Source organism: Arachis stenosperma, chromosome 1 (genome assembly GCF_014773155.1).
Source record: "Arachis stenosperma cultivar V10309 chromosome 1, arast.V10309.gnm1.PFL2, whole genome shotgun sequence".
NCBI lineage: Eukaryota > Viridiplantae > Streptophyta > Magnoliopsida > Fabales > Fabaceae > Arachis > Arachis stenosperma.
In genome coordinates this window covers 128,583,167-128,655,255 of record NC_080377.1, presented here as the reverse complement: position 1 = coordinate 128,655,255, position 72,089 = coordinate 128,583,167, and the positions used below count along the sequence as shown (strand labels likewise).

The window sequence follows — 72,089 nt, the reverse complement described above, 5'->3', positions numbered from 1 at the left end:
GTATATTTTCATCTTCCTTCGTACCATTCGATGCCGTGATCTGTGTGTCAAGTGTTTCAGGCTTCATAGGACAGGAATGGCGTAGAGAATGAAGAGGAAGCGTACAAAAATGGAAGGAACACAAGGAATTAAAGAGATGACCAGCGAGAAGTCACGCGGTCGCATGGCTCACGCGACCGCGCGAAATGGAAGAAATCAGAGTGACGCGCTCGCATGCCTGACGCGACCGCGCGGATTGGAAGCTGCACGAACGACGCGAATGCGTAGACGACGCGCACGCGTGGTACGAGAAACGCTGAGTGATGCGAACGCTTGGACGACGCAGCCGCGTGACATGCGCGATCTGCAGAGATTACAGAATACACTGGAGACAGTTTTGGGCCGCATTTTGACCTAGATTTTGGCCCAGAAACATAGATTAAAGTCAGGAAATATGCAGAGACTCAATAGGGGAGCCAATTAGTTACTTTTGATAGTTTAGATGTAGTTTTAGGGAGAGAGGTTCTCTCCTCTCTCTTAGGGATTAGAATTTAGAAATTAGGATTTTTAGAAATTAGGATTTATTTCAACTCTTCATATCAGGTTCAATATTCCTTTATTTTGATTTCTCTTCTACTTTGAGATATTTTAATGCTTTTATTTGTGTTTGATTTATGTTGCCCAATTGGCTTATGAATACTTTTCATGTTAGGATTATACATTATTGAGATGCTTTCAGATTTATGATTTTAATTCAGCTTTTTACATTCTTGGCTTGGGTTAAGAAATCAGTAACTCTTGAGTTATCAACTCAACTTGATCGATAACCGCTATCTTTGCCAATTAGCTTGAACTTCTATAATCCCAATCTTTTTCTAGGAATTAACTAGGATTTGAAGATCAATCTAATTAGCCACTTGAACTTCCTTTGCACCAGCAGAGGTTAACTAAGTGGAATTAAGATTCAATTTTCATCATCATTGATAAGGATAACTAGGATAGGACTTCTAATTTCTCATACCTTGCCAAGAGTTTATTTTACAGTCATTTATTTATTTTACTTGTCATTTATCATATTTGCTCATCGTTCTTAAAACCCCCAATTTACAAAACTCATAACCAATAATAAGAACATACCTCCCTGCAATTCCTTGAGAAGACGACACGATGTTTAAATACTTCGGTTATCAATTTATTTAGGGGTTTGTTACTCGTGACAACCAAAACGTTTGTACGAAGGGATTTCTGTTGGTTTAAAATCTATACTTATAACGCGACTTTATAAAATTCTTTACTAGCAAAAATCCCGACGTCAAAATGGCGCCGTTGCCGGGGAATTGCAAACGTATGCCTTATTATTGGTTATTGTAAATATTTAAAAAAAAATTTCAGATTTCTATTTTAAATTTTTTTATCTTATTTTTCAAAAATTCAAATCTTTTTTTCAAAAATTATATCTTTTTCAAAATATTTTCTTATCCTTTTTCAAAAATCATATCTTTTTTTAAAAAAATATTCTCTTTTTGTTAATTTTTGTTTTTATTTTTCTCTCACTACTATGAATTCTCACCCCTCTCGCTTTGAGTTTAGTTCTACTTTTGTTGCAAGGAATGGAAACTATAACAGGACTATGCATCAAGGTCTAAGCAATCAAAGATGGACGGAGTCCAAAGGATCTGATCAACCCTTTAGGCAACAACACCCTCCTAGATATCATGGACAAAGACCATTCTACAATGCATACCCAACTGATAGATTTGGTGGACCGCCTTGTAGCTACCAACAAGCCCCACCCTATGCTCAGAGACCATCCTTTCAACACAACCTTCACCCACCACACTCACAAGCTTCTTTTCGCCATTCGCCACCACATGATCCTTATCTACCCTAACGCTAATCCAATTACTCCCCAGAACCACCACTCCCCCATATACCATGTCCATATCTATCAAAGCAAGAATCACAGGTTCGCCTCGAAGAATCAGTAAACCGATTTAATGCGACCCTTCATCAACTGGAGCAAGCAATAAATCAATTATCTTCCAGATGTTCGGACACTCAACAGACTCCCATGGCTTCATGTGGAGAATCTAATAAAGAATGTATTGTGAAGAAGACACGAGAAGCTCCAGTGAACAGCATAGAGCATAACTTCGTCCTGGAACAAGTAGAGGATGCTGTCATTATAGAAGAGGAAGAGTTGGTTGAAGATTTAGGAGATGCTGAACCTCCACAGGAATACAGAGTTGTAGAGAATTCCGTCGAAGACGTTGCAATTAATGCTAAGGAGGATCGTGCACAACCCCCAAGGCAGGTATCTTATGAGGAACTGGACGAAGTGATCCAAGACTCAGGTTTTCTTGATGATGATGATAGTCACCACTCAAGCTCTCCTAGTAATGCACTTGCATCTGCAAGTGAGTTCTTTGAGATAGAAGAATCTTCCCCAAGTGAATACAAAGATGATGCAGAGGTCAACTTTTCTCAACCTCCAATTTATGACTCCAGTGATGAGGAAGATATCAGTGACTTTGATCAAGACATGGTTGAAATGGAAGAAGTTTGCAAAGAAGTGGAGGAATTCACAGAAAACCACAAGGGAGTAGAGCTTGCAGAACCACTAGAAACACCTATGCCTTTTGGTTTTAAGAGCTTTTGGCTTTTTCTTTTTCTCTCTTTTTTTCCGCTACTTTTTCTTACTTCAAGAATCAATTTTTTGGATTTTTCAGATTGTCAATAATACTTCTCCTTTTTCATCATTCTTTCAAGAGACAACATTCTTAACTCCTCATCAAATATGCACTGTTAATTCATGCTTTCAGAAAGTAAAAGTAAGGTCACCACATCAAACAATTGGACTATTCTTACTATATAACTCGAGTTTATATATCTCACTTTTCTTTTTTAAATAATTTTTTCTTTGAAGCATGGTGAGAGATACATGAAATATTTCATAGCTTAAGACAAAATAAAAAGATGATCATGCACTAGAAATAGGAAACAAACAATAAGATAAAACACAATGAAAAATAGAAAAATAACATAGGCAAGGGAATGGAACGTGACCACCTTAGTGACGGTGGCTACTGCTCCCTCTAGTGGATCCAATAGAGCGTTTAAGCTTCTCTATGTCTCGCCCTTGTCTTAGTTACTCCTCCCTCAAGGCTCTTTGATCTTCTCTTATGTCATGGATGGTGGTGGACTGCTCTTGGTGTTCCAACCTCAGCTAATCCACGTTGGAGCTCGATTCTCCTAGAGAGGTGTTCAGTTGATCCCAATAGTTTTGGAGAGATATCCCTTGACGCATCTCAAGGATTTTTTGTTGGGACGGCTCCACATGCTCTTGCTGTGGTCCATGTGCCGACTCTCTAACATGCTTCATCCTTGTTTTCGCGATGGACTTGTCCTCTTCAATGGGGATGTCTCCTTCTATGATAATTCCTGCTGAATTGTATAGGTGACATCTGATATGAGAGAATGCTAACCTTGCTTGGGTGGAGGGTTTGTCCGCCACCTTGTACAATTCTTGAGGTATCACCTCATGTACTTCCACCTCATTTCCAAGCATAATGCAATGAATCATTATTGCTTGGTCTATGGTAACCTCGGATCAGTTACTTGTTGGGGTGATAGAGCGTTGGATAAATTCCAACCATCCTTTTGCCACGGGGCTGAGGTCAAGCCTACCTAATTTGTAGGGCTTGCCTTCCGCATCCCTTATCCACTGTGCTCATTCCACACAAATGTCCGCAAGCAATTGGTCCAACCTTTGGTTAGTGTTGACCGTTCTAATGTAAGAGTGTGGGTCTCCCATCATTTGTGGCAATTTGAGCACATCTCTCACACTTTTTGGGCTGAAATCCAAGAGTCTCTCTCGAACCATGGTGTGCCAATTTTTGGGGTTTGGGTTCACACTTGTATTATGCTTTTTGGTGACCTATGCATTAGCATAAAACTCTTGCACCATTAAGATTCCAACATTTAGGATAGGATTGGTTAGAACTTCCCAATCTCTTCTCCAAATTTCTTGTTGGATCTCCGGGTACTCATCCTTTTTTAGCCTAAAGAGGACCTTGGGAATCACCCTTTTGTGCTTTACCACATCATAGAAGTGGTCTTAATGAGCCTTGGTGATGAATCTCTTCATTTTCCAAGGTTCGGAGGTGGAAGCGGTAGCTTTTTCTTTCCTCTTTCTAGAGGATTCTCCTACTTAAGGTGCCATGAGTGTGAATGGAAAGTAAAAAGCAAAGCTTTTGCAATACCAAACTTAAGAACTTTGCTCGTTCTCGAGCAAAAGAACAAAAGAAGAAGAGAATTGTAAAAGAAGAAAAGTTTTGAATTTGAAGTGGGTAGGGGTTAGTGGGAGTTATGATGGATATAAGAAAGTATGTGTATTAGGAAGAGGGAAAGTGGGTGTGAGTTTCAAGGTATAGAAAGGTGTGTGAGAGAGAGTGGGGTAGGTAGGGTAGGCGGAGATTTTGTGGAACCCAGGGCGTTGAACGCGTAGCCTTGTTCCCTGAACCCCAGCTTCTGTTTTTTCTTTATGCAATGTTACATGATCAATGAATATTATCGTTTTTTATCAGTATTTGGCCAATAAAAATGTATATTTATATTTATAAAAATTTTACACATAAAAAATATATAATTTATATCTATATTTACCAAAATTTTATATATAAATTAATAAAATTTATTTATTAAAAATAATTTAGTATTTTGTGTTGAATAAATGATGGCACTAAAAGTCGTAAGAATTTCTCTGTTTCTTTTCCTAAAAAACGTGATTACCTATATTTCATGGGATGTTTGGCTGCTTCTCTATTTATTGGTTTTGATATTAACAAAAGTTCTTTGTCAGTATCCAAGGAATTTCTCTCTAAATTAAAAGGTGAAAAAGAATGCATAAGTAGTGAAGAATTTTTAGCGATAGAAAATTGTAGTGAATGGATAGAATAGAACACCTTGCTCCACACGGTATATGAAGAGAAAAACCATTGACTTAATATTACCAGTCAAGAGTGACAATACTTGTTTCTAAAATACTAATGAGTGCCCTTGGTGATTAAGAGAAGCTTCTTGATCTATCCCATTTCCATGGCTTCAAACCGCATTCATGTTCTGTTCTTATGGCTGCCCTTTTGTGTGGCCCTGGCAGCTGAAGCTGCAGTTGAGAATATTATTTTGTCGGATGATCTTCTTTCTCCTCCTGACAGTAACACTACAAACCCATCTTCTTGGGTATCAAGTTCTGGTCACTTTGCATTCGGCTTTTACCATCACGGTAATGGCCACGGCTACGCCATTGGAATATGGCTGATAGCTGGAACCAACGAGACGGTTGTGTGGACCGCTAACCGTGACGACCCTCCAATCTCATCTAACTCCACCTTGCAATTAACCGTGGATGGCCTACTTCTGAAGCAAGGTAGTGATGCCCAAGGACAGGTCTATGTGGCTTCAGAGCCAGCAGGTTCCGCATCCATGCTTGATTCCGGTAACTTTGTGATCTATAGTCAAGAAAGTTCTTCCTTTGTTGTGTGGCAAAGCTTTCATCACCCAACTGACACCATATTAGGAGGCCAGAAATTAACTATTCTGAACCAGCTAGTCTCTAGCAGGTCCACTTCAGACCGTTCCACTGGGCACTACTATCTTACCTATCAGAGTGATAACAACCTTGTTGCTTACCCCATCAATAGCTCCTCTCAGGTTCTTGATGCTTACTGGGCTTCCATGGATTACTTCCCTGATATTGGGTAAGAGTATGACATAGTATTATGTTTATTTCTTCTAATCAATGGTTGCTTGGTTCATAGTTTTTCACTGAAGAACAAGTTACCTGTTTACAATTTTGCTTTAGGGTGGAACGGTTGAGTCTTGACACTAAAGGCAATCTTTGCTTCATTGCCCCTACTCAATGCTTGGCAAATAACACTCACCACCAAAACAAGCCGCAGAACACTAGCTTAATCTACCGCACAACTCTTGATGTTGATGGAAATCTGAGATTGTATGAGCACCTATTTGACGCAAACTCATCATCATCACTTCTTGTTCATTCGAATATGTTGTGGCAAGCCTTGACTGATGAATGCCGAATCAAGGGGTTTTGTGGCTCCAACAGTTACTGCTCCAACACAAGCGGCAATGCTAGATGCCACTGTTATCCTGGTTTCGTCCCCTACAACAACAAAACCAGTGGTGGTAATGCCATGTTTCTGGAGTGCAAACCGAACTACAGCAAGGATGATTGCGAAACAAGTGGTGGCCGAAACAATTTGTTGTATAACATTGTTTCCTTGGAGGAGATGCAGTTGGATTATGACTACCCATATTGGGCTAAACCAATGAGTATGGAAGCTTGTAACAAGTCTTGCAACGAGGATTGTGATTGTGGAGCAGCATTATACACAAATGGCCAATGCAGCAAATATAGTCTTCCACTCAGATATGGCAGAAAGGCTCCAAATGCATCAGACACAGGCATGGCACTCTTCAAGGTTCCTTCGGGATATGTCATCGGGAAAAACACAACCACCTCATCTCCCAAGAATCCTAATGCCATTGTTAATAACCAGAGAGGTCTGATACTGATTCTAGCCTCTACTTTGGGTTCCATTTCATTTCTCTGTGTGGTCTTTGTTGTGTCTATTTTCTTCATTTATAGGAGGCAAGTTCATAGATTTACAAAGCTCTCTGCAAGTTCAAATCTTGGATTCACCGAGGAATGCTCGCTACGCTCATTTTCCTTTGATGAACTTGTCAAAGCAACTAGTGGCTTCACAGAGGAGGTAGGCAGAGGATCATTCGGAGCAGTTTATAGAGGCACAATAGGAGAGAATAACAGAAGGATTGCCGTCAAGCGAATGGAGAAGATTGTTGATGAAGGGGAAAGGGCATTCCGAGCCGAAATCACTGCTATTGCTAGAACTCATCATAGGAATCTGGTTAAGCTTATTGGCTTCTGTATTGAGGGGTCAAGGAAGCTTTTTGTCTATGAATACGTCAGCAATGGATCTCTTGCGAATCTTCTCTTCAAGACTAAGAAGCATCTGCCATGGAAAGAGAGACTCAAAATTGCATTGGATGTGGCCAGAGGAGTCCAGTATCTACATGAAGAGTGTGAAGTTCGTATTGTCCACTGTAATCTGAAGCCTCATAATATACTAATGGATGAACTATTGACGGCTAAGATATCAGATTTCGGATTGGCAAGGCTATCAAAGCCGGAATTTTCGAGTATTAGACCGGACAAGAACGAGGTTAGAACCGGGTACTTAGCACCTGAATGGCAAAAGGAGGCATTGGCATCGGTTAAAGCTGATGTTTTCAGTTATGGGATAGTACTGTTGGAGATTGTATGCCGCAGAAGGAGTATAGAAGTAAATGTTCCATCACCGGAGGAGGTGCTTCTTTCTAGTTGGGCATATCATTGCTTTGCAACTGAGCAGTTACATAAAGTTGTTGCTTACAATGAGGATGAAAAGCAAGACATGGATTGGAAAACACTGGAAAGAATGGTGAAGGTGGGGCTGCTGTGTGTTCAAGATGACCCATCTCTGCGTCCTTCAATGAGGAATGTCATTTTGATGTTGGAAGGATGGAAAGATGTTCCAATTCCCCCATCCCCATCCTGTTAGGCTTCTTAATAAGTTTATTATAGATTAATATCTATCTGTGTAATACATACTAAGTTCTTTGTATTAGCTTCCATGCATGGGACTTGTGCCAAATAAAGGTGCTATTTCTTTCTTTCCATACATGACTAAGTATTCTTTAAATTTATTTTTTTAAACCGTTTTTTATTACACTAATTTAAAAAATTAAAATAAACACATTTAAATAAATTTAGTATTTTTTAATTTAAAATATAAATTAAAAAAACAGTTTGAATAAACCTAAAATTTAATAATTCAATTTTAAATTTTCTAAAATCCTAATACATTTTAAAATATCTTTTAAATATCTCAAAATATAAATTTTACTCCATTAAATTTCCTAGCCGGTTGTAAAATCTAAGATCTGCAACGCCTCACACTCCTCTTCTGTTGCCGCGTTTCTCCCCGCGCTTCTTCCATGCCCTATGCTCCTCACAATCCTGCACTCTTCCCATGCCGCACTCCTCCCTTGAACCGTGCTCTTCTGTCGCGCCGCGCTCTTTCCCGTCCCATGCTCCTATCGTCTTTGTCACGCTCTTATCCTCCGCCGAAATTTGAACGTATAATGCACTCTTTATTTTTGTGGCCTCCTTTAGTTAAAAATTCTACCTTTTTAATATATGTTTTTGTTTGTATTCGAAGAAAGCTTCTTCTTGTAAGAATAACTTTGAAGTTATCATAACTAAGTAAACATAATAATTGCTATCTTCACATCCATCTTTTTATGATTTTTCATAATTTTATGTATTTACAAAATATTTGATTTGTTATTTATTATTTTAGATGTGTTTACTTAAATTTACTCAAAAAATTTATATTATATATATTTTATTTTATTTATTATTTATCATTTTGGATGTGTCTTGAATATGATTAAAAATTATATCATAAATCAAATCACTTTTTTTAGAAGACGCCATTAAAAAGTTATAAATAACGTTTTTCGACCTCCTAGCGGTAAAAAATTCTATCTTTTTAAATTTTATGTTTCTATTTGTATTTGAGGAAGAAAGATTTATTCTTGTAAGAATAATTTTGAAATTATCATAACTAAATAAACATAGTAATTATTATCTTTACACTTGATAGTATCTATTTTTTTTATAATTTTTGATAATTTTAGATGTATTTACAAAATATTTGATTTATTATTTGTTATTTTAGATGTGATGCGTTTACTTAATTTTACTAAAAGAATTATATTATATATATTTTTGGATGTGTTTTAAAAATATTGTATTGATTATTTATTATTTTAGATGTGTACCTAACAATACTTAATAGAAAACAAATAAATAAATAAAAATAGAATTTTATAAAGTCAAGTGCATATAAGAAGATAGATGTCTATGTTTAATTGGTTTAGAATATTTTTTTAAAATGTGTTTTTTACGTTCTAAAATAAAATAACTAACAAGAGTTTAATAGTATAAAAAGTTTAAAAATAAAAAAAATTAATAAATATAAAAGCTAATTTTTTAAAAAATAAAAAATAATAATTAAAAGTTATTATAATTAAATAATTAAATTTAAAAATTATTTAAAAAATAATATTTTAATGAATGAATAGCATTTTTCCCACCCCATCATGTTAATTAAGTTAATTTTGGGTTGAATTTTCTACAAAATTTGTTGTTTTTCGGTTTTTGGAAACTATCTATCACGAAGTTGTTCAAGTCGTTGTCTCCCCTATAATAAGTAATAACTCGTTTTAGTTGCAGGTTCATTTGTCCCTACTTCAGGAAGACTTCCAAAAGTCTTGCTGTGCTGTCTGTACAAAACACTATCGAAGTAATTACCTTTCCTTTATTAATTTACTTAGAATTAATTACTTTTTTTATGTTTATAATTTTATTAAATTTATAATGATAATTTTATAATTTTTTTAATTGAATCTTTATATTATTTTTAATTTTATGATTAAGTTTTTTCTGTTTAAAAAATATATAGTCAAATATCTAATTTGATTTTTATTTATGAGTATTTTTAATTTATAAAAAATATTTTATTAATTTTAATATTTTTTATATTAACAAAAATTTAATTATAAAATTAAAAATAATATAAAAATTAATTAAAAAATATAAAAACTTAATTATAAATTTAATGAAATTATGAGAACTAATAAAGTAATTAAATTATTTATTAATATGAATGAAAGATGTTCCAATTCCTCCATCCCCATCCCCGTCCCCATCCTGCTAGGCTTCTTAAATAAGTTTATAAATATTTACCAAGTTCTTTGTATTAGCTTCCATGCATGGGACTTGCGCAAAATAAAGATACTATTTCTTTCTTTCCATAATGTTAGCTAAGTTAATTTTGGGTTGAATTTTCTACAAACTTTTTTTGTGTTTTGGATTTTGGCAATTATCTAACACACGGTTGTTCAAGTCGTTATCTCCCCTAAGCTGGAATTTAGTGATGTGTCCCCACTTGTAGGGAGACTTCCCAAAGTCTTGCTTTGCTAAACACTTTCGAAGTAATTTCCTTTTCTTTATTAATTTATTAACATGAATGAATGAATCATATGAACTAGGCATATAACGGACATAGGCAATATTGGATCATAAACAATAAAACAGATTATTACTGATATGGCAATTTAGGGGTGTACATGGCCCGGACTACACCAGATTTGACTTAATTCAGACCCGATCCAAAATATAAATTGGGTCTAATTTTTAGATCATAATCCGTTCTTGGATCCGATAAAACCTACGCACCTTCGAATCGGATGAAAATCGAGTAAAAATTGGGTAAAAATTGGGTTTTTAGCATGTAAAAATCACCTAATTTCTAACTATTATTTCACAATTCATATAGTAAAATTCACTTAAAAAATATAACAAGAACTAACCATTCTTTAAAATTAAAGCATAACCATAATCAATACTAATATTGTCTAATAACACCAAATATTTAAATCAATACAAATAACACTATTATGCATTAGTCTAAAGTCTTATGTATTTTAAACATAAAACATTAACTTATAATTTTATAATAACTAATAACAAAAAATATTAAGGTTTACAATATTTAAATTTCACATAAGAATAGCTATCATCCATCATCCATAACACAAAATATTAATTGTGTATGATGACTGGGCCATCGAGCTGAGTTCGGGTGACCCGAGCTATGGCCCGAACCCGAACCAAAACAATGATCGGTTCTATTTTAGAAATTTTTACTCAACTCTAAACCCGATGAAATCACACTAAATTAGTTACTAAAATATTTAAAATCGAATTGAATCTTCAGACCGGATTAGACCATGTACACCCCTATGACAATTCCTCCTTGCCCAACTTCTAATTCCATGTGAAAAGAAAAATGTTAATATTGCTGTCTCCCCTGAGTTGATTAATTATATATGGTTGTGTGCATTTTTTCTGTATTACTTTACTTCCAAAGAGGCTAGCAACCAATGTAAGATTTGATTCATGTCTTAGCTTGCTTCTTGTCTTAATAAGTTTAGACTCTAATGAAACAAAAACAAACGAGTATGCATGGCTTGAAACTAGAATAGAACAATACTTTTGTCACGACTCACAACAGGCGCTCAAAAAAATAATCTTATAGCAAATCTAATATACTCAAATATAAGTTGAATAAATAAGTTATAAATATTTTATAAATTCTAAAATAAATAGTTATATATTTTAACAAAAAAATTTTAAAATAATTAAGAATTGCTAGATCCTACCTGTAACATATGGAGTATATACTTCTAGAAATTTGACAAAAAAAAAAGGTACTCATTGTAGACCGTTACTCTTGAATAGAAAGTCTCACATAGTCAAATATTTATTTTCTAAAAAATATTTTAGAAAAATAGGGTGAGTTTTACAATTCAATGACTAGACAATACATCTATAATTGACATGAGACTATACAAACATTATCATCAAAATAATTTTAATTAGAAAATAATAGTTGATAATAATAAGTGAATCAATAAGGGAGTTCTCATACAGAAATCAAAACAAAAGTCCACACTTGAGTGGCTCCACCTCTATGGGTAGCCCTTTCCTCTAGTGTGTCCGTACGGAATAACAGATCCAACGTGTGGCCTACACGTTAGGCTAGCAACGCCCCTGCTAGCTGAGGTCTGAGTCAGATGCATCTAGGTTAACGTCATAACCGCCGTTAACTACGGTTTTTTAATACGAGCCTCCCAAACCAATTAAAAACATATAATTTCAAATATAACAAATTCTTCAATCTTCAAACATATAATGTATCAAATCAAATCAAATAATACTTTTTCATCCAAATCCTTTTCAATCATATTTTCTCAATCTTAAGGCATTTCAAATATATTTCATAATTTCAAAATAAGTGAGTAACAACAAATACTTCAATGCTTCAAAAATACATATTCGAATAAAATCAAATATTTTAAAATAATATAAACCTTCATCAAACATGCATATAGCCTCATAAAAACATATAGTCTCATGTGCATATTAAAATAAACTTAACAAAGATAAATATTTAGTTCTAATAAATTGATTATTCAATCTAATTTAAAATCCTTTGATAATAATATTCGTAATTGTAATTATAAGTTCAAAGCAACGTATATCAAAATAATTATAACTACAAAGCCAACCAATTATAAATATAAAGCCTACTCATAATGTAGTCCCAAGGGACCGAAGATACCAAATTCGGAGTGCCAAATTTAAGGTGAGGAGGATTGAAGTAGAATAAAATGAATGAGCGCAGAATTTGGACCGGAATAGCGACAAGATGGAGCTAGCGATAGTTTTGAGAATCTAAAACAGGCAAAACTAAAATCGAATTAAAACAAGGACATGACAGATTAAATGGTGGCATAATAGAACATGAAAGCTAGAGCAAAATCAAGAAAAAAGGTTGGACCGGGATAATGACAGGAACGGTTCAACTACTGCAACACCAACAACTCTGGCGGCAAGGATGATGGCTTAGTTCAGGTACATCCGAACGGCAACAGGAACAGCGCAGCAGCGGACGGTCCTTCCTCCTTGGCATTTCTCTCTCTCTCTGGGAACTCCTCTCTCTTCGAAGCTCCAAATCTGCAATTACGACAACGACGGCGAGGCTGGCTTCGACTGTAGCGGCTAGGCGTTTCTTAGTGGTAGAGGTGCGACGGCCATGGCAATAGCAGCAGCGGAGTTCTAACGGTGACAGAACCTCCCTGCGACCCCTTCTCTATCCACGCGCATTCTGTTTCTCTCCCGGCGACGGTGACAGATCTGGCGGCGCGAAACGGAGGCACGAATAGCGGCAATGGTGGCTAGGCTTGACGACGATGACCCTTCCCGCGGCGGCTCTGGGTAGAATGGTGTGTATTCCCTCTGTTCGCGAACCTCCATGGATGGCGATGATGAAGACCTCGACAGTGACAACGGCGACGCGGGCTCCACGGGACAGTGACACCTCCTTCTCCTCGCGCGGCTCTCTCTCTCTCTCTCTCTCTCTCTCTCTCTCTCTCAGTTTTGGCCTTCCTCGCGACGACATGGTGGCAACGGTGGCAATGACGCCCACCAGTGCCACCTCCCTTCCTTCCTCTTCTCTTCCCTCTCCGGTTCTCCCCCTCTTCTCATTTCCCTTTCTGTTCTTTTGTTTCGCTGTTGGATAAGGGGTAAGGGCGGCTAGGGTTTTGGTGAGTGTGTGTGAGGGAGTATGTTATGTCAAAATTAGGGTTAGGATTTTGGTTTGGAAAAAAAAAGAAGTAAGGATATTTTAGAAATTTTACAACTTCAAAGGAATGCAACTTCAACTTGCCATTTACTTGATCAAGGCTAATAAAAGAGTCAGTAATAGCGGGATTTAATCTTTTTCTTTTAAGTATATCACAAGAATACAATTCGTTAGTTAGTTAGTTTTCCGTTGATTGAGTGTTGTTGAGTTTAGAGAACTAAACTATGATTAAGATGATGACTAAACATTATTGGATTATTTGTTTGTATGATTTTGTTGTGTTTGTGTGCAAAAAATTAATTAATCCACATTGGCTCAAGAAGCATGAAAAATAAGCCCATATTACATCTGGCCCAATATGATTTAAACAAAGCACTCATATCATATGATGAATGGCTATGAAAGCAAGCAATCTGAACAAGGAAGATAAGAAAAGAAATATTGCCCGGTATCAAGTTCAGCTTGAACAAACTATTCATTACAACAATCTTGATCCAAAGATTGAATGGCTAAACTATGAGGAAGAAAGAAAACAAATAAGTCCAAGAACGTAAGCAAGCGCATAATCAAACCAAAGTTCAACGGTGGTCAACATTCAAATCTACTCATTCACTTAGACAGTAACTAAGTGATTCAAATTCCATTTCATTGGAACCATCACATGACATTTCTTCATTTCAATTGAATTAATTATATTCACTTCATCCACCGAAAAGCCAAACTCTCTCTTCTCTCTCCTCTTTCTTTACTTCAGTCACATCACTCACTTAGCAAGAAAGAAAGAAAGAAAAGGAAAGTTGTGTAGAGGCTATGGAGTTTTGAAGGAAAAAATGATTGTTGCCAAAACGAAGCAAGAAGGAAAGGATACAACCAAGAAGCTAGTCACTCACGACCAGACCATATTAAAAAGGTAATTTTCCATTTGTGCTTCATCAAGGATTATTGAATAAATCAAATGGGTCACAAGCACCATTCTGGAAAATATGAAGAAGGTGAAGTCAATGGTACTCTGCATGGAATTTATGATCAATAAACAAACTCGGAGCCAAAGTAAGAACGCATGGCTCAAATTCAAGATTCTTGAAGAAAAATGTTGAAAGAGCAGATTGAAGGTATGGTTGCATGTCACTGCTTCTACCCTCTCTCTCGTCTGTGAATGCCGCTGCTGCATCTATGTATTAGGAGAAGAGAACCAACATGTGCTGAAGAAGTTTTCAAGTTCTGGAAGGTTCACTCCTCTATAATAGGGGTGAACGGTCAAGGATTGAAGCAAGGAGTGAGAGCACACGTTTGGGTTCCCATAGCTCTTTGAGCTGTTTATTCATCTCCTTCATGGCTATCATTGAATATTTTTTTTCTTAGTTTAATCTGTCTGTGTTTCATTGGTAAAAGAAAAAATGTAAAGTTTAGTAAGAAAAAGCCAATGAGTGAAAAAAGGTAGAGAGCTAAAGAAAAATCCATAGTTATCTCAGAAATTCTTTGTATATATTTCTGTTTTGTTGTCATGATCCTGGGAGAATTCCCTTGGTTAGCAGTTTGCTATTGAAAGCTAGGGTGAGTCCTAGTCAAGTTCAGGTTGGGTTAGTATCTGGACTTGTCGCAGATAGGATTGAGGTAGATCCTAGGGAGAATTGGTGAATGTAATCTTGTTGAAGGATAGTGAAATTCCGTCACTGTTGTGATGGAGACTCGATGTAGGCTACATTGCATAAGGTAACTGAACCATGATACATCTAGGTGTCACTTCTTCTTCTCTACTTCAATTCTGTTTTTGTTATTCAGGAGACAAAAGTAAAAATATCTCCGAAGTTTTTTTGAAAAAGCAAAAGTAATATTTAGCAGAAAAAGAGGCTAAGATTCAACCCCCTTCTCTTAGCCACTGATAACCATCAATTGGTATCAGAGCTTGGTCTCAAAGAGATCAAGCTTCACAGCTTGGAGAAAAGATCCTAATGGCGAACAACATGGGTTCCAACACATTGGCTTATACTCTGACAGAAGGACAATTCAACAATAGACCTCCACTCTTCAATGGAAAAATTATAACTATTGAAAATAATGAATGAAGATCTTTGTTCAGTCAGTTGATTACAACCTATAGAAGATAATAATACACGGTACTCAAATCCCTACAAAAACTGGCGTTGATGGTGTAGTCACTCACAAAGCTGAAACGGAATGAAGGTGACACAAAAAAAGTGAAACTAAATGCCTAGGCTATCAACATGCTGAACTGTGCAATCAGCTTCGAGAAATACCGGAAGGTTTTAAGATGCAAAACAGCAAAGAAAATCTGGGATAAGCTCCAAGTCACTCATGAGGGCACCACACAAGTAAAAAAAATCAGAGTTGACATGCTGAGCAAAGAGTATGAAATGCTCTCTATGAAAGAAGGAGAATCAATCGATGACATGTTCAAGAGATTCACTATCATCATTAATAGCTTAGATGCTATGGGGATTACTCATTCCAAACAGATGCTAGTGAGAAAAGTCTTGAGAAGCTTGACAAGAGAGTGGAAAACTAAGGCTACTGTTATCTTTGAAAGCAGTAACCTAAGTCAAATGACCTACGATGAGCTGAGAGAAAAGTTACTAACATATGAAATCACTCACATAAAAAATGACACAAAAAAGAAAAGATTGGCTCTTAAATCGTGCACTGAATCATTGGATGATGAATCCAGTGACTGTTTATCAGATGACGAGTTTGTATTTTTTGCTAGAAAACTTAGAAGGATGATGATACTCAAAGGAAGAAGCAGAGATGACAACTCAAACGAACCAAAGAAGGGATGGCTTCTTGGGAGGATCTCTAGATTGACTCAGATAAGAAAGAAGACTCCAAAGATGAAGCACGAATCTGTCTCATGGCTGGTGAAGATCAACAAGAAGAGGTAAATTACTTATCTCTTGATGATGTGCATGTTACTATTGATGATCTCACTCACCATTTTAAAAAATTGCTGAATAAATACAACAAATGCAAATCTAAAAATGAGTTTTTTGAAAGAAAAGGTGAAGGAGACCGAATGTGCATTTGATCTCATTGAAGAAAATAAATTTTCAAAATCTAAAATTAAAAAGTTCAAAGGAAAGCACATTATTGATCTCTCTCAAGAACTTGTTGTTGAAAATAAAAGATTAAATAAAATGATCAAAAGTTTGAATAGTGATTTAGCAAAATTTACACATAGTTCAAGCAACTTGGACAAATTTCTTGCTAATCAAAGATCTTTGTTTGAAAAATCAGGTTTAGAGTATGTAACAAAAAGGGATAAGTATTGTTTTGGTCCCTAACGTTTAGGGTCAGAATCGAAACTGTCCCCATCGTAATTTTTTATCTAAAATCATCATTAACGTTTTTTCGTATTAAAATCGTCCTTTTTAATAAAATTTTTTACTTTATTAATAAATTATCCTTATTAATAAAAATATTATAAAATTAAAAAAAAAAGAAAACACGAGAGGGGGTAGTGGAAAAGGGAAAAGGGCAAGGGCAAGGGCCGAGGGGGCAGGGGAGAAGGGAAAAAGGAGAGGGGGAAGGGGGAGGGGGATGGCGCCGGCGAAGGGGGAGCTTTCTGCTTCTGCTTGAGCTTCAGCTTCTGCTTCTGTGACTGCTGCGTCGGCGGGAAGGGGAGCCCGACACGAGGAGGGCGGTGCGCGAAGGAGAGAGAGTGATCTAAGGCTGAGCTGGGTTTCTACCACCGCCGATCTGCCCAGCCGACATCGCTCCGTCGCCCACGAGCTGCCAGTGGTTCTGCTTCGTCTACTGCTTCTGCTTCTTCTTCTACATCTGCTTCTTCTTCTGCTTCTATTGGTTCTGCTTCTTCTTTTTCTGCATCTGCTTCTTCTTCTTCTACTACTTTTAATTTCCTATTTTTGATGATTTGTTTTAGGCTACTGGACCAATGCTGCATTGTGCAAATGGGAATTTGGTTCAAATATGATGCAGCAAAGCAACCAAATGTCATCCATGTACACAAAGTTTGCAGCGATTGGTATGATAACTTAAGAATGTGTTATGTGATTACTATAGCTTCCTGGCATATATATTGTCTAACTGGACTTGTAGATCAGCTTAACAAAATATATTAATTCTGACTGATTATAGATTGGTTCAAATATTTTGTTTTCTTGTTTTATTTTTTTTCTCGTATGCATTTTTTAGCATTTTGATTATTGTATATTTTGTATTAGCTTTCTGTTAGTATTTAGACAATAAACATATATAAACATTGGGAATCTAGGGCACCACAAGTTTATTTTGTTGGTGAAACTCTTAAGAATTTGAAGACAGAATTGTCAAGGGCAGCTGACAAACCCCAATTTGAGGGTTTGTCTTGTATTGAATTTAGAGTATTTTGATAACCTCTTGTCACATTTAGCCTATAAATTAGCATGGTTTTGTTATCTCTCCCATATTTGTGCCTAAGTGTAAAAACATGCTTTTTAAGCCTTATTTTGATGAATTCTATTTCCTCTTTGATTCCATAAGATGCCTTGATGTGTTTGCTAGTAATTCCAGGATTGAAATAGGCTAGGCATGGATCAAAGAAGGCAAGGAAGGAAGCATGCAAGTGGAGAGAAGTACAAAAAGCCAAAGAATTGATTTCGGCCAAGCACGCGTACGCGCACAAGGCGCTCGCGCGCACATTGCGAAACAGGCCAAGGGCGCACGCGTACCATGCGCGCACGCGCCGATGATGGCACATGACTTCATTATGTAACACGTGCCTGGCGATTTTGGGAAGGTTTCAGCAACCAACTTTGGCGCCAAAATGCACATAAAAGCCAAGGATTGAAGGGGGATGACATACACACACATAGAGATTAGTTTAGTTTTAGTTAGAAGTAGTTTTCTAGAGAGAGAAGCTCTCACTTCTCTCTAGAATTAGGATTAGGTTTAGGTTAATCCCCTTCCTTAGATCTAGGTTTAATTCATGCTTTGATTTACCTTTCACTTGTTAATTCTTACTCTTCTCTTCTCTCTCTCTCTAGTTATATACTTTAATTCTTGCAATTCTTCATTTTTGTTGTGGATCTAGTGTTATTCTTTTGTTTTCTTTAATAATGCAATTTGAGGTAATTCATGTGATTGTGATGTTGTTGATTGTTGTTTTGTTCATTCTTTGTAATTGTTAGTTGTTGATTCCTTTTATTCTTACAAATAAGAATGCTTTCTTTCATTACCCTCCAAGTGTTTGATGAAATGCTTGAGAGGATGTTAGAGTAGGATTTTATGTTCTTGGCTTGAGAAGGTAACTTAGGATTTCTTGAGTCACTAGTGTCCAATTGATTGCTAGTTGATAGCCATTAACTCTAGCCTTCATTAATCCAATTAGTGGAAAGCTAGGACTTATGGACTAGGATTGATATAACTCACTTGACTTTCCTTTGTTAATTGATTTAAGGATGACTAAGTGGGATTAATCCTTGCAACTACCATACTTGTGGCTAGTGATAATGATGAAGACCCTTGACAACCAAACCTTGCCAAGACCATTTTGTTAATAAAGTTTTCTTACCATTTACTATTCATGTTTCTCATCTAAAACCCCAAAATAATTCACAACCAATAACAAGACACTTTATTGTAAGTCCTAGGGAGAACGACCCGAGGTTTAAATACTTCGGTTATTAATTTTAGGGGTTTGTACTTGTGACAAACAAATTTTTGTATGAAAGGATTATTGCTTGGTTTAGAAACTATACTTCGACGAGATTTTATTTGAGAAATTCTAAACCGTCAAAAATCCAATCGTCAAAATGGCGCCGTTGCCGGGGACTTGCAATGGTGTTGTGTTATTGGTTATTGTACATATGTGAATATTGTGAATAGGTTATCTTTTGTTTGTTTCTTAATTTTTGTTAGTTTTATTTTGTTCTCTCAATATGAATTCTCACTTTGGCTTTGAGCTTGGTTCTAATTGTGTTGTAGGAAACGTGCACCTCAATGATGACACTCATTATGGATGGAACCAACAAAGATGGGAGGAGCCTCGAGGAATTGATCACTCCTATTGGCAACAACCTCCGGATACTTATAGGTATAACTTCCATCCTAATGCATGCCAATTTAATGGCTATGATGATTCTTTTTGTGGCACTCAACAACCACCATCATACGCCTATGAATCCTATCCTCAACATGAACCTCAACCATTCTCACAAGCCTTTCTATACCAAGCGCCTTCCTATGATCCATATCCATCATATGACCAACTATCCCTACCATACTCTTATGACCATTATGAGCAAGAATCCTTAGAACCACCACAACCCTATCAAGATTACTACCAAGAACCACCTCAATGCACACAATCTCCACAATTTTACCAAAAGAACCACCTTCCTATTATGCACCCTCTCTCCAAAATGATGAACCTTCCTACCCACCACAAGCCCCAATGACGATTCTCTCACTTTGTTACTTCAAGGACAAGAGGCCATGAAGCGGGATACACTTGAGTTTGTGACCACTTGACCAAGGTAGTGTCTACCTTAGCCTACCATGCTTGAACACTCAAGGTGCTTCCGTAGCCCCATGTAAAAAGTCAAAAGAAGAGCAAAGTATGAAGGAGAAATTGGAAAATTCGGTGGAAAAGGAGGAATCAAATTTTGTATTAGAGCAATTGGAGGAGCCTATGGTTATTGAAGAAAAGGAAGAAGTGGTCGAAGATTTAGGAGACGTTGAAAGTCCATGGGAATGTAGCATCATGGAGAACTCTTCCAAGAAGCTTGACATTGATGTTGAGGAGGGGCGCAACCTCCAAGGCATGTCATCATTGGAGACTTGGAAGAAGCTTATCAAGAGATGGATTCAATCATGGATGAATTCTTCTCTACAATGGAACCCTCGCCCATTGGACATGAAGCTCAAATTATAGAAGAGTGTGCACAACCTCCCAAGGAAGACGGAAATGGCATGGTGTATATTGAAATTGAAGAATATGAAGAGGTTGATCAAGAGATGAACTCATTCATCAATGAATTTTTATCCAAAATTGAATCGCCTCTCATTAGACAAGATGAGTCTCTTGAAGACAACACCAAGCCACGTAACAAAGACGATGAGGTTGAAATTGAAGAAAATTCTGAAGAGGTGGAAACAATCAAAGAGAAGCACAAGGAAGTGGACCTTGCATTGTCTAAGTGTGGGGAAGCCTTCCTTCCTAAAGCGCCATCCAACACAACATTTAAGTGGGTAACATCTCTATCTCTAAGCTTTAATTTCTTACTCGAATATGGTTTAATTGAAAATGATGGTCAACTTAGAACTCTTTGTGGAATTAAAAGTAAGAATGAGTTGTGTAGTGGTTGGAAAGTAGGTGTTAAGCTCATTAAGGTCAAGACCTCAAGATATAGGGATGATGTTGGGACAAGGATCACTCTGTATGGATCTAGAAGGAAGCATTGGTGGAATAAAGAGAATTCTTTGTGTCAATCACCTTTATGCCATCCGCTCACCCGACAAAATCATGAAACTCAACTAACGGATGGGTGTGAAGACAAGATATGGGATCCCGGTTCGCTGTGTGAAGACCAATTAGAGGAACTCATATCTTGGGTGGAACTCTGCCCTAGCTTAATAAAATGGTTGGAAACTCTGTCAACCAATTGAGAAGCAAAGATCCTTGGAGATTCAAGGATGAGTACAAGCATAAGCCACCATGACAACAAGCATCTCAAATGTCCAACTTAAGGACTTAAACCAACTTAAGGACTTAAACTAAAAGGAGACAGGTGGGAGACACCCCACCATGGTAAACTCTTTCCAATCTTTTACATTTACTTAATAAGTGATTTGAGTTGCCATTGTAGATAGATGTTTCGTACAATACTTGTTATTGCTAATTGTTAGATTAGTCACATGCATGTTGTGTTAGTAGTAAATGAATAATACCAAAATTGCATTTTTGTGAATTGTATGATAGTTGAGTGAATAAGAGTTGTGAACACTAAGGGGAGCACCCGGCAAGTTGTTTGCTTAAAAAAAAAAAAAAAAAAAAAAAAAAAAAGAAGAAAGAAGAGGGAAAGGGGTGGACGCGAGCGCACCATGCACGCGCACGCGTCCTTGCGTGGATGCCCCACGAGCCAACACTCCCGAGAGTTGGGCCTCCCTTGGGCAAACATCATGCCTTGAGCCCAACTCAACCCACGCGGACGCGCACTACGTGCGTGCGCGCCGTTTCTCAGAACATGGACATTCACGCGGACGCACACTTGCCGCGTCCGCGCCGATTTGCTGCCGCAAGATTTCGAGCCACATTCCAGAGAGTTAAGCCAGCTCTGGGCTAGCTTTAAGCCCCAGGCCCAACTCGGTATGCGCGAGCGCGCACATCGCGCCGACGCGCCAATGCATACCTTAACATCTACGCGAGCGCGCACTCGCCGCGCGCGCGTCCATGCGTGCTGCCACCACTCTAGGCCACGGACCCGAGAGTTGGGCGTGCCTCAAGCCCACTCTAAGCCTCAGGCCCAATCAACTATACGCGTGCGCGCACTTTATGCGCACGCACCCATACCTATTCTGCCACCCACGCTAGAGCGCATTGCACGCTCACGCATAGAGCTCAAAATTTTCTCACTACGCGCGGACGCGCACAAACCGCGTGCGCGCCAATCTGATCGCGCAACTTCCAGGCCATTCTCCAGAGAGTTAGGCCTGGGTTGGGCCAACTCTATGCCTCTAGCCCAACCCCATGCACGCGTGTGCGCATTGTACGCGCACGCGTCCTTTCCCATTCTGCTCATCCACGTTCAGGTGCGCTTTACGCGCACGCGCAGATCCCTAGTTTACTCAATGGACGCGGACGCGCATGGTGCGCGCCCGCGCCGATTCAAAAAAATGGGAACCCTAATACGCGAAGAGCGTTGCGCCGCAGCGCACTTCTCCCCCTCCTCATTTCATCTTCTTCCTCTTCTCTCCTCCAACGTCCGTCGCAGCAGCAGCGCCGGCGGCCGCAGCTCCACATACTTCCGCCACTGTTCCCACCAACCCTTTCTTTTCTCCCTCTTTCACCACCACCCACTGATGCTGATGACAGGGAGGTTACTATCCCCTGGGGTGGTTGGGTGCACGAGAAGCCACTTGCTCGGCGCCGATCTCGGGCTAGAGCTACCGTGGGGACGCCTTCACCTTCTGCCCCTACGGCTGCCCCATCATCCTCTACTGCTGCAGCTCCATCATCATCTACAGATCCTCCAGCTGCCCCTGAGCCTACTTATCTCCTAGTTCAGCGTCTTTTCCGGTTCTTGGAGCGAGAGCGACGCCATGTTCGACGCCGGTTAGATCGGATGGACCAGGCATTGATTTCTTTGGGTGCTGACCTACCTCCGCTTCCCGATTCTCCGGCCTCCGATGATCAGGATCATCAGGAGGAGGTTGCAGAGGCGCCGGTCCAGCAGGACTCCCCTGCCACTACAGAGCCACTAGAGATTCATGAGGAGCCGGTCCCACAGTCCGAGCCTGAGCCTATCGTTGTACCTCCCACTGATCCTCCGGTTTAGCATCGAGGACGATGCTTGGTTTTAAGTGTGGGGAGGGCACCGGTAGCACTATTTGGGAACCGGTGAACTTTTTCAGCCTAGTTATCCTATTTTGCACATTTTGTATATATTTGGATGCATTTTTAGTTTGCTCTGGGATACTTTTATTTTGGATTTGCTTATTTTGGATTTTTTTTAGTTATTTTGATGCTTTTGGATATTTTAGATATTTTGGATGATAGATTGCGTACTTTTAGTTGGATTTTACTTTTCTTTATACATTTTGTTTATCTTTGTTTTTAGTTTGTGGTTGTGATTAGAAATCATAACTTGAATTGTTGAGTTACCCTTTTCGCATGAAAATTTTGGTTTTAAGAGAAGAAAAGAAATGGGTGAACTAGAAATTTTTGGATTTTTCAATCACAACAATGCTTGGTCAAACATCGAAATTTTCCAAGAAGTTTAAAGATAGGGCATTAACCCAATTGTTTGAAAGAAAATTTTTGGTGAAACTTGCTTGAATTTCGTACTTTGTGAAGCATGTATTGAACTAAGAACACAAGCTTGTGAGACTTGAGCCTATTGATGTGGTTACATTTTATAACCACTTATTTTCCATTCTTGTGTGAAATTGTTCTCTTTCTATGATTGTAATCCTTGATTTGCTTGATTCTATATATCCATATATTTCTTGTATTTATGCATTTATATGATTGAGGCCATTACTTCATTAGCCCACTTGCCCAAATAGCCAACCTTTTACTCTCCATTGTTAGCCAATTTGAGCCTATGTTCAACCAACTTATTCTCAATTTAGCACATTACAAGCCCAAGGCGGAAAACCAATGAAAAAGTCCTTGTTTGGATCTTTGATTAGCCTAGGCTAGTGAGAGTGTTTATTATTCAAGTTTGGTGAGGCTTGGGAACATTGGATGGGATAAGAGGGGTAGTATACTTTCATGTTTAGGAATTGGGTACATATTCATGTATTGATTAAATGTAAAGACCTTATGCATTGATGTTCTTGTATGTAATAAAGAAAAAAAAAGAGAATGAATGAAAAAGAAAAAAAAAGAAAAAGAAAAAAAAATAAAGAAAAAAAAAATGAATGATGATGAAAAAGAAAAAAAAGTATATATAATAAAGAGGGGACAAAATGCCCCAAAGTGAAGTCAATAAAAAGGAATCAATGCATATGTGTTATGAATCAAATAAGAATGCATGAGTATGTAAGAAAAAGTGAAGAATGGGTAGTTAGGATAGCTTGCATTTGTATAGGTCATTAAATAGGTTAGGAGGGAAAGTCTATGCTAATCAAAGATTCAAATCCTAGTACACTTAACCATAAATGATCCTACCTTGACCCTAACCCCATTACAACCTAAATGAAAGACCTCATGATGAATGTATGCATGCATTGAATAAATGTTGATTGTTAGAAGAAAATCAAATCTTGAAAAGCTTGATTAGAAGAGAATTGAGTGAATTGACCCTTAAACACTTGAGTGAATAGAGCGGATACACATCCGGTGAGGGTTCAAAAGTTCAACTACATGTGTTCACCCATATATCTATATTCTTGCAAGTTTAAATTCTTTTTGGAAATTCAATGCAATTGTGGTTTGGAATTAATTCCTATTGCCTAGCCCTTGTGCTTATACATACTCTCTTGGCAAGTTGATGTGTTTGAATTGAGCATTTGCATTTATTTTAGGTAGTTGCATTTAGATAGGATTCATATAGTTTAGTTGCATTCAATAAATGTCATAACCCTTAGTTCCTTCTTATTTTAGCATGAGGACATGCTAAGGCTTAAGTGTGGGGAGGTTGACAAACCCCAATTTGAGGGTTTGTCTTGTATTGAATTTAGAGTATTTTGATAACCTCTTGTCACATTTAGCCTATAAATTAGCATGGTTTTGTTATCTCTCCCATATTTGTGCCTAAGTGTAAAAACATGCTTTTTAAGCCTTATTTTGATGAATTCTATTTCCTCTTTGATTCCATAAGATGCCTTGATGTGTTTGCTAGTAATTCCAGGATTGAAATAGGCTAGGCATGGATCAAAGAAGGCAAGGAAGGAAGCATGCAAGTGGAAAGAAGTACAAAAAGCCAAAGAATTGATTTCGGCCAAGCACGCGTACGCGCACAAGGCGCTCGCGCGCACATTGCGAAACAGGCCAAGGGCGCGCACGCGTACCATGCGCGCACGCGCCGATGATGGCACATGACTTCATTTATGTAACACGTGCCTGGCGATTTTGGGAAGGTTTCAGCAACCAACTTTGGCGCCAAAATGCACATAAAAAGCCAAGGATTGAAGGGGGATGACATACACACACATAGAGATTAGTTTAGTTTTAGTTAGAAGTAGTTTTCTAGAGAGAGAAGCTCTCACTTCTCTCTAGAATTAGGATTAGGTTTAGGTTAATCCCCTTCCTTAGATCTAGGTTTAATTCATGCTTTGATTTACCTTTCACTTGTTAATTCTTACTCTTCTCTTCTCTCTCTCTCTAGTTATATACTTTAATTCTTGCAATTCTTCATTTTTGTTGTGGATCTAGTGTTTTCTTTTGTTTTCTTTTAATAATGCAATTTGAGGTAATTCATGTGATTGTGATGTTGTTGATTGTTGTTTTGTTCATTCTTTGTAATTGTTAGTTGTTGATTCCTTTTATTCTTACAATAAGAATGCTTTCTTTCATTACCCTCCAAGTGTTTGATGAAATGCTTGAGAGGATGTTAGAGTAGGATTTATGTTCTTGGCTTGAGAAGGTAACTTAGGATTTCTTGAGTCACTAGTGTCCAATTGATTGCTAGTTGATAGCCATTAACTCTAGCCTTCATTAATCCAATTAGTGGAAAGCTAGGACTTATGGACTAGGATTGATATAACTCACTTGACTTTCCTTTGTTAATTGATTTAAGGATGACTAAGTGGGATTAATCCTTGCAACTACCATACTTGTGGCTAGTGATAATGATGAAGACCCTTGACAACCAAACCTTGCCAAGACCATTTTGTTAATAAAGTTTTCTTACCATTTACTATTCATGTTTCTCATCTAAAACCCCAAAATAATTCACAACCAATAACAAGACACTTTATTGTAAGTCCTAGGGAGAACGACCCGAGGTTTAAATACTTCGGTTATTAATTTTAGGGGTTTGTACTTGTGACAAACAAATTTTTGTATGAAAGGATTATTACTTGGTTTAGAAACTATACTTCGACGAGATTTTATTTGAGAAATTCTAAACCGTCAAAAATCCAATCGTCAGCAGCAAAGCTTAAATGCATCAAATATGGTCTAAAGGGAGCTGCACTTGGATGCTATGTCAAATCCTACAGAAGAACTTATCATGCTCCTTGTGCAATGGATGTCTCAAATGCTCCTTGATTTTATTTCTGATTAAAAGCAAGAAAGCAAAAATAGAAGTAGAATTGAGAATCGGGAAGCAAGAAGCAAGAAGTAGAAGCAGCAGAAGCAAGAAAGCAAGAAGCAGAAGCAAGAAGCAAAATCAAGAAAGCAAGAAAGCAGAAGCAAGATGCAGAAGCAGAATCAAGAAGCAAGAAGCAGAAGGAGAAATGGGAAGGTGCAGCAGCGAGGCGGCGAGGGGCGAGGTGTAGATGAAGCGGCTAGGTGGCGAAGCGGTGCGACGGCCACGACGACGGCCACGGCAGCTCCAAGCTTTGCCGCCGCCGTCCCCCCTCCCCTCCCCCCACCAACCCCCACGTCCTTTCCCCTTTACTCCCCCCCTAACGTGTTCTTTTGTTTTATTTTTTAATTTTATAATTTTTTATTAGAGTAGGGGTCATTTTGGAATAAAATTAAAAATTTTATTAAAAAGGATTATTTTAATACGAAAAAAATGTTAAGGATGATTCTAAATAAAAAAAATTACAATGGGGATGGTTTCGATTCTGACCCTAAACGTTAGGGACCAACACAATACTTATCCCTAACAAAAATGATGCAATTTTTGAAAAAAAAATCACTTGCAAAATTCACAGCATCATCTTCAAAAATAAAATCATCTTTTGATAAATCTGGTCTTGGATATTCATCTAACATTGATGCTGACTTTGAAAAGTCATATTTTGATAAAAATGCATCTTATTCAAAATCTGAACCTGCTTCAAATAACTCTGGTCTAGGTTACATCTCTAACAATGAGGTCGTTTTTAGAAAATCCTTCTTTCACAAAAGAGCCTCACGTTCTAGAAACCCATATGTGTCAAGAAATTCTGGTTTAAGATTTTTGCAAGAGGAGGTACTAATGTTAGAGATGGATCTTTCAAAAGTAATGCACTCTTTTCAAATACCAGAAAATTCAAATCTTTTAATTACCATCAGCATCATACCTTAAATCGTTTTCAACAACATGCTCACATAAATCACTATTTTAATTACAATAAACCTGGTCACTCTTCTTCACAATGCTTTATTGGCAAAAGAAGAGTAGGAAACAAAACATACAAGCTTGTTTGTGATTTTAATGCACTTGGGCAAATAAGAATGACTAATTTCAAAGGATCCAAATTAGTTTGGATATCTAAGGTCACTTAAAAGCTTTGTACAGTTTTGTCTAGCATCCAAGAAGAAGAAAGACATGTGATACTTAGATAGTAGATGCTCTAGGCACATGACCGGAAAGTTCACATTCTTCATCAAGCTTGATAAATACGATGGAGGCTCTGTGATTTTCGGTGACAATGGTAAAGAAAAAGTTGTGGCCATAGGTAATGTTGGTAAGAGTTTCTCAACTTTCATTAATGATGTATTTTTAGTTGATGGATTGAAACACAATCTTATAAGCATTAGTCAATTGTATGATTTATGTTATTTGGTTATTTTCAAAAAATTGGAATGCTTAGTGGTGTGTGAAAAAAAATCAAAAATATTATTTGAAGCTAAAAGATACTATAATGTGTATGGACAAACTTTAGAGGAACTAAAAGAACAAAATGTAGCTTGTTTTACTTCCATGAAATCTGAAAATTGGTTATGGCACAAGAAATTGGGACATAAAAGCATGTTTCAAATTTCTAAGCGTGTGAAAAAGAATTTGGTTAGAGGTCTTCCTAAAATAAAATTTGAGAAAGACATCACTTGTGATGCATGTCAATTAGGTGAACAAACTAAAAATTATTTCAAACCCAAGGATGACATCTCAACCAAAAGACCATTAGAAATGCTACATATTGATCTTTTTAGTCCTACAAGGACTCAAAGTCTTGGTGGTAAGCACTATAGCTTAGTGGTGTTTGATGACTATACTAAATTTGGATGGATTCGTTTCTTGGCTCATAAAAATGATGCTCATTGCTTTTTCAACTCTATGCAAAAAGATTCAAAATGAAAAGATTTGAAAATTATTTCCACAAGAAGTGATCATGAAAAAGAATTTTGAAAGTCAAGACTTTGAATCATTTTGTGATGAATTTGGAATTTTACATAATTTTTTATGTCCTAAAACACCTCAACAAAATGGAGTTGTTGAAAGGAGAAATCAAAGCCTTCAAGAAGTGGCTGGGGCTATGCTTTGTGAAAATGAAATTCCTAAATTCCTTTGGGATGAAGCTGTAAACATAGCTTGTTGCATTTTGAATCAAACTATCATTAAATTTTTTTTAAAGAAAACGCCATATGAGCTTTGGAAAGGAGTACCACCCAATCTTAGGTACTTCTATACTTTTGGATGCAAATATTTGTGTTAAAAACTAAAGATAATCTTGAAAATTTTGATCCAAAATCTTATGAAGGTGTCTTTGTTGGACAATCAACCACTAATAAAGCTTATAGAGTTTACATCAAGGAATATAGAATAATTGAGGATTCCATACATGCCACTTTTTGTAATTCTAACTCCATTTCAAGTGTTGCTGAGAAAATTGATGCAGGAACTGAGATTGTCCAAAATTCAGATAGAACTAAAAAAGACTGAACTTACAATGGAAGATGCTGCTCACGATTCTACAGACCAGAATCCAGGAGACGATTCTGTTTTATCTCCTCCTCATATAGAGATTTCTGAAAATCTCAACAAAATTGATCTTATTCATACTCAACCTGAGATCACCTCACCAAAGCCAAAAGAATGGAAGTTCTTGAAGAACTATCCACATGAATTCATCATTAAAGATCCTTTTTGGATAAAGACAATAGAGGAAGAGCTGGTCTAATTTGAGAAAAATGAGGTTTGGACTCTAGTGCCTTATCCGAATGATAAGAAGGTAACATGTATCAAATAGATCTTTAAAAATAAATTGGGTGCGCATGGTAGTGTTGTTAGAAATAAAGCTAGATTAGTAGCTCAAGGGTTTAATCAAGAGGAGAAAACTGACTTTGATGAGTCATTTACTCCGATAACTAGAATGAAAGTAATAAGATTATTGACTGCCTATGCTGCCCAAAAAGGATTTAAACTCTTCCAAATGGATGTTATGTGTGCCTTTTTTGAATGGTTTTATTGATAGGGAAGTATACGTAGTTCAACTCCCGATTTTGAAAATAAAGATTTTCTAAACCATGTTTTTAAACCTTTTTTTAAAGCTCTTTATGGTTTGAGACAAGTTCCAAGAGCTTGGCATGAAAGACTTAGCTCTTTCTTGTTAAAAAATGGCTTTCAAAGGGGTTCTACGGATTCTACTCTTTTCATTAAAGAATCTAATGATCATTTCATACTTGTTCAAGTTTAAGTGGATGACATTATGTTTGGATCGGCACATGAAGCCTTGTGTGATGAATTTGAAAAATTAATTACTAGTGAGTTTGATATGAGTATGATGAACTCATATTCTTTCTAGGACTCCAAATCAAACAAACTCCTAGTAGAATTTTTGCACACCGAGGTAAATATGCCAATGAGTTAGTAAAGAAATTTGGTTTAAAAAATTCCAAACCAATGAGTACACCTGTGCATCCAAATTCCAAACTTGAAAAGAATGAAAAAGGAAAAGATGTTGATAAAATAAGGTATATATAGAGGAATGATAGGATTTCTCATGAATTTATCTTCCTCTAGACCAGATATTATTTATAATGTAGGTGTGTGTTCTAGATTTCAATCACAACCCAAAGAATCATATCTTTCTGCTGTAAAAAGGATCATTAGATACATTAATGACGCTATTGATTATGGTCTTTGGTATCCTAAAACTGATGTATTCTGTATAGTTGGGTATTGTGATGCAGATTTTACTAGAGATCATGGGAATAGAAGAAGCATTTCAGGGATTTATTGCCTTATTGGACAATCCTTGAATGTGTGATCATGCAAGATGCAAGCCACTATTGCTTTGTCAATAGTTGAGGCCGAATATATATCAACTTCCTCTTGTTGTTCTCAATTGACTTAGTTTAAAACACAACTTGCACATTACAAATTGCAAGTCAATAATATCCCTCTCTTTTGTGACAATTTGAGTGCAATAAAATTTTTTTAAAAAAATTCTATTTTACACTCCAGAACTACACATTGAAGTAAAATTTCATTCCATAAAAGAACATGTGCAAAAGGGAACAATTGACATACAATTTGTGAAATCTGAGGATCAATCGGTTGATATTTTTACAAAACCTCTATGTGAAGATAGATTTTAAAAATTGAGAATTACTCTAGGGACTGTTGATTGTTGAGTTTTTTAATTAAACATGCTTAAAAAATTTTTTGGTTGTTTTTCAGGTCGCAGGAAGACAACTGGTTAGATGATGACTCTCTTTAGGTTCCAAAAAGTTCAAACTATGTGTTGATAATTTTAAATGAATCTGGATTTGAACTAAATCCTTGGTGGTCAAATGTGTTTTTTTAAAACCACTACTAAGCCCAAGAGAAAGTTGTTTTGTTTTATGAAGTGGGCCTCATTTCTTGTTTTGATCACTTACACCAAAAAGACAGTATTTGCATTCATCATTTTTCAAGTCAAATCAGTTTCAAATTCTTTTTAACTTTTATTTGACTTGTCATTTTAAAACTGCCTGCATTATTTTTAAAATTCAAAATACCTTGAATCTCATTTTATTAAATTGGTTTGTGTTTTTAAAGGATTTTTTAGCATTTAAAGCATTTATTATGATAACTTCTCATCTTCTCCACTACTCCCATTTTTCTTTATATATAGAATATTTTTAACTTGTATTTTTTAGTATTTTGGTATTGATCTTAGCAATAAAACCTAAGACATAAATTTATATCTTAAGGGTAGTGGTGCTGTAAAGTAATCTAAGGAAAAGGGCACAAAGACAATCAAGGACACGGTTTTGAAAAAAAAAGAAGATCATCTTGCAACCGAGGATGAGAGATCTGATGTCTAGCCCTGTTTGATGCTACTGTTTTCTTACAATTTTTTATGACACTAACGATATTACTTATTTTGCATTTATGGATTGTATATTGAACTATTTTTTGTAGGTTTACCCTCCTTGATAACAAAAAAGGGAGTAAGTATTGCGTGAAAATAATTTGAAAGAGTTATATTGAAACTGTTGAACTTCTGATGCTTGAGACTGGCTGCAAATTTATTTGTTTTAAACCATTATTTCATGCAGCTATGATTATGTATATTGCTCTGATTGTGAATATTGCTTATACTTATAGCTTTTGTTTTGGTATCTGAGTTTTCTATTAAGGCTGCTCCATGTTGTTGCTGCGGAAAAATTATTTCTGAAACATTGGTTTATCATCAATTTTTGTTCTATTTCTGGATTTTAGTTGTTGAACTCTGTTGATGACTATAACTTAACTTTTATACTTTTACCTGCTCTACACTTTCTGCATATGTTAAACTGTTTCTCCATGCAGGTGTCCCTCCTTAATGACAAAAGGGAGAGAAAGGTTGCTGTCTATTTCTATCTTGATCTATGATGATGATGTTTGAAACTGCTATTTATAATGTGTGTTTAAAAATATGCAGCTTGATCTGGTTGTGAATATTATTTGTAGCTTAGCATTTGAGATTTTGAATAAATAGCTTTTAATTAATATTTGGATTAGCTCTGATTCATGCTTGTTTCAAGGCTGGATGATGATATTTGTGAATTGATAATAGCCTTACAAATTTGACATATGATCAAACATGTTCCTTAAGATACAAAACTATTTGAAAATTATTGGATATTTGGCATTATTTATGTGAAAAGCTTGTTGGTATCAGGTTATGAAAAGCAAACATTCAAGGAGAGTTTGGAGATCAAAAGAAAATGGGAGCTTCAAACCAAAGGAAACATCAAAGAAAAATCTCTAAAAACTCCTCTCATTCAATTTCAATTCATTTAATAATGTTTGTCATCAAGGAAGAGATTGTTGAGTTTAGAGAACTAAACTATGATTAAGATGATGACTAAACATTATTGGGTTATCTGTTTGTATGATTTGTTGTGTTTGTGTGTAGAAAATTAATTAATTCACATTGGCCCAAGTAGTATGAAAAACAAGCCCATATTACATTTGGCCCAATATGATTTAAACAAAGCACTCATATCATATGATGAATGGCTATGATAGCAAGCAATCTGAACAAGGAAGATAAGAAAAGAAATATGACCCAATATCAAGTTCAGCGTGAACAAACTATTCATTCCAACAATCTTGATACAAAGATTGAATGGTTGAACCATGAGGAAGGAAGAAAACAAATAAGCCCAAAAACATAAGCAAGTCCATAATCAAACCAAAGTTCAATGGTGGTCAACATTCAAATCTACTCATTCATTTAGACAGTAACTAAGTGATTCAAATTCTATTTCATTGGAACCATCACATGACATTACTTCATTTCAATTAAATTAATTACATTCACTTCATCCACCGAAAAGCCAAACTTTCTCTTCTCTCTCCTCTTTCTTCACTTTGGTCACATCACTCACTTAGCAAGAAAGAAAGAAAGAAAGGGAAAGTGCAGAGGCTATGGAGTTTTGAAGGAAAAAAAAGCTTGTTGCCAAAACGAAGCAAGAAGGAAGGGATACAACCAAGAAGCTAGTCACTCACGGCCAAACCATATTAAAATGGTGATTTTTTCATTTGTGCTTCATCAAGGATTATTGAAGAAATCAACTGGGTCACAAGCACTGTTCTGGAAAATATGAAGAAGGTAAAATTAATGGTGCTCTGCTTAGAATTTATGATCAATAAACAAACTTGGAGCCAAAGTAAGAATGCACGGCTCAAATTTAAGATTCTTGAAGAAAAATGTTGAAAGAGCAGATTGAAGGTATGATTGCATGTCACTGCTTCTACCCTCTCTCTCCTTTGTGAACGCCGCTGCTGCATTTGTATATTGGGAGAAGAGAACTAACATGTGCTGAAGAAGTTTTCAAGCCCTGGAAGGTTCACTCCTCTATAATAGGGGTGAACAGCCAAGGATTGGAGCAAGGAATGAGAGCACACGTTTGGGTTCTCATAGCTCTTTGAGCTGTTTATTCTTCTCGTTCATGGTTATCATTGAATATTTTTTTTCTCAGTTTAGTCTATCTGTGTTTTATTGGTAAAAGGCAAAATGTGAAATTTTGTAAGAAAAAACCAATGAGTAGAAAAAGGCAGAGAGTTAAAGAAAAAGCTATAGTTATTTCAAAAATTCTTTGTATGTATTTCTGTTTTGTTCTCATAATCCTGAGGGGATTCCCTTATAAGTTGGATTATCACTTTGCTGTTGAAAGTTAGGGTGAGTCTTAGTCAAGTTCAGATTGGGTTAGTATCTGGACTTGTCCCAGATAGGATTGGAGTAGATCCTAGGGAGAATTGGTGAATGTAATCTTGTTGAAAGATAGTGAAATTCCGTCACTGTTGTGATGGAGACTGGATGTAACCTACATTGCACAAGGTAGCTGAACCAGGATACATCTAGATGTTACTTCTTCTTCTCTACTTCGATTTTGTTTTTGTTATTTAGGAGACAAAATGAAAATGTCTCTCAACTCGATATGAGAAAAAAGTAAAAATATTTCTAAAATTTCTTTGAAAAAGCAAAAGTAATATTTAGCAGAAAAAGAAACTAAAATTCAACCCCCTTCTCTTAGCCACTAATAACCATCAAGTGCTAATGTCACACGTTACATTGGCTGATTGGCATTTGACATTGCCATACGTAGTAGTATTCTAACACAGCTTTGCTGTTCCAAAATCAGATCCAAAAGAACGAAGGAATGAATGAATGAATGATATGTGTGCCGTGTTCTTCACTTGATTCATCCTATATATGGCTGTGGCGTGCTGCTGAACTGCAACTGTATTATCAAGTCTCGTGTTGAAGCAAAAATAACAAGAGCATTGAGTTGGTTGAAAATAATCATAGGTTGATTTCACTGTCAAACACTAATATTAGAGCCTGAACAATTATTTTCTGTAGTCTTCATTTTCCTCTCAAACGTCACTGTTTATATATTATGTGGAAGATTTTGAGTCAGTATCTAAGAGATTAGATTATTATAATGAACCAATAAATAACACAAAAACCAGCCACTGAGTTATGCCGTGTTCTACACTTGAAAGAACCCTTCAATTCATCCTATGGCTATGATGCAATGCTCCAGTCGAACTCAATGAGTCTTGACTTCACTATCAAAATCACTACTCATTCTCTCTGAAAAATTTACCTTCTTTTATTCATTGCTATTTTATATTAACAAAGTAAACATTAAAATGACATGTTTGTGATTATTATGCTTATAATAGATTAAAAGTATAATTCATATATCACAAACTGTAGTGTCTTGAACTTCTGATCATCAATTCAAAAGCAGTGGTTTTTGTGATAGCACAAACATATGACTGAAACATTAAGACAAAAGACTATATGCTGATAAAACATTAATTATCATGGGAATTACATTAGCTTCTTTCTTGTACCTTGTTACATATCTCAACACCACCGAGAACAATTGAAAGAATTTGAAACGCATTAAACAGAAGTCCAACATATAAACTGAAAAACACACACAGATCAATATTATTTCCCTCAGTGCAGAAGAGAATTTACATAGAAATAGAGGTTGTTGGACAAGGAGGAATAGCTACATCAGTAACCCCTTCTAACATCAACACCACACTCTTCATTGTTGGCCGGAGAGCAGGCTCATCTTGGATACACCATAGTGCCACCTTCACCATATTTTCCAAAACATTCTTATCCACTATTTCCCTGGGAACTAGCTTATGCAACTCTTTAGCAACAAAGCAGTTATAGGTCCAGCTAGAGAGAAGAATCTCCTCTGGTACAGAAACACTAATTTCGATGTTCCTTCTGCAGCATATAACTTCCAGCAGCACAACACCATAGCTGTAAACATCTGCCTTCACTGATATTGGGGTGTTCTTGTGCCATTCTGGAGCCACATACCCTCTTGTCCCTCTAATCCCTGTGAAGGTTCTTGTTTGATCTGGCATTAAGAGTTTTGCTAGACCAAAATCAGATATTTTTGCAGTCCAAAATTCATCCATCAAGATATTTTGAGGCTTTATGTCACAGTGAATAATGGGTGCCTCACACTCTTCATGGAGATAAAGGATCCCTCTTGCAATATCCAGTGCTATTCTCACTCTCTCATCCCAATCTGGACGCTTTTCACCCCCAAAGATGAGCTTTCCAAGGGAACCATTACTCATGTATTCATAGACCAGAAGCCTCTTGGGACCCTCGGCACAAAATCCCAGCAAGCGAACAAGGTTCCTGTGATGTGTTTTTCCGATGGCTCGCACCTCTGCTTGGAACTCTCTTTCTCCTTCTTCAACTAGCTTCTCTAGTCTCTTCACTGCAATGGATCTTCTACTTTTGTATAAGCTGCCTTTGTAGACTGCTCCAAAAGAACCCTTACCCAGCTCTTGCCTGAAACCGTTTGTTGCCCGCTTCAGTTCACTGTATGAAAATCTTCTCAAGGATACTTCTTCATTTAGGCCTAAGTTCCCAGTCTCCATCTGCCTTTGAAGCCTTAGAACTCGAATCTTGTAAATCAGGTGGCAAGAGATGGCGATCATTGAGCATAAAAGAAGAGTGAACATCGATGTGATGACAATGATAGTGACAACTGCTTTGTTGCTAGTACTCCTGATTGGGAGAGGCATGAATACATCATTAGGATTCCTGTTTTTATGGGTGATATTTCCCACCTTTAAGAACATTGTGTTGGCTGAGAACCCTTCAACTCTCCTTGAGACATATCTGAAAGGCATCCCTTGTTTCAAGCATTCCCGGTTCTTATAAAGGGCACCCCAACAGTTGCAATCAGCCAAACAAGAATCAGAGCATTCTTCTTGGTGCTCCATATAGGCCCCGAAATAAGCGTGATCCTCCCATTGAATATCTAGCATGGTGACCATGTTATAATAGGGTGCAGCTGCGCTGCCTTTCTCACCTCTACACTCTGCAATTGAGAAGTTCCTTTTGCAGCCAAGAGTGGGTTGATCTGGCTCTATGAAGTCGAAACCTTCAAGACAGTAGCAGTATGGTTTGTCGTCGTTGAATGTACAGTAGCTGTTAAAGCCGCAGTAACCCTTTACTTCACATCTGTCGTTCTCTGGCCACTGTGAAACTTTCTTGGACTCACTACCTTTATCATGAGCATACAGCCTGAAAACCCCATCAGGGTCCAGGGTTGCACGATAAATGGTGTGGTTATTGCCGATACTATTACCAGAATAAGGTGCATTATAGCTCCACATGACACCATTGCTGTCATTCATGGACACCAGGAAACCTGTTTTGTTGAGGTAAAGATAAGCTTTTCCTTTGACTATCTTATCACCAAGGTATATATCTGACGGCCAGTAAGCATCCCTCCTCGTGTCAGTTGTGAATTCTGGATACAGACTGAATTCTCCATCATCCTGCATCTTGAGGCGAAATCGTCCACTTGAGTGATTGGTATCTGAAGAACTAGACAACAAATGACCTCCAGAAGGTAGAGATTGACCACCCAACATAGTGTCAGTTGGGTAATCGAAACTCTGCCATATGACACCATTAGTCTGGTTATATAGTACAAAGTTTCCAGAATCGAGCATGGAAGCGGAGGAAGCAATTGCATCAGCAATAAGCTTCTGTTTTCCTTGCTCTGTTTGCACAACGAATTTACCTTGTGCAGTCAGCTGTAGAGTTGCATTTGAAGTAACTGGTGGATCGTCTCGGTTTGCAGTCCATACCACCGTATTGTTCTTCGCATCAACCAACCAGATTCCAACGGCATAGCCACTACCTTGCTTATAAAAGCCAAATGCGAATTGGCCAGAAGAAGAGGACCAGTGAGTAGGGTTAGTAGCAGGGTGAAGTGAGGAACCTGGTGTTATGTTTGTAGCTGGAACTTGTGTTTCTGTTGTTCTTCCTACATAACATAAGCACAAGAGCAATAGGAAGATAACAACGGTACTTGCAGAAAGAGTATTCATAACTACTCAAATCAGTACTTTGGACTTGATAACAAGAGATGCAAACTGACTCATAACATCATTGCCTTTCATGCTTTAAGCTTTATAGAAAATGCCACACAAAGGACCTTGCTTCATCTATAACCACTCAAATCAACATCAAGTGGAAAACTAGCAATAGTGCAAACAAATAAGACCAAAATTTTCTTGGACCAGTTGTGGAAAAACACCTAGTGAAGAAAAGCCTAAGAAGCTTTCTAACTAGACAATGAACGTCAATCTTCATTATCACACATTTGCAGTATCTTCCACGGTCTTTAGACCTAGTAAACAAGGAACTCATACATCATTTTATTAAAGCTCAACGAGACCATGGACTCGGTCAAAGTTTAGTTAGTGAATCCCCTGTTGAACCGCATAAATCAACATGAATATAACATGTAAATTACCTATGTAATGCAGGGGAAGATTCATCGATTTAAATCCAAAGTGTTGAGAAATGAAAAACTATTATTATGTTGTGAATCTCCACTGGCATACAAGCTTTCTTTTTATGTACTCCCATCGATGGCACGACAAGTACAAACGCTACACACAACATGCATGACAAGAACAACATAAAAATGGATTGTGGTGTCCCTAGATTATTCAACAAAGAAGGCTGGAGAGGGAGGAACCGGAATATCTTTCAGTCCTTCCAACATTAAGATCACATCCTTCATTGTGGGACGAAGAGATGGTTTGTCTTGAACACACCACAACCCCAACTTCACCATTCTTTCCAGTATTTTCCAATCTACATCTTCGCCTTCATCATCTGCCACAAGCTTATTCAACTGCCCCGCCGCATAGCATTTATATACCCAACTGGAAAGAACTATCTCTTCTGGTGATGCAACATTCATATCAATACTGCTTCTACGGCATGCAATCTCCAGTAACACCACCCCGAAACTATAAACATCAGCTTTAACTGACACTAATTCATCCTTCTGCCATTCAGGTGCCAAGTACCTACTTCTCTTGTCATCCATTTTCTTCATTCTTGAATAGCTGGGTTTCAACAGCCTTGCAAATCCAAAATCGGATATCTTTGCAGTCCACACTTCATCCATGAGTATATTCTGAGGCTTTATGTTGCAGTGGATAATTCGAACATCACACTCCTCATGCAGATATAAGACCCCTCTAGCCACATCTAATGCAATCTTTAACCTCTCTTTCCAAGCCATAGTCATATGAGACTTGAAGAGAAGATCTGCAAGAGACCCATTGCTGAGATATTCAAAAACAAGAAGCTTCCTAGATCCATCAATGCAGAAACCAATGAGCTTCACCAGATTCCTATGATGAGTTCGAGCAATGGCAGTGATTTCTGCTTGGAATTCCCTCTCCCCTTCATCAACAAATTTCTCAAGTCTCCTCACAGCAACCGTTCTGTTACTGTCACCTATTGTGCCTCTATAAACCGCTCCAAAAGATCCTCTGCCTATCTCCTCTGCAAAGCCTCCAGTTGATTTCACAAGTTCATCAAAGGAAAATGAACGCAAGGAACATTCTTCTACAAATCCCAGATTTTCACTTGCAGACAATATTGCATACCTATGAACTTGACGCCTGTAAATGATGAAAATATACAATACAAAGACCAAACCAAAAAACGAAATCCAACCCAGGGTAAAGGACAGAATCATTATAAGACTTCTCTTGTCATCAACAAAGAGGGAGGGCTTTGTTGAAGATAGAGCAGTTTGGTTTGAAGTAGGACTTAGGACAATTCCTGAAGGCATCTTCAAGAAGGCTGTCGTTGATGCATCTTTAGAGCTTCTTCCATATAGAAGTGGAAGCTTATATTTTTCGCAGATGCCGCTCTTATATAACACTGCCCTGCAATCACAGTCTTTCCGACAAGACTTCTTGCAAGTTTCCATCTCCATTGGCACAACCAAATAAGGAGAACCACCCCAGTAGATATCCTTCAAGGAAGTCATATTGTACATCGTTGTTGGGTCCTCTATGCTCTCACAATTATCTTTGCTGTGGTTCTGTTCGCAGTCGAGAAACCTGGTATCGTTACCACCACTCTTGATACGGATGAAACCAGGATAACACTGACACATGGCTTTGTCGCTCTTGATGAAGCAGTAACTGTTCAAGCCACAAAGCGGGACTTGACATTTATCCCCCTCCACGGCTTTCCACAGCGTTTGCACACCTGAGCTAGTATTTCCCTCGAATTGGTGAGCATACAATCTGAAGTTCCCATCTTCATCAAGTGTAGCACGGTAGATAAAAGTTGCATTCTTTGACTTGTCTGTGAGGTTCTTGCTACTAGCTAAACACTCTAGTTCAGAACCAGAGGAATAATCTTGTAAGCAAAGCGAACCTTCAATGCTAAGACTGAGCTGTAGATAACCATAACCTTCAAAGTATGTGTTTTTAGCCCAATAAGCATCCTCCGGTTCACATGTGCTGTTCACACGGCAAGCAGCTAGGTGTACATAATCAAACTGCGTTCTTAGCCAAAAATGTCCACTCGAATGGTCTGATTGTGACACACTAGAGACCAGCTTCGCTCCACTTGTCAAATTCTGGCCACCTAATATGGTGTCACTTGGCATTGAGTTATGGAAACTACTCCATAACATACTAAAATTCTTATCATAAAGCACAAAGTTGCCAGAATCAAGCATAGATGCTGAAGCCACTTCTACTTTAGCCTGATATAAATAATAAAGTGGAGTGAGAAACTCTGGGTCTTCATTTCCTTGCAGAAGAAGTAGCCCGCCTTCTTTGGTCAATCTCAATGTGGAATTTGAAGGCACTGATGGACTATCACGATTATGAGTCCACACAATTGTGTGGTTAGGTTGATTAAGCAGCCATATTCCAACAGCATAGCTATTACCATGGGGGTAAAAGCCAAAAGCAAAGAGGCCAGAACGTGATGCCCATGAAGCGTGCGTGCCTGTAGGAGATATCACAGACCCTATAGAAATGAGGTGAGTGTGGTTTGTCTCAGCTGTGGTTTCATTTGCAAATAGCATCAACAACACTAGCAATAACAGAGCAGGTGTTGATGCCATAGGATTTTGTGTAGTCTTAACTATTCTGAAATGAGAATGATTCTTAGTGATGAACTCACTAGCCAAAACACAACAGTTAAGTAAGGCTCAGGTTCCATTACAGGAGTTGACTGACTCTCAGGGATTGCTGAGTCTCACTCCCAAATTCCACATATAATGCAGAAAGGAGTGGTCCACACTCCACATTCCGTGTGGAAATTAAAATCATGCAATATGCATCAAGTCATTAGCCGTGTCATGCAGGTGTTGAGGATAAATAAGAGATGAAACTAGCTGTAGTGTAAGGCATGTGATTAGGAGTTAGTTATGCTGAGTTGTCAAGTTTGTTAGAAGGATAATTAGTTGTTAGAAAAATCTGTTTCAGCTGTGACTATAAATTCAAGAGAAAACCTACTCTGTAAGTAATTTTTTTAAGAATCAATAAACTCAATTTCTCGTGTTCTTCTTTTCTCTCTGCTCTCTACTCCCTTTCTCTCTCGCTCTTGCTCTCTTTTCAGATCTAACAGAGTTTTCTGATACCTTCTCAACAGGAAATTGGTTTCAAATCTTGGACACAAAATGAATTTGAGAATGAAAAAAAAAAAAAAGAAATAACATCACGCACATTAACATGATACTGACAGCAAAAAGAATTACAACTAAGAATTAACTGAACTAAAAGCTCAAACAGCGAATTCACACATTAAAAAAATAAAATAAAAAGAGTAAAAATTATAAGTTGAAAAAGAAAGACCTGAATGCGATTTTCTCAAGCGTGGAACAAACAATACCGTTGATTATGATGTCAAAATTACAGATATTAATTGAAACTGCAGTGGGACCGATGCATGATAAATCAAGTTATATTTTAATAAGAATTATATTATTTAAAATTAATTAAAAATATATATATAAAGTAATGTTAAATTTGATATGTCTTTTAATATAAAAATTTTTGAAATTAAAGTTATATAAAGTTATACTTTTATTTTTTTTATTTTTGTATTTATTTTAATTGACGAATTTAGTCTTTTTATATAATATTTATATTTTTTTATTTTTAGTTATTGTTGAGTTGTTTTTTTTATACGTTTTTACCACGATATATTTATCTTGAATTGTTGATTTATATATATTTTTTTATTATTTTTTATTTTTGTATATATGTATTTCATCTGTGTTTTGAATTTGTTTATTTTTTTTTAATTTCTTGATTGGTATATCATCTTTGTTCGATGATATTAATATTGATGAAGTTAGTTTCTATAATCAATAAAAAATATAAATGAGCAATATAAATGATATTTTGAATAATTAAAATTTTTGTAGTATTATTTATTTTATTTGTTGTAATAATAGTTGAGCCTTAATATTTTTTGTTAGGACAAATATTTTGATAACAGTATATTATTAAGAGTCTTTTTTAAAGTTAAAATTATTTACTTTGATTTTAAATATAAATATAAAGTTGCATAAATTTTTCATTTGGATAGTGCTTCAGTGTCATTACTATCCTAAAGTGTTATTAGATTTGAGTTATATGTCCAATAAATTTTTTCCATCTCCATCAAATAGCACTAAAATTATTATAGTATTTTGATTTAAAATCTTTAATTTCATTCTAAATTAGTAATAATTATCGAATTAATAACTTATAATTTGATAGACTTTTTTATGATGAGTATATAGATATCTTATTGTTGGATATTGTATTGTTTAATTACATGTGTCGCAAAAATATTTGTCTCCTTTTGTATGTACTTTCTTCTTACACTTTTTTACATTTAATAACATAGCTCCATCTAAATTTTTCATCAATTTTATTTTATAGTTGCAAAAATTATAAAAATCTTTTCCTATTTAAATTTTAAATTTTTATTATCATTAAGTATATAATATTTGAATTGCTATATATGTAAATTAAAAATTAATTGTATATTTATTTTGTTACTCTTTAAGTATCAACTCTATTGTTAGTATTTTTGTGAGTTTTTTTTTACATCTATTTTTCTTCTTCTCCTAATATATGCAATTTTTCAATGATATTTATAATAGTAAGAATAAATTTTTTTAGAATATTTATTATATATATATTGAATAAGTTATTTTTAATAAAAAAATTTAAATTGTATAAAATAAAAATATCTGGTAATATTTTTTAATTCATTCTATCAGATAATATTTCAAATGATACAAGCTCAAAATAGTATTGAAAAATATTTAAAATTGGTCTTTAATTTCGTTCATAGCAATTATGAATAAAAAGTATATTTTTATTATACTTTTACTTGGCCTATACAAATTTTTTACATATTTTATTTTTAAATTTTTTATAATATAGACTTTTTCTTCTTATAACAAATGTTTAAATTTGTTCGTCACATTTTTCTCACAATTACATGAATGAGGCGTTTTTTGCGGTATTAATAAATCATAATTAAAAATTTGTAAACAAAAAGTATAATTATAAAAATCTTAAAATATAAGTATATGTAAAGTATTAAAAAATAAAAAAGTATAAATAGTAAAAGTAATAAGAGTGTTTTTTATTTTAAAAATATAATAAGTATTTTTATTTTGTATTTTATCATCTAATATAATCATTTTTAGGTAGATAGACTCCTCTTTATTTGTTGGTGTAGATATTTTCATAGACAAATTATGCAAATTTTGATAAACTAATTATCTATTTATTTGGTAAAATTATCTAAAAACGAGTGTTTCATTGTGTAATTTTGAGATGTTTTATAGTTTAAAAATAATTTAAAAAATTAGAGTCAGAGAAAATTAATTGAAATGAGAACATAAATAATATAATATAAAATTAGAAATCAACTATATAATAATGATATATTTAAATGTATTTAATAAAAATATATCAAATTTGAGATTGTTTGTAGGAATCTTCAACTGTTGATGTGAGAGTTTATAAAATAAAATAATAATAATAAAAATCTTACGAATAATGTATAACTGGATCAAATAATATAAAATTTATTATGATCAAGGTTATTATCATGACACTTTTAATATAAATATTTATTATATTTAATTAATATTTTATATTTTTATTGAATAATAATATGTTATTCAAGAAGAATAGAGAATGGCATGGAACTCTTTTTTTTTCCATTGAAAAATAATTTATTATTTTATTTTTTTAAATATTTTATTAAAAATTGATTGGTTAATTTTTAAATTATGTCAAATAATTAAAATTACTAATATGACATCATTAAAAAAAATATGATTTAAATTTAATATACAAAAAGTTGAAATCAACTTTTATATAATAAAAAAATAAATTCTATCTAATCCTCACTTAAATAAAGGGTAAGCTACCCCTATAACATGTCTAATTATTATTAGATGAAATAAATTAGTATTAATTTTTAATTTAATTTAAATTTTGACAATTAAACTAATTAAATATAATAAAAAATTTTGTAAATTATAAGGGTTATAAAAGAGATTCTACATTTTGTTCCGGTGTTAAAGACAAGAAGTGGCATCTACCCCCTTAAATGCGATTTGTAGTCCAACATGTGTATATCGTTTCAAACTCATTAATTGTATCTTTGTAAACCTTTATTTGTATCATCCATTGATAACATTTCTTCCTCAACTTTTCTGTTATTTCTTTTTCTTTTACTGGAATCTTGTACCCTTCAGGAGTGCTCAAACTTAATTCTGCACTTATTTTTCTAACATATTATAATGTTATTGTCACCCCATCATCTATCACTACCTCTACCAACATTTTAAGTTCTGTTACTGTTGGTTGAGAGGTCGAAAGACTCATGCCAAAGCTGAAGAAAGGTGCACCAAAGTCATCTTTCCAATGCCAAAGACGGGGAGAACTGCAAGATGACAGAGAAAAGTTTTAAGTAATAATAAAAAAGCATTATGATATAACATTAAAACTAATAAAAAAAATTTAAGTAAAACTTACACATTCAATGGAGCTTCTTGCTTGGACCGCCTTGCCGAAGTTTCTTCGTAGGCCTGGTGTTGGGGTTTCAGAGGGCAGCTAGATCAAACAGAAAAGTGTTCAATACTGAACGAAAATTATTATTATTATATAATATCAAAACTAATAAATATAATTTTAAGTAAAACTTACATATTAAAAGGCGTTGCTTTGATTGCCTTACCAAAATTTTTTCGTAGGTTTGCTGTTGGGGTTCTAGAGGACAGCTAGATTAAACAGAAAAGTGTTTAATAATGAATCAAAATTATTATTATATCCCGTCAAAAATAATAAAAAGGATTTTAAGTAAAACTTACACATTAAGAGAAGTTTCTTGCTCCGATTGTCTTGTGAAAGTTTCTTCACAAGCCTGGTGTTGGGGTTCAGAGGGCAGCTGTATTATAAAAACATGTTCAATAATGAACCGAAATTATTATTATCTACTATCAAAAATAATAAAAAAAATTTTTAAGTACAACTTACTCCTTAGCAAAAGTATTTTCTGTTTGAATTTTCGAAGGGACAGAGATAAAAGTCTCTTGTTGTTTTATCTCTTCCACAAGAGAACTTAGAAGAGCCATTGCAATAGAAACTCTAATGAAGCTAAGCAAGAAAGGAGTTAATGTTGAAGGATAAAAGTAGGAAAGTAAAATGGAAAAATGCACTAAGTGAAAGCTGCACATTGATTAGAATAGGAAAGTAAGTTAAAAAACTCACATATTTTAAGATTGAGACTGAATTTCTTCTAGAAATTTATTCTTAAAGATCAAGTGTTGTGTTACTGATAATTAAACAAAATTTTGTGTGATTAATTAAACAAAAATTATTAACTAAATTTAAAGCCTAACGTATATATTTAAATTTACATCATTGGAAGTTGTAAACTCTGTTTTTTCTTTTTTTTTTTCATGCCATTTCTTTTTTCTAAAAATTATAACCGGGGTTTCAGGAACATTTTTTCTAATAAAAAATATATAAAATTAAAATCATCAACTAAGATTTTTTAATTAAACTAAGAAATGAACCTAAATTAAAAGCAGAAGATTAAAAACACATCAAATTCATTTTTTAGATTCAAATAAATCCCAATTAAACTTAGAAATAAACCGAAATTAGTTCAAATTTAAACAAGCAGTCATGAGACTCAATTATCAACAAAACACATTAAATTCATTTCTAGTTTTAAATGAATCGAAATTATTTCATATTTGAACCTCAAGTAAACTCTGTTTTTCATGCCATTTTTTATTCTAAAAATTGTAACTGGGAATTTAGGGGTATTTTCTTTTTCTAATAAAAAGGTACGAAATTAAAAAGATATTCTAATTAAAAGTAGAAGAAGAAAATAAATGTTAAGAGGAATTACTTGGTATTGCTCGGTGTATTTACAGACCATGCCAAGCTCGTTTGTGTTTGTAATACAAATTTGATTTCACTGTCCAAATTTATAGTCGGCCGTCTAAGAAAAAAAATAAATATTATTCAGTAAACTCAAAAAATTTACATGAGGTTTTAGGAAAAATTAGTAGAGAAAGAAAAAGAACTTTATATAAAAAACTCAATCTTACATCTACGATAAATCATATCGCGCGTCTGTCGAGTCACAGTCATCTGGAGCAACATTTATTTTTTTCTCTTCATTCATTTTTCTTTTTGTTTTTTTTTTCAGCACGCGTCTCCACTACTTGTTCATTTCTGACAATTCATACAATAAGTTTTGATTTAAAATCAGGATGAACCATAATTAAAAAATAAATGAACCAAAATTATTTTATATTTGAACAAGTAGTCAAATAAAGTCAATCATCAAGAAAAACACATCGAATATATATACTAGTGACAAATATAAGAGCTGTAACAAACTTAAGAAGCACACATGAACAATTTTCAGCAAATCCAAGTGAAACTAAACCAAATGAACCTCAAATAAATTTAGAAATGAACCGAAATTAACAATACTTATCACATCATCAGTGAACCTCAATTAATTCACAAATAAATCAAAATTATTTCAAATTTGAACAAGCAGTAAAAAAGACTCAATCAATAAAAATAGAAATATATTTATAACAACAAAATAATCATTTCTGAATCTTACTCGTCTTCGGATTCAATTTCACTTTTCGAATCCGTCTGAACAATCTTCCTTTTTTTGCTTTCTTTTTTCGCCACTCTTTGTGGTTGTTTTCTTTTCTTTTGCGGTGTTTTCTCCATTTTTTTCTTCTTATCTGCAACACATATAGAAAATTTTGTTAAAATCATAATATAAAATTTTAAATAAATAGATAGTTTTTGATAAGCGATGGTGAGAAGTATACTCAAATTTAGAAAAAGTTTCTTCTTCCGAAGATAAATGCAAGATGACAAGTTTTTTTCTTTCTTTTTCTTTTTCCTTTTTTCCCCCTTTTTTCTTCTATCTCTCCCCCCTCAATTATGCTCTTTTTACAATTTCCTAAAACAGAAACTTATTTAGTTAACACAATAATTTAGAAGCATCTAAACCAAAATTCGAAGAGAAATAATTTTTTTTGTTTACCATTTCATTATTTGTTTCCAAAACAATCCGGTCAACCAGCCTCCTCCATGTCCAGTACGCCACCCATGGTGGTCCGAGAGCGTCATCTGCTTTTGGATTAGAGAACTTCGTTTCATAGAAATATATTAACATTAACACAAAGACGCAACCATCAACTGAAAGTTTGTTTTCTGCTATCTGGGCTTTGATCTCCTTGATCAGGAAGCTCAGCACATGAGACACTCAATTTCATTGTTAGACTGTGTCCACATGAAGGACAAGTGGTTTATGGACTAGGGAAATTGTGTTTACTATTGTCGGCAACAAAAAGCATTTTTGGACGAAGACGATGAAAGTCCTCTTGAATTTCAACAAGTTTTTCTCCCCTTCAACACTTATATCAATCATAGATTTTATCAAAGATGCCAAAGTAGCACTTTTGAAGTTGTCAGCAATCTTCTTCTGCTGCTCATTCAGTTTGCTGTATGCAACTTTTTCAGAAAAATGATCCTCTATAATATTTTAATATAAATAAATTACTTAAGGCTCAATTCATTTTCTGTATCCAAATGAACTTCAAATAAACTAAAAAATGAACCGATATTACTTAAGGAATAAAAACTTTTGTCAATATCGAACCAAAATATTTTAAGGAAACACTCAAATAAAGAAGTCTATCATCTTTTGTTAAAGATATTTTGGTGTTGCATTTTAATTGGTTTCTATATAATTTATGCGGTGTTCTTCGTCACACATTATTAAATTTTTTAAAAGATTTTCTTTCTAAAAATAATAAAAAAATATTTAAATTGAACTAAAACAAAAAAGATAATAGATTAACTATTAGATTTTTTTCTGAAATTATTCATGTAAAAAAATATACTACAATCAATATTAACCATATATATAAAACATACGGGTTATATCCATAGGTCAAACCTCTTAAAATTTTTATAAATAAAAAAAACTAATTTATATTCGTACAATATATAAAATAATTATTATATTATTATTATATTATATATTAAAATTCACTAATTTAAATTTGTTTTTATTTTTAATATAAGCATTATAAATCAATAAAATTTTTATAACTAGATGTAGTGTAACAAAATATATATAATATTAATTAATTTTTAAAAAATTCTGAAAAAATAATTTCTTTTTAATAGAGTGTTATTAAAAAAATTTACATTATAAAAACTAATTTCAACCAATACGATATAATAGGTTATTAAATATATTTAATACAAAACACATTGAATATAAACTTTTGTTGAGTTTAAATTTTAAATAATTTTTAATTGAATTTTGAATATTTTTATTTTAAAGAGTTAGAATATTTTAACATCATCTTTTTCGTATCTTTTTAATTTAGTCTTTGACTTTTTAAATTATAAACCTTATTTATAATTAAGGGTTAATACTATCAATTAATTACAAATACAAAAATACAGAAATAATTCTATAGTCATAATTATAATCTAACTTTATAAGCAATACAATGAAACTATATATAAGTAATATAACTAAATTTTATCTATATCTATAATCACAGTTCATAAATAATATAATTTAATTATATTTATATTTATAATTAAAATATAAAAAAATACAAAAAATTATCATGATGGTTATTTTTTTTCGTTCATAATTTTTTTTATTATTTTTGTTGTGAAACGAAAAGTATCATGATGGTTAGTTTTTTTCGTTCATAATTTTTTATTATTTTTGTTGTGAAACGTTTAATTATTTAATTACTTTCAAACAAAGATAATTGAATAACACAAAAAAGTTTTATTAAGAATAAGTTATTTAGATGTGATTAAAAAATAATTAAAAATTATATACGGTAAAAAATTAATATTATTAAAAGATAAAATTAAAATTTATTTTAAAATTAAAAATAAAGTTTATTTAAAAATAAAATTAAAAATCATGCTTTTTTTCTTTTTTTCTAAAATTTATCTACGAGTAATTCCATAAGTATCTTATGAAGAATAAAAATATTAAACTCATACTGAAATTTATTTTAGTAAAATTTATTTTTATTTTGTTAAACGTTAAATAAACTATTGAAAGAAATTTTGTGCCCTCCATTAGAGGAGAATGATAAACTTCCATACTTTCATTATGTTATGGCGATAATTTGACCCTGTTATTTTTTAAATTATGATTGCACTTCATGATTTTTCACTTTTATCTATAAATTTTTGAATGTGCAAAATAATAATAATAATAATAATAATAATAATAATAATAATAATAATAATGTCACGGTAAAAAAAGAAGCACATCACCAAATAATTTATCATCCAAATTATATATGAATAAAATTGATAACAAGATTAGAGACTTACAAAACCTTTCTTAAGTTCACAGAAAAAACGTTTATATTTGTGTAACATATAAAATAATTATCATATTATTATTATTATTATTATTATATATATATATATATATATATATATATATATATATATATATGGCCAAAAAAAGTGTTACTGATTTAAAGTAATTTTTTTTTAATATTTGATTAAATTATTCTTGTATTTCATATTTTTTTTGGATTTTCTCTTAGTTAAAAGTATAATCATTATAATTTTTTTAATTATTATTGTTAGGGGTATTCGCAAATCGGATATGGCTAAAATTTCGATACAATTCGCACTAAACTCATCAGATCGAATTCGATATCCGCATTTTTTATGTTTGGATCAGATATCAAATATATCCATAAAATAAAAAAAAATTAAAAAGGGTTAACCACAAAAAATGCCCCCGAATTATTCAAACACTGACAAAAATGCACCCGAATTTTACTATCAACAAAAATACTTTTAAATAATTTAAAAACACAACAAAAATACCCAACATTAAATATGTATTTCTCAAAAAATACATTAGAGATTGAATTTTGATGTGATTTTTTGCAAACATGATTAAAAAAATGTGATATTATTATTCTTAAAATTTGGTGATTTTTTATTAAGTATATATTGTTTTGTGATTTTTTAAAAGTATTATTGGTTGTTAATAAAAAAATTATAAAAAAATATATACTTAACGAAAAATCACCAAATTTTAAGAATAATAATATCTCAATTTTATAATCATTCTAGCAAAAAATTGCATCAAAATTCAATCTCTAAGGTATTTTTTGAAAAAATATATTTACTGTTGGATATTTTTGTTGTGTTTTTAAATTATTTAAAAGTATTTTTGTCGATAGTAAAATTCGGGTGCATTTTTATCAGCGTTTGAATAATTCAAGAGTATTTTTGGTGGTTAACCCTTTTTAGTTTTTTTATTTTATGGATATATTTGATATCTGATCCAAACATAAAAAATGCGAATATCGAATTTGATTTAATGAGTTTAGTGCGGATTGTATCGAAATTTTAGCTAATTTGATTTGCAAATACCCCTAACAACAATAATTAAAAAAATTATAATAATTATATTTTTAACTAAGAGAAAGTCCAAAAAAATATGAAATATAAGAACAATTTAATCAAATATTTAAAAAAATTTACTTTAAATCAGTAAGACTTTTTTTGCCCATATAATAATAATAATAATAATAATAATAATAATAATAATAATAATAATAATAATAAGATAATTATTTTATATGTTACACAAATATAAACGTTTTTTTATGAACTTAAGAAATGTTTTGTAAGTCTCTAATCTTGTTCTCGATTTTTTTGGTATTAGCCCTCTTATTATCAATTTTATTCATATATATTTTGGATGATAAATTATTTGGTGATGTACTTTTTTTTTAACCGTGACATTATTATTATTATTATTATTATTATTGTTGTTGTTGTTGTTGTTGTTGTTGTTGTTGTTGTTGTTGTTGTTGTTGTTGTTGTTGTTGTTGTTGTTGTTGTTTTGCACATTCAAAAATTTATAGATAAAAGTGAAAAAATCATGAAGTGCAATCATAACTTCAAAAATAACAGAGTCAAATTATCGCCTAACATAATGGAAGTATAAAAGTTTATCATTTTCCTCTAATGGAGGACACAAAATTCCTTTCAATAGTTTATTTAACGTTTAACAAAATAAAAATAAATTTTACTAAAATAAATTTTAGTATGAGTTTAATATTTTTATTCATCATAAGATACTTATAGAATTATTAGTAAATAAATTAAAAAAAAAAGAAAAAAAAGCATGATTTTTAATTTATTTTTAAATAAACTTTATTTTTAATTTTAAAATAAATTTTATTTTTATTTTTACTAATATTAATTTTTTACCGTATATAATTTTTAATTTTTTTAATCATATCTAAATAAGTTACTCTTAACAAAATTTTTTGTGTTATTCAATTATCTTTTTTAGAAAGTAATTAAATATTAAAATAATTAAACGTTTAACAACAAAAATAATAAAAAAAATTAACCATCATGATACATTTCCTTTCACAACAAAAATAATAAAAAATTATGAATAAAAAAATTAACCATCATGATAATTTTTTGTATTTTTTATATTTTAATTATAAACATAATATAATTAGATTATATTATTTATGAAATGTGACTATAAATATAGATAAAATTTAGTTATATTACTTATATATAGTTTCATTGTATTGCTTATAAAGTTCGATTATAATTATGACTATAGAATTATTTCTGTATTTTTATATGTGTGGCTAATTGATAGTGTTGAAATATTACCCTTAATTATAAATAAGGTTTATAATTTAAAAAATCAAAGATTAAATTAAAAAGATACGAAAAAGATGATGTTAAAATATTCTAACTCTTTAAAATAAGAATATTCGAAATTCAATTAAAGATTATTTAAAATTTAAACTCAACAAAAAGTTTATATTCAATGTATTTTGTATTAAAAATATTTAATAACCTATTATATCGTATTGGTTGAAATTAGCTTTTATAATGTTAATTTTTTAATAACACTCTATTAGAAAGAAATTATTTTTTCAGAATTTTTAAAAAATTGATTAATATTATATATATTTTGTTACACTACATCTAGTTATAAAAGTTGTATTTATTTCTAATGCTTATATTAAAAATGAAAATAAATTTAAATTAGTGAATTTTAATCTATAATATAATAATAATATAGTAATTGTTTTATATATCGTACGATTATAAATTAATTATTTTTTTATTTATAAAATTTTTAAAAGGTTTGAGCAATCGATATAACTGGTATGATAAATTTTACTTTAAAAAAATTATATATATATATATATATATATATATATATATGTGTGTGTGTGTGTGTTTAATATTGATTGTGGCATATTTTTTTATATGAACAATTTCAGAAAAAAAAATCTAATAGTTAATTTATTACCTTTTTTGTTTTAGTTCAATTTAAATATTTTTTATTGCTTTTGGAAAGAAAATCCTTTAAGAAAGTTAATAATGTATAACAAAGAACACTAAATAAATTATACAGAAACCAATTAAAATGTAACACCAAAATATCTTTAGCAAAAGATGACATAGGCATCTTTATTTGAATGTTCCCAATATTTTAGTATAAACAATTAATATAAAAATAACAAAATGATCAAAAAAAAAAAACAAATGTAAAATATGAAAGGTATAATACTGCCGAAATTTATGCCGAGCGCATCTCTTATTTTGGCAGGGTTTATGTAGATTTTGCCATAACGAGTGTCCAAACATCTATGATAGAGATCAAAGCAATGAATCAATCTCCTCAAGAGTTTGTGAGAGACATTCAATTCTGAGATATGTCTCAGTGCACCGTATCTCATTTTTTCAATAATAGTTTTCTTTCTTCACTCAATTCGGTGAACACCCTAGCTATGGATTTTGTTGAGCATCTCAGATCATGTGTTTTCGGCAAGAATTTGAAATATTATGTTATGATATATTTATGATACAAAAATAGCGTTGCTTTAATCTGTATATGCTCCTCCTTTTTTGAGATGGTCATCTTTTTCATTTTTGTTGTAAGGAAGAAAAAATTTGATCCGTACTTAACAAGTGAACCTCACTCAATTCACAAATGAACCGAATTTTGTTTAGATTTGAACAAAAACTAACCAAACAACTCCACATGAACAAGTTCATCAAATTCAAGCGAAACAAAACCAAATGAACATAAATTAGACTAAGAAATGAACCTAAATTTCTTAAGGAATAAGAAATTGGATCAATACTTAACAGTAGCATGAAATGAACCTCACTCAATGCATAAATAAACCGAATTTGGTTTAAATTTGAACAAAAAGTCATAAAGAGTCAATGAGCAAGAAAAACACATTGAATTCATTAATTTAACAGCAACATCAAGTGAATCTCAGTTAATTCACAAATGAACTGAATTTGGTCCAAATTTGAAAAAAAAAACTAACCAAACAACACCACATAAACAAGTTCAGCAAATTCAAGCGGAACCAAACCAAATGAACGTAAATTAAACTAAGAAATTAACTTAAATTTCTTAAAGAATAACAAATTTGGTCAATACTTAACAGTAGTATCAAATGAACCTAACTCAATTCACAAATGAACCGAATTTGGTTCAGATTTAAACAAAACATCATAAATATTCAATCACCAAGAAAAGCACATTTCAATTGATTTCTGCATGCAAATAAACTCAATTAAACTAAGAGATGAACCGAATTATTTATCAGAACCAATAAATTAATAACACAGTTTCATTTGATGCCCTAGTTACGAAGAAAAACAAGAAAAAATAGAATCAAAGAAACTCGATCTACTAAATGAACAAACTCGATCCGCTAAACCTTAAATCGAACTAGAAGAAACGTGAGAGTTGTGAGAAATTAACTGAACATAATAACAATAGTTTTCTCAGTACCTTACAGAATCTTTGTTCTTGTTTTTATGTATTTTTTATTAATAAATTCAAATGCTCCACCCGATTATGCAGTAGTTTCTGCAGAGAATTTGGTTGCAGTTTCAAATTGAAAGAACAAACATTTTTTCATATTCTAGCGTGAATTGAATTTGTCAATTCGTAATGTTTGGGGATTTTCGGTGCGTGTAGCATGCGTCTCATTAATGAGAGAATTTTTTTTGGTATCGAAGCTCCTTAGCTGAACTTAAATATAGAAATGCTTGGATGTGTAATTGGATTAAAAAAATAAAACCATGTCAAAACTCTGTAGAGAAGTTGGGCAATAAATGACCTAAATCTGATTAACGTCCAGATAATCAAAAGTTCAAAACGTTATCGGGCAGAGAACTAAAAATCACATTACTCCTTTATCACTAAAGCCCTTGTCTCTGACTTTTTTACCGATTGCACTTTGTTTTGCAACTCTTCTGGTTTTAGTTGCACTCTTCGTCTCTTCGCCTCTTCGGTACGCTCAAACTTTTGAAGCATTTCAGTTCTACCTGTTTTACTACACTATATTGAAAACTCAAAAGGTTAAGGTTTGCAACCTCTAGCTCAGCATTTTGCTACAATCTATTGTCAACTAGGAAAAATATGCAAGGCACACGTAGCCACAGAAATGATTTTCAAATTGGAACCTATAACATTATAGTATGAAGCAGATACAAAATATATAACTATTAAGTATTAACTACAGATATAGAATATGACCGTCAACGAACTATCAACAGCCAAAACAGAACAACTGTGATTTCCAGACTCTTTATTATATGGAACCCTATGATTATATAAAAATTAATTCCATCTTTACATTTAGAATTACATCAGTGTTAGTATCTAAGCCGTGCATAACAAAGGCGGATTTCAGGGAAAAAGGGTGGGACAGAGAAGCCATCCCCACCACACTGCCGTGAAAAGCAACCAAGCAAGTTACTTGGCCGCTTGTTCCAGAACTGGAACTTTCTTCCATGTTTCTTCCAATCCACTAATCTTCAGTGGCGGCAACGAAAAAACACTAACTGTCGAGCTCCCGCTTCTAATTTCCTGCAATACGTGCAATGCTGATATAGTACTCTTCATGTAGAGGCTCTCCATGTACTCGATCTCTGATAATTCCTTAGGTATCAAGAAACCATTGCTCTTGGTAGTGGTGGAAGTTGAAGGACCACATCCTTCAGCTTGGGGAGTTGTCTCGCCAGAAGGTGGAGAATCAATCACTGGGAAAAGACGATCAAGCATTGCTTCGCACTCCTTCACTAGCTTGTAGAGCAGATCAGTGGTAAAGAAAGGTTGTTGCAAGACCTTCTGTATGAAGGGCAACCGGATGAGAGCACCAGTTCTCTTGTCATACTTTTTCAGTATTTTCACTAGCCCTGTGGATAGAAAAATGAGGTTACAATTAGTTAGTTGTCTGGAGCTGCTGATTCGATAGAAGACAAAGACCTTATGTAATAATCCACAATAAATACTCAAAATAACCAAATTTAGGCTAATCACAGAAACTTATCTCTAAACCTATCTCTCTAAAAAAGTTGAAAACCGCAGCTTATTGTTTAAAGACCAGATCACCATCTACCGACAGCTAACTAGTACATTTTTTAAAGAATAAAATAAAAAGGTGAACTACCCTGTTTGATTGTTTAAGCTTTTAGATGATTAGCCTGTGCATAATTTTCAACAGGAATATTTGTGGTGCTCGGCATATACTATTCTAAAGCAAAGAATGATAAGCCATAATGGGGTATCAAAAAGCCCGGATGTTCAATTTTCAGATTTCTTTATTCCAAGATAAGCATATGGTCACAAGTTGTCCACCGATTTTTAAGAAATAATGGACAATATGAATTAGAAATGAATCCTATTCCATCTTATTTCTTGATCTCATCCATTGCATTCATAAATGGCATAATTTTAAATGGCATAATTATAAAGTGAATGCGACACATATTTTATCATATAAAGGTTTGCAACTTGTAAATATAATAATAAATAATTCAATACGAATATATGAAAAATAAGCTAACATATTGCTGAGTGTTGACAATTAAAACTTGGGAAAGTACCTGTGTAGTTAAGGGCACTGTAGTTCTCCAGCAAGACCATCTCTCCATGAAAATCCACAATTTCCTTGCGAATTTTCATCAACTCTTCACTGGAAACCTTCACCTTGGCCACCCTGTCCTGAAGCTCCTGCATATTTAAACCGCAACAAACATTAGCGACACACTTACATATCCAGCTAGCTCTTCTATAATAAACATTAATCCAATTAAGCATGCTTATCCTAATTAATTAATTAATTAGCTTAAAAAGTTCCAGTAATTTTCTGGAGAATAAAAGTAGACATTGACATTGCCAAATTGAAACAAGTATAGTTACTTTGCCTAGTGGAGACAGGAGACCTAATATTTTATTATATCATCGTATCAAATGTCAAATAAAATAATCAAATTCATAATTTGCTAGTATGTTTCATTGCTAATCAACCTAACTAAATTAAAATTCCACATAAAACTTAAAATAGATTCGGAACTTTTCTTTCTTTTTAAATTTCTTGGATTAGTTAACGAATCGAAGAGATTAATTACGCACCTTGAGCCTGATAATGTACTCTTCCTCCTTCTCGACGAAGAAGTTATTGAATTTCTCGAGCTCTTTTTCAAGGAGATTCCTGAAGTCAAGTTCCTCCTTGGAGATTTCCGGTGCAGCGGCGTCGGAATCTCCGGCGGCGTCGAGCCTAGGGCGTTTGGCAGGGCGGTCGTCGGACTTAGGAGCAGGGTCCAATTGCTTGAGCTTCTTCTTGAGTTCCTTGTAGGAGAGGAACTTGTCGCGCCATTCCGGTAGGGTTTTCTCGATCTGGTTACTCAGGCTCTTTCCGAATTTCATGGCTTTCCGTTAAAGAAAAAAACGAACAGAAAGATGAAATTTCAGATGAAAGAAAAAAGAAGGTAGTGATTTGTATGAGTTGGTAATTGGTATGGTATAGTATGTGTGAAGAAATAATAAATATAGAGGAATGTGTGAAGGCGAAAGAATATATATGAGTTTGGTTGCGAATGCGATGATAGGGAAGAAGAGGAGGAGGAGAGGGGAGAAGTGAGAGAAGGTGAGAGATATAACGGTATAGGAGAAGAGAATATTCGAGGGTATAGTTGGAATATCCGTAAATAGGAGTATATCTTGGGTTTTATTCCCCTCTCTACTGTCCTCCCAAGGGAGTGGTTGTGCTTCTCCACTTGCTTTAATACTCACTGCTATATGTGCTATCTATCTGTGGTGTGAGTTTTTATTTACAATACTTATTAAATTTTAATTATTTTATTAATTCTTATAATTTTACTAAATTTATAATTAAATTTTTATATTATTTTTAATTTTATGAATATGTCTTTGTTAATATAAAAAATATTAAAATTAATAAAATATTTTTTTATAAATTAAAAATATTTATAATTTAAAATTTAATTAAAATTTTAACTATATATTTTTTAGAATAAATATACTTTAATTTAATATTTTTAACATGAAAATTACTTAACTATAAAATTAAAAATTGTGTAAGAGTTAACTGAAAGAAAAAAAGAATAACAATCTGATTGTAAATTTAATAAAACTATAAGAATTAATAGAATAGTTAAATAAAAAAAATTTTATAAAATAAAATAAATAATTTATAATTTTTAATACTTATATTTTGTACACACATTATAATCTTGCTCTTTTTTTAAAAAAATGATAGGGTGTTAATATTTTTAAGGGAAAAAATATTGATCAGTTTTTGTTAATAATAAAACTTGTCTCCAATTTTGTTTAAGAATTATTCATAGCTTTATTACTTCTAAAAGAAAGTCATATTTGTAATAGGATGAAATTTTGGTTTTTGGTTACCCAATGCTCTAATGTGATATATGTGAATGCGAATATTTAGGGGTTGTTTGGATAAATTTTTAATAAAAAAAAATTTTAATTAATTTTTTTTAAAAGATTTTATAAAAAAGTAAATGTAATTTTATGTTTGGATAATTATGTAAAAAAAATTTTATTTATCAATTATGTTTAAATATAATCATATAAAAATATTTTTTGTTTATTTATTACGTGAACAATATTTTTTTTAAAAAATCTTTTAAAAAATATATAAATTGTAGTTTTTTTAAAAAAGATATTCTTTTTATTTTTCTAATACTTTTATTTTTATTACTATAAATTTACCACATATGCTAAAAAATAAAAAAGATCTTTTTTCATTAAAAAATATTTTTTTATCAATTTAATAACGTCCAAACAAGTGCTTATAAATTATGATTTAGAAAATAAATAGGAATTAGATTTATAAAAAAAAAATTTAGGAGGTCAACACTTTTATTAAAATTTGATCAATATTTAATTAATAAAAAAATAAATAATTCTATTAAATAAAATCTTATACCATTAAAAATATCAATAATAACTACTTAATGATTATAAATTCCATTACAAAATTTGCTGGCACTCCTCTTATAAAGAACTCAAATAGGATTTGTGATTTGGATTCATTAACAAAAATGAAATTTCAATGTTTTTGTTTATATTTTTATGTATTATTATGTAATGAATATAGTGACTAAATCACTAAATGAATACATGTCAGATTATTTTGTATTTTATACAACTTGATAATCCAAATGTTGTTGCGTTAAAAGTAAAACATATATTTTTAAAATTCCCCAACATATATATGTCATGAAAAGGAAATATTCATTGCATAGAATACGAAAATACAATGATAACCTCTTTTATGAAGGAATGAGATTCCATGCCATGCTTCATCATAAATTTAGTAATTATATAAATCAGTTAACTTTTTCTATATTAACATTAAAAAAAATTTAAGAATATATATATATAGAGAAAAGAAAGGAAATAAGTATCATATTTACCGAACATCAGTATTTATGAATTGTTATCTAAATTTTATTTAATTTATCTTTTATAATAAATTTTAATTTTTAAAATTAAAATATATATTTTTATATTTATTAAATTAAATATTAATTTTTATTTGTTTTAATAAATTAAATATTATTTTTTAAGTATCATAGCATTCACTTTATTATTAATAGTGCTTTTAAAACCTAATCAATCTCGTAATCAAATCGTGAATAATTTTATAGATGACTCAAATTGGTCCAACAATGGGAATAGATAGTGGTGTCAACTTAAAAGATAATACATTAATTAAAATAAAAATAACTGCGACAAAAGCAGAAAAGTTTGAGTAAATTTAAGCCCAGCAAGGTAGAAGGCCTAAGCAAAGGGAAAGCGAAGTCAAGGTTTATTAATTTATGACGCATGGTATAATGCCAAGGCATTTGGAATATCCAATTTTTGCTACCAAGTCCATAATACGACATTTGGGATCCTTAATTAATTAAAATAACTAATTAATTAATATATAGTGCCAGGTGGCACCGCTTTCTCCCCCCTGTCTAACAGAGAGCATTAATTACGTGACAACGTCGAATCACATGCATTTGCAGTTTCCTTCTTTTCAGTTACATGTCCTGTGCCTATTGCCACTTGGTAAAACTAAAATCCGCATCTTTGAATGGATATTCTTAGCAACCATGAACTGGATTCTACCATCCTCATAATAATTATAATAAATAATTATAATTTTCTTTTAAAATTATCAAAAGTGGAGTTTCCATCTTAAAACAAGATTATTTGTTCATCTAATGAAATTGATCCCCCACAAATTCTTTCAGCTCAATACATAAAGCACAATTAATAATGCATATTAAAAAAAATCAATTATCAATTAGTTGTTACATATAAAAAAATATTATACTAATAATAATTTAAATAAAAATTATTTATTCTAATAATTAATTATTATTTTAAAATATTATATAAATAAATATAAAATATTTAATTTAATGATTAATTTTTAGTGCACTTAAAATATTTTTGCAGAATTAATTTCATTGGAGTAGTAAATGTAGACTATGTTGTCTATTGCATGAGTTACATTATATTAGGAAGACAGGATATTAATATTGTTTAAATCAAATAGTCAATCAAAATTATATATGGTTTCAATATAAAAAAAATCTAACAGAATATATTTTATTTGTACTATCATTGACTCTAATTTTCACATATGTGTGAGCCAATTTAGCTGAAATTTGACTACCATATAACTTGTTCCAAAAGAACTTTTCCTTAATATAATTTTAGGTGAAAACTCAGGTGCAGTCGACTTCATGTGAAGTTGATACCTGATAGCTATTAGATAATTTGGTTGATTTGACTAAATTTTTATCTAACAGTTCTCAGCTATGAACTTTACGTAAAATCGACTGTACTTAGATTTTCACTATAATTTGAAGTACTTGAAAAATACTTAGGGTTGTAGGAAAATCAAATCAAACCCATTAAGCATACTATAGTAAATCTAAACCTATGCCCAATAATCAATCTCACATAAGCATCATAATTAGTGTTATTGAAAAATCATTTTTGCTTAACATAATAAGAAGGATCAATCTCAAATTTCTCTAATTGCACACAGTCCTTCATAAAAATAAATGCCCCTATATATGTATACTTAAAAGGAAATAACTTATCTTTGCAAAAAGGCGAAGGAAATAAATAAGGAAATATATTTCCATTTTTGACATTAGGAAATATATTTGCATAAGAGAGACATGTGTGAAGGAGTTTAATTTTTTAATTTGATGGTGTGTAGTAGCTAACATATCATAAAAAGCATATGGGTTTGGCATATCCTTAACTCCAACTAGAAAAACCAAGCATACCTTTGGCATATTCCATTTAAACTCCCTTTATTCCCGCAGGGACTCCATACTCTTCAATTAAAGTTCATAGGGACCACTTTAGCTTGGTTCTTCCATATCTTCTTTTCTTCTATTTTTAATTTCAAAACAAAAACAAACCAACTAACAGTTATTATTATTATTATTTGTTTACTACTGCTATATGTTTCGTTTAAAAGATTATATTTCTTGTTTCTAAGCACAACGTAACTAGATATCATTGTTTAATACTGCCGGTGTGATGCTGATGATATTACTAGTACATTTGTTCCTTATTGCATTGGATTTGGTCTCTCTCTTCTACACGGGTCTACGCTTGTAACGTAGTCAACCATAAAATATGAAAAAATTTATTTCAGTATCCAATGAATCTGTAATTATATTTTCTAATACTATTGAGTAATTGTGTAATTTTAATACTGTATAAGAATAATAAAGGTTACTAGTTTTTCAGTAATATCATATCCGATCATTTAATATTCATTTTCTTTGGTCTAATTAATAATTAATAGATTATAATGACATAAGGGGGGCGAAAAAATGTTTGCTTCCCGAAGGTAGGGATATTTCCTAAAAAGTGGAGACTTGTGCCCCTCTCTTAAGTTGGAACTAAGCAAGAAAACAAAGAAATATTGTACCTTCTTTTCCTTCCTTTCCTACACTGATGGGTCATGGCCCTTTAATTTTCAATCCTTGTTATCACCCATTACTTTTCAAACAAATATATATGTGTGCGTGAATGTGATTGATGGCTATAATTATAGTGTTTATGATGGTTATGAAATTTTGAATATACTTAACAAATATAATTAAAATTAAAGTTATATATTTTTTATTCCTTGATCATTTTACTTTTTGAAAATAAAAAAGTAAAAAATATGATCAAATTAAAAAGTATTGTAAAATAATAAAAAAACATATACGTATCTTTAACATTAGTTAAAGTTTTTAAATATTGTCAAAATTTTATAACCATCATATTCGCCACAGGAATAACCGAATAAACTAAATAAATAATACATAATTAGAGTAATTATTATTGAAATTTTTTTTTGAAATATTAATACTAATTAATAAAGTAATTTATAAAATAGGTTGTTTTTTCAAGGATCTCCACCAAAAAAGGGAAGAGAAAAGTTTGTTGAGTACAACCACAAAGTCAAAACATCTACAATATCATAAAAAAAACTACTACCACAATAACAACATCAATCTTAGAACAATAGTCATTCTTTTAGCATTGTCTTTAAAATAAGCGATGTTTTAAATAGAAATATCAACAGAACAGAATGGGAGCAAAAAATGTCTTTTTGCTCTCCATTCTCACTTTTAGATTTGTTCTTCATTTTCGTCGTCGTCCCCATTCTCTGCCGTAAAAAAATATTATTCCCTATTCTCATTTTTCACAGGATTCCATTTTTTGTAGAGACTCCATTCCTCATCTATCTAATAATTCTAACTAATTATTAATTTCTATATGAATAGAGTTGTAAGTATCCATCTTATATAAAAATAGTAAGATTTTATACAAAAAGTCTAAATGATACATGATGATTTCTTTCGAAATGACGCAGTAGGAGGACGCAACGACGAGCCAGAGGACAAAGCAGCGGAGGAGGTGAAAGACGCGACAACAAAGAAAAAAATGGACATGACGGCAGAGTTACGAAATGGAACGCCGCAAATAGAAAGCACGATGCGGTGAGGGTGATGGCACAGTGAGGTGTGACGATGCAGTGAGAAGGGAGAGTGGCGAGGAGGTAGCTGCAGAGAGGTTGGATGGAGTATAAACAACGTTAGGAATCTTTGAATTGAAGAAGGATTATACAAATGAAGATGTGTGAGAGAGAGATAGAAAAATGATTGAAAAATATATATGAGAAAGAAACTATTAAAGATAATTCAGCAAATTTATAAATTTCGGGGAATAACAGGAATAGGACGGGGATTCCCGCTCGAATCCTCGCACATGCCTCGGAAAAATTTTGTCTCCCATTCCTATCTCCGCAAAAAAAAAAATTCCTCACAGTCGAATTTCCATTTAGAACAATCACTGTAGGAATTTCCACATTTAAAATGTTTTGCCATCCCTAATTTTAAATAATAACTAATCAGCAGCAAACACTTTTTACAAATTACACCAAGAAAAATCAATTCCTAATTATACACCTAATAATACTATTATCAACTTTTGATGAAATCCTTTGGTTGAGCCTTGTTGATTTCTATGTTGCTCACAATGCCCTTCATGAATTTGTTTCTTTCGAAGTTTAATCTCCAATATATGTCTCTGAGGTTTTTTTTTTTTTTTTTGGCCATAAGAGTAGCCACGACTCGTCCGTTTTAAATGTTTATTCCTCTATTATACTAAAAGCTTCTTTAAAGATAAATTGCACAACAATTTTAATTCCATCCACCAAAACTATCAATCTATTATCTGCATAAATTCTGCACATAACCATCAACACTTAGCTTTTAAAAAGTTAGGACAGATATTTCTTTCACCCACTTCTCTATTCCTATAATTAAAGGCAGAACAAACATAAAATTTGAAAAAAAATCAAAATTTAATTTTTAAATATATAAAAATTAAAATAAAATTTAAAAAAAACTAAACTAAAATTTACACATAATTTATAAAAAAAATAAAATTTAAAGGGCAACACCAATGAGAGAGGCTCCCCTGCCGCTAATTCACTCTCATTGGTCCTTATGATTACATTTTTTCCATTCTTTCCATTGAACCATAATCTCTCCTAATTATCTTTCCACCAGATTTTGTCTGTTTTCAAAAGATTTTACGTTTCTAATTTTCTAAGTCACCCATAAAATTGTAAAATAAATATTAATCTATTTTTTTCTATTTATCATCATCTCTTATTACTCACACCAATATTAAAACAATTCTCTAATGTCGAACGATCTCATCAAATTTACTCTTTCTATACATAAAGTATTTGTCCATAATTTTTTTATAAATACTCCAATGAACAAAAAAGATTCACATCATCATCAGATTTACCACAAAAGAAAAATGTTGTTTCGTTTTTTTCAATAATTTTGATTTTTGAGTTTTGTGAGTCTTTTCTTTATGTTTAGTTTTTCAAGAACCGCGAGTCATACTATCATCTCAACTCTGGTAGATGATTCATTTTCATAAGTTGTCATAACAGTGTAACAAAATTTTATTCAAATCTGCAGTGTTGAGTAGTAAAATAGTGGAGCAAGCACCATATGAGAGGAAGACTCTGAAAAGAGAGAAAAAGATAGTTAAAGGATGAAAAATTTTATTGCTTTTGTCATTACTATTATCCATATATATATATATATATATATATATATATATATATATATATATATATATATATATATATATATATATATATATACAGGAATATTAGACACCCTAACCCTAATAAACATACTCTATCTAACAATTTATATACACTAGAGTACCTCAAGAGTATCTAAGAAGTACCTAATTAACAAGATAAATTACCATTTAATATATAACCTTAATTACATCCCCCTCAAGATGGGACACATGAAAATTGATGAGACTCAGTTTGTCATTACAAGAGAAGAAGCTTTTAGCTGATAGTGACTTGGTTAAGATATCAGCGACTTAGTTTGTTGAAAAAACTAGAAGAAGCTTAATCAGTCCTTCCTAAACTCCCTTCCTATACTCTATCACGAATAGTATGACGGTCAATCTCTATATACTTAGTCCTTTCGTGAAAAAACTGAATTAGCAGCTATATGGAGAGCGAATTGCTTGTCACAGTACATAACAATATAGGACGAGAGAGAGGTATTATAAAGTTTTTCAACAAGTAAAAAAGTCACACTCCCTCACAAGTGGCAAGAGCCATGGCTCTATATTCAGCTTCAGAGCAAGCTACAGTGTGTTGCTTCTTACTTCGCCAAAAAATCAATGACTTTTCAAGGAAGAAACAAAATCCAGATGGTAAAAGTTTAGTGTCTGGACAAGCTCCCAGTCTGAGTCAGAGAAGAAAGTGAGTGTGAGATTGTTGGAGGTGAAAAATAACACTCTCTTAGCCGGAGCACTTTAAGATATCGAAGCATATGTCCGGCCGTGTATTGGTGAGGTAAATTAAATGTCTAATTAGCAGTCTATAAAGTGCAACATCATCAAGAGGAGTTCCTGAAGATTTAGATAGACGAGTTATATAGTCTATTGGCGTGGAGGCTGGTTTTGCATTCTTCAACCCAAACTCATCAAGTAAGTCAAGTGTATATTTACGTTCATACATGGCAATGCGCTATTGACTTCTGAAAATTTTCAAACCAAGAAAAAACTTTAATTTGCCAAGATCCTTAATTTTAAATTTGTTATCCAAGAGCTGTGTAATCCTTGCAATTTCTCTCCAATCAGCTAAAACTAGGTCGTCCACATAAACAAGAATACATGTGAAGTCTGAATCACATAGTTTAGTGAACAAACAATTGTCTGATTTTGATTGAGTATATCCATCGTCAACAAAAATACAACATAACTTCTGATGCCACTGTCTACTAGCCTGTTTCAAGCTATATAATGATTTTTCCAACTTACAAACTGAACCAGCTAGCACTGTCAATCCTAATAGAGGTTTCATATATACATCTTTTGGTAAATCTCCATAGAGAAAAGAAGAATTGATGTCCAACTGGTGGACATACCATCTTTTAGCAGCAACAATAGCCAAAAGCATTCTTAAAGTAGTTTGTTGACTAGACTAAAGGTATCAAAGTAGTCAAAACCTGTCGTTTGAGTGAAGCCTCTTGCAATGAGTCTTGTCTTGTGGCATTCTACCTCACCATTGGGTTTGAACTTGATCTTCAAAATCTATTTGCAACTGATTGCCTTCTTTTTAAAAGGAAGAGAAGTCAGTTTCCATATTTTATTCTTCTCAAGAGCCTTCAATTTAGCACTTATTGCCTTATGCCAGTAATCATAGAGGATGACCTATTCATAACTTCTTGATTCTGTGATGGAGGATATAGCAGCTGAAAAAATTTTATGCCTTATTGACAATATGTTATAAGAGACATAGTCAAAGACTGGATACTTCACTTCAAAGAAAGTTGGAGATTGCTGAGCAAAAATATTGACTTGCATGCAATGATACTCTTGCAAATAAGATGACTGTTTTCTTTGCCTGCATGATCTTCTAAGTTCAATAGCCTCAGATTTGCTATTTGGATCACTTAATGATGCAACAGGATTCAAATTATTTGCTTCAAAAATGAAAGGTTGGTCAGGAGAAAAATCATGAGATGCAAGTTCAAGTGAATGAAAATTAGGAGAGGATGATGCATGAGAATTAGATGCAGGTGCATGAGGTTCAGAAACAAGAATTTCTTCATTAGAGTGCAAGTCTCTTGATCTTGTCAGTGAATTATTTTTAAAATTAGAAAGAGTGTCCAAATTAAATAATTTATTTGATGTTTCACTACTGCAAAAAGGATCCGAATAAAAATTCATTTTAAGATGAGAAGTTTTAGAATTTTAAGTGTACATATTTTGAGAGTACGAATTTTTAGTGCCTAAAGATTGATCACTTGAAGACAAAATCTCTTTAAAAGAAAAATAGGATTCATAGAAAACAACATTTCGAGAAATAACGACTCTTTGATTTTAATATCAAGTAAAATATAACCTTTTGTCCCTGATTTACATCCAAGAAAGACACACTTTTGTGCTCTATGATCCAATTTCTTTCGATGAGCATATAAATTGAGAGTAAAGGCTAAACAATCAAAATCCTTTAGAGATGTTAATTTTGAAATGTTTAATTATGTATATAGCATGAGCCACTGCATAATGCCAAAAACAATTTGGAAGATTAGAAGCAAATATGAGAGTTCTAGCTGCATTTAGAATATCTTGATACTTTCTTTCAACAATTCCATTTTGCTGTGGTGTTTCCACACAACTTCTTTAATGTAAAGTTCCTCTCTTTTGATAGAAAGAAGTCATAAAAAATTTCTGGCCATTATCAGTTCTAGTGACTTTTACCATGATTTTCTTTTGTGTGTAAATCATTTCAACAAATTCTCTAAAAGAGAGCGAGTTTCAGATTTATTTTTCATAAAGAAAATTCAAGTAAACCTACTCCTATCATCAACAATGGTTAAAAAATATCTATGACCAGAAGTAGATGGTGTGGCAATAGCCCCAAAATGTTAGCATGAATCAAATCAAAAGGAAATTCAGATTTACTCAAACTATTAGAGAAATGAAACCTTTTTTGTTTTGCAAAATGACATGGATCTATGAAGCACAAACACTTTGCTGAGTTGTCGTGTTCGCGTGTCGGACACATTTCAGATACGACACTCACCGACACTTGTCTGACACGCGTGTCTGCTATATCCAACCGTGTCTTAATAAAAAATAAAAAATTCTTCTCCAGACACACCTGGACACACCCTAAATACCATCACGTGTCAGCGTGTCCAATCTTATTCTTAACATATATTTTCAAAATAAATTTAGATATAGTATATATTATTATTTAGTAAAACAAAAAATATTTTAAATACTTGATATAATTAAAATAAGACATTAAAATAATTAAAAATTTTAGTTTATATTTTAATATCAATAAAATATCAAAATATAATTATGATTTATCTAAAAAATTCTTTATATTTTATATGTATGCGTCTTCCCGTGTCATGTAAGATTTTAAAATTCGCGTGTCGGCATGTCCCATGTCGTGTCGTATCCTGTGTCCGTGTTTGTGTCAGTGTCCATGCATCATATGGATCACATGGTACATTATTGTTTGGATATGAGATCAATGGATGCATTTTTTCCAATTGTTGTAATCTATTAAAAGAAATATAGACTAACCTATAATGCCAAAGAATACTGTGTGAAGTGTGTGAAGTATGTATGTCCTGTTCTTCTGTCATAATATTCAAAATCTTTTCTTCTAATTTGCTAAAGTTAACGGCCATCTTTACTTGAGTATTCATTATATACAGCCTTCACTTTTGATAAGCAATTCTAATTATCCTTAAGGTAGGCCGCTCCTGAATCTCACAATTATAAGCATTGAACATAAAACAACAAGATAAGGCATTAGTAACTTTTGAAATAGAAATGAGATTACATTTAAAACTTGGTACATATAGAACCTCAGTCAAATAAAAATCAGCTGAAAAGAAAACTGTTCCACATAAAGTTGTAACCGTCTGTGAACCATTTGTCATGATAATTTTAACAAGATTAATATGTTTAATAGAATGAAAATGTTTAAGACTAAAACAAATGTGAGCAGTTGCCCTAATATCTAAGATCTAATCTTGAGAATTCAATTCAAAACCAGAAAGAAAAATGAGATGAAATATACTGATTGAAAGAGCATGAATGGTTGCCAAATTTTCATCATGAAGAAGTTTTTTATGTTGTTAGAATAGTGCAATAAATGCTTCTTTCTGTCTATCCGAGAATATCCCATCCAAACTGATCTTGCCTTCATTTTGGATAACAGGTGTGGGGTTGTATTCTGCATTACTCGCAACTACTACTAAGTTCACTGGATTAGCTAAAAGAGGTACTCCATTAGAGTGATTTGGTTGCAAATGTGGTGGAAAGCCATACTTCTGGTAACATGTATCCACCAAGTGACCTTGTTTTCTACAATAAGAGCAAAGTTTGGGAGTTCTTCTAGTAGTACCTCTGCCACCCTTAACACGCCCTCTTCCTTTTTTTTTTGACTTTGTTGGTCCTAAATTGGCCTTTTTCACCTCTAGTATTGACAAATTTAGCACTGCTTTGGCTAGTCTGGTAAGTCTCTCTTTCACCTATAGATTTAGTGTAAATAGCATTCACTAACATTCTAGAATTTGGTTCAATGAGATGCATCATTTGTCTCTCTTGTTGAAGAAGTAGAGAAAAAATAATATTCACATCTAGAAGGGACTTAAGCAACATAATATGGGAGCGCACACTTGCATATTGGTTATTTAAACCTCTAAGAAAGCGAATCATATAAGACTGCAACCTATATTGCCTCATTATGTCTAATCCACAGCTATAATTACTCAAGCAAGCACAAGTTGGTATGGATCTGAAGTCATCTATTTCTTCCCAAATTCCTTTCAGTTTTGTATAGTAAGAGGTGATGAAAAACTTACCTTGTTTTATGCTAAACAGATCTTCCTCAAACTCAACAATCTGAAATAGGCCACCCTAATAAAATCGATGTTTGAGGTTCTTCCACAATTCATGTACATTATCGTACCACATTACACTTTGCAAAATTTCTAGACTCAATAATCCATGTAATAATGACAGCACAAACATGTTGCAACGATCTCAAATATCATACAAATCATCTATTGGAGCTGGTTTGAGTAACGTGCCATCAATGAATTTAATTTTATTTTTGATTTTAGACAGATCCACACAGATCTGGACCAAGTGTGGTAGTTCAGTGTGGTCAGTGGAATGGTTGTGAGAGCGATTTCAGATGTCTCACTTGGGTGAAGGTAGTAATAACTTGAAGAAGGTTGGTGTTAGATCTAGAAGTGGTTTGAAAGGCTTGAAACTAAGCCATCAATCTTGCAAAGTTTTGAAAATATGAGAAACTTTGTGTGACTGGATTTATCACCTTTGCCTCCTTCATTACTATTGATGAATAAATAGGCCAGATTTATCTTTCACGAGCTACTCTCACTACAAGTTCTCATATGTGGTGAAAGATTCATACTTTATTGTAAGCTCCACGCTCACCATATCATAACAAAATTCTAGTGCAGGGTTCAGTGGTAAAATAGTGTAAGCACTACATGAGAGGGAGATTCTGAAAAGAGAGAAAAAGATAGTTGAGGGATGAAAAATTTTATTACTTTTGTCATTACTATTATCTACATATATATAAGAACATTAGACGCTTTAACCCTAATAAACATACTCTATTTAACCATTTATATACACCAGAGTACTTCAAAAATACCTAAAAAATACCTAATTAACAACATAAAATACTATTTAATATATAACATTAATTACATAGTATTTGAATTCCGCAATACCCATTTTTTCTCGAATAGCCATGATTGCCATAAATTTAACTAAAAATGATTCATCTTCCGAAAAAGTCCAAATGATATTATTTTCTATACCTAAATTTAAGAAAGCATTTTGTAAGATAAATGAAGTTTTTCATCGTATTTACTATTTCACCCAAGGGTACGCCTTCTCCACTTGAGATTCAAAATCTACTTAGACTATCTCAAAACCCATAATTCATAATCAGTTTCGACCTCTACATAAAAATCAAATAGAAAATAATAGGTTGTCCTTATTGTTTAAATAAAATATTTATAACAACTAGAAAATAAAAACAGAAAATATCTCTAATAATTTCAAGACTAAATAACAAAATTTAGAAGGATAGCAACCAAATTAAAATTGGAACTCAAAAATTACAGTAAACACTAATAAGGTTCTTTTTATTCGTTTTTCCTTTTTTTGCGTCCTTCGTTCTCCTTATGTTTTTGGGAGAGTGGGCAGCGGGGTTGTCAAAATATACTAATATAGGGCTCATCGGGTATTCATTTCGGCTTGTTGTTATAAGGAATGGGCCTTTGTTCTACACAAGGACGCAGTGTGGAGGCCCAAGTCTAAACCTTGTGAGTTTTGAGTTGTGGCCTTACCCATTCCACATCTTCCATATAGTGCATCTATATACCAAAAAAAAAAAACGTGCCATCTGAGCCAGAAAAATATATAGTGTATAATAGCAAAAAATCAAATACCTAGTATCACATAAAAATTAGTGAATATTGTTGCTATCGCCTATCAGCTTCTAATGAGTGAGTTAGAAGAATATTCTTTTTTGGATATATCATATATATCAGAAGTAATTTTATGTGCGGTATAGATTGCATGTCAGCTCCTTTTCTATATCTAGTTTGAGGCAGCTCCGTATTTTGTCCTTTAAATTAATACGTAGCTCCTCACCTAGCTTGCTTTTGGTGGGTGGAGCAATTAATAAATTATCAAAGTAAATAAATAAATAAAACTAGAGTGAAGTAGGATGAAATAATGCACTTATTATATAACCGTAGCTTCAAGAATATACACTTTCATATTGAAATATAAGATATGCTACACTTAAGTTTATTATCTTATTTTTTTAGACTATTACTGAATTAATGGATTACATATATATCATCTGGTTGTTACTTTTCTCCAAAAGAAAAAGAATTACATATTATAGATTCAAATTAAAATTGAATCACATTTTTTTTTATTCAAATTTTATATCCATGCATAAACTCTCTCTTTTAAAATAACTCAAAATTCATTACTTCTTGAAAACTAACTTGGGTCAGATTGATAGTTAATTTATTAATTTGTTTAATTAATTGTCAAAAGTTTAAATCTTGTCTACTGCATACAGCAATATATTAATCAACATTAAATTTTTAAATAAAATTTTAATCTCTAACAAATTAATTATTGATTTATCTGATTAAAGATATAATGAAAAAACAAAAATTCATTACTTGAAAGTTGAAATATCTATAACGCATGGCTGGGAGCTTCTTTCTTTGGACAATAGATGGGGACTATATATCTATATGTGGACATTATGCTACTATGTATAAATTAAAAAATATTTACACTATTTTTAATTTTATAATTAAATTATTTTTATATTAAAAATATTAAAATTAATAAAATATTTTTAAAAGTATATGTAATAAAAAATTTAATTAAATTTTTAATTATAAATATCTTTAATTTATAAAAAAATATTCAATTAATAATTCTAATATTTTTTATCTTAAAAATAATCTAATTATAAAATTAAAAATAATATAAAAATTTAATTAAAAAATATAAAAACTTAATTAAAAATATAATAAAACCATAAGAACTAATAGAATAATTAAACTTAAATTAAATGGTATTTTTTAAGAGAAAAAAAAGATAAGTTCGATACTATTCATTGCGTCAAGATTAAAGTATATGATTTTGGAAAAATTTTAAGTATTCTAAAAATACTAATTTTTCAATAATTTTAATAACCGTTGATCTCATATATAATATATATTAATTATAATTAACAACTAAAATAATCAAAACACCGATATCTCTGCAATATTATTAAAAAAAAAATTCTATGGTTTTAAGTCACATTTTTAGTACTACTTATAGATAAAGGTACTTATGTATCACCTTTTTTTTCTGTAAATTTACATGTATTATTTAAAATTTTTATATTACAATATATATTATATATAAATAATTAATTAGGAACTAATAATTTTTTATTTACAGTTAACATAGTTGATCGAAATGATCCTTACATCAACGACGTATCAAACTCGAGTATTTGTTAGATTTTGGTTCATTTTCCTTACCAAATATATGGCAACCATCCTTGGACGTTGTTTGCAGTAGTTACTTGGTCTATTAATTAATCTATATTTAGAAGCTTGCTCTTATCTGTTCTTTCATTAGGGTACCCACTGCATGTAGTTGTGATGCTCAAACTTTAGAGACATATATATGGTTGAGGGACCAAAACCAATTCGGTGTTGATATATAGCATTTGTCTATAATAACGATTACGTGATTTCCTTCTCGTCGTTCGTTGATCTATCTTAATCG

General features: G+C 32.7%; 4 protein-coding genes across 5 annotated transcripts; 1 reads left to right on the top strand and 3 right to left on the bottom strand.

Moving 5' to 3' along the window:
• Window positions 1–4,933: 4,933 nt before the first annotated feature.
• Window positions 4,934–7,740, top strand: LOC130946960 (G-type lectin S-receptor-like serine/threonine-protein kinase LECRK3). Its single transcript, XM_057875872.1, has 2 exons — window positions 4,934–5,738; window positions 5,843–7,740. The coding sequence occupies exons 1-2, from the start codon at window positions 5,077–5,079 to the stop codon at window positions 7,620–7,622; spliced, it is 2,442 nt and encodes an 813-aa protein (XP_057731855.1). The 5' UTR covers window positions 4,934–5,076; the 3' UTR covers window positions 7,623–7,740.
• Window positions 7,741–34,629: 26,889 nt separating this feature from the next.
• LOC130945291 (G-type lectin S-receptor-like serine/threonine-protein kinase LECRK2) lies at window positions 34,630–37,452 on the bottom strand. 2 transcript variants are annotated; one of them, XM_057874031.1, is made up of 2 exons: window positions 36,898–36,940; window positions 34,630–36,769 (listed from the first exon to the last, which is right to left on the bottom strand). In XM_057874031.1, exon 2 carries the CDS (start codon window positions 36,743–36,745, stop codon window positions 34,802–34,804), a length of 1,944 nt encoding a protein of 647 aa, XP_057730014.1. In that variant the 5' UTR covers window positions 36,746–36,769; window positions 36,898–36,940; the 3' UTR covers window positions 34,630–34,801. The 2 variants fall into 2 exon arrangements, with proteins under 2 accessions (XP_057730014.1, XP_057730009.1); XM_057874026.1 differs by having other exon boundaries at window positions 34,630–37,452.
• Window positions 37,453–37,663: 211 nt separating this feature from the next.
• On the bottom strand, window positions 37,664–40,684 carry LOC130945282 (G-type lectin S-receptor-like serine/threonine-protein kinase LECRK2). The gene has a single exon (XM_057874017.1). The coding sequence runs from the start codon at window positions 40,270–40,272 to the stop codon at window positions 37,831–37,833; it is 2,442 nt and encodes an 813-aa protein (XP_057730000.1). The 5' UTR covers window positions 40,273–40,684; the 3' UTR covers window positions 37,664–37,830.
• Window positions 40,685–54,250: 13,566 nt separating this feature from the next.
• Window positions 54,251–56,770, bottom strand: LOC130973076 (SPX domain-containing protein 1-like). Its single transcript, XM_057897469.1, has 3 exons — window positions 56,223–56,770; window positions 55,694–55,820; window positions 54,251–55,003 (listed from the first exon to the last, which is right to left on the bottom strand). The coding sequence occupies exons 1-3, from the start codon at window positions 56,514–56,516 to the stop codon at window positions 54,561–54,563; spliced, it is 864 nt and encodes a 287-aa protein (XP_057753452.1). The 5' UTR covers window positions 56,517–56,770; the 3' UTR covers window positions 54,251–54,560.
• Between the last annotated feature and the right edge of the window lie 15,319 nt (window positions 56,771–72,089).

Excerpts from the sequence above, each read along its gene's own strand:
- LOC130946960 (XM_057875872.1), top strand. The coding sequence starts at position 5,077 with ATGGCTTCAAACCGCATTCATGTTCTGTTCTTATGGCTGCCCTTTTGT. Across the intron at positions 5,739-5,842 it reads GATTACTTCCCTGATATTGG|GGTGGAACGGTTGAGTCTTG; the intron begins GTAAGAGTATGA and ends ATTTTGCTTTAG.
- LOC130945291 (XM_057874026.1), bottom strand. The coding sequence starts at position 37,207 with ATGAATACTCTTTCTGCAAGTACCGTTGTTATCTTCCTATTGCTCTTG.
- LOC130945282 (XM_057874017.1), bottom strand. The coding sequence starts at position 40,272 with ATGGCATCAACACCTGCTCTGTTATTGCTAGTGTTGTTGATGCTATTT.
- LOC130973076 (XM_057897469.1), bottom strand. The coding sequence starts at position 56,516 with ATGAAATTCGGAAAGAGCCTGAGTAACCAGATCGAGAAAACCCTACCG. Across the intron at positions 55,821-56,222 it reads AGTACATTATCAGGCTCAAG|GAGCTTCAGGACAGGGTGGC; the intron begins GTGCGTAATTAA and ends TTAAATATGCAG. Across the intron at positions 55,004-55,693 it reads CAGTGCCCTTAACTACACAG|GGCTAGTGAAAATACTGAAA; the intron begins GTACTTTCCCAA and ends TTCTATCCACAG.